This window comes from Stegostoma tigrinum, chromosome 7 (genome assembly GCF_030684315.1).
Source record: "Stegostoma tigrinum isolate sSteTig4 chromosome 7, sSteTig4.hap1, whole genome shotgun sequence".
Lineage (NCBI taxonomy): Eukaryota > Metazoa > Chordata > Chondrichthyes > Orectolobiformes > Stegostomatidae > Stegostoma > Stegostoma tigrinum.
The window spans coordinates 17,386-89,474 of NC_081360.1; the positions used below are offsets into that span (position 1 = coordinate 17,386).

At 43.2% G+C, this 72,089-nt stretch overlaps 1 long non-coding RNA gene across 1 annotated transcript; it reads left to right on the top strand.

The window, feature by feature from the left end:
• Nucleotides 1-43,924: 43,924 nt before the first annotated feature.
• LOC132209796 (uncharacterized) lies at nt 43,925-57,559 on the top strand. The gene is made up of 3 exons (XR_009445879.1): nt 43,925-44,027; nt 49,608-54,122; nt 57,293-57,559. It is a non-coding gene; the product is annotated as an uncharacterized LOC132209796 (long non-coding RNA).
• The last annotated feature ends 14,530 nt before the right edge of the window (nt 57,560-72,089 follow it).

Sequence of the window (72,089 nt, forward strand, 5' to 3'; positions counted from 1 at the left end):
GAGGAAGGGATGGGTGAGAGGAAGAACCGGTTAGGGAGGCAGAGACAGGTTGGACTGGTTTTGGGATGCAGTGGGTGGGGGGGAAGAGCTGGGCTGGTTGTGTGGTGCAGTGGGGGGAGGGGATGAACTGGGCTGGTTTAGGGATGCAGTAGGGGAAGGGGAGATTTTGAAACTGGTGAAGTCCACATTGATACCATATGGCTGCAGGGTTCCCAGGCGGAATATGAGTTGCTGTTCCTGCAACCTTCGGGTGGCATCATTGTGGCAGTGCAGGAGGCCCATGATGGACATGTCATCAAGAGAATGGGAGGGGGAGTGGAAATGGTTTGCGACTGGGAGGTGCAGTTGTTTGTTGCGAACCTAGCGGAGGTGTTCTGCAAAGCGGTCCCCAAGCCTCCGCTTGGTTTCCCCAATGTAGAGGAAGCCGCACCGGGTACAGTGGATGCAGTATACCACATTGGCAGATGTGCAGGTGAACCTCTGCTTAATGTGGAATGTCATCTTGGGGCCTGTGATAGGGGTGAGGGAGGAGGTGTGGGGACAAGTGTAGCATTTCCTGCGGTTGCAGGGGAAGGTGCCGGGTGTGGTGGGGTTGGAGGGCAGTGTGGAGCGAACAAGGGAGTCACGGAGAGAGTGGTCTCTCCGGAAAGCAGACAGGGGAGGGGATGGAAAAATGTCTTGGGTGGTGGGGTCGGATTGTAATTTGTGACTGCTCTCGTCTGGAGTGGCACTCATCACATTGCACTAAAAATTTTGAAGAAATCAATGGTTCCCCATCATTCTCTTTTCACACTGCTGCATTCCAAATGAAGCAGAATTAAAACACATCAAAATTATTTCCGATCAACCTTGCTTCCTCATGGTTACACAGATGCCTGGCAAACTTTGATTCCCACCCACCCGACAATCTATACGGCCAAAATATCTGCAGCTGCAAGTGCTCATGAAGCACAAATTAAGAAAAGGATTTGCATCTACAACTGATTTATAAACACTGAAAATAAATTTTGAAGCCCAAAATGCTCAGTATTTCAAGTCCTCATTCGGTTAAAGTCCAGATGAATGACTACACTGGATGGTTTGCTTTCCAAATTTTCAGAGAAACTATGTCGGTCACTCCAGTTACATAGGCTGGTGCATTTGAGGGGAGGTGGGAGGTTTCGCAGTTTAGCATTGTTGCAAGTTAGACCACCAAGGTCTGGATGTTGAGGGCCAATCAAATTTTCACTGAACATTTTTGAATGTTTTCTATAGATCAAAGGCTGAAATGTGTCATTGATTTAATTACTGGCAATGGCCTCGGAGGGAATAAAGCTGTTTCTTTAATGTGATTTTTATCGTCTCGAATGGCGACATAATCTTTCAAGAGCTACTATATTCACAGCAATTTCTTTTCATGGTATGTATTACGAATGAAGCACAGAAGGAAGAAACTTACTTTGAATTTTCTGCAGTCGCTTTCGGTGAACTTGGTTCTTCAACTTTATCAGAGTTTGGGCTGTCAAAGGTTTTGGACCTGCAATTCATTAAGACCATAAGACCATCAGACATTGGAGCAGAAATTAGGCCATTCGGCCCATTGAGTCAGTTCTGCCATTCAGTCATGTGTGATAAGTTCCTCAACACCATTCTCCTGCTTTCTCCCCATAACCCTTAATCCCCTCGATAATCTGTCTCAGTTTATATGTACTCAATGACCTGGCCCCCACAGCCTTCTGTGGCAGTGACTTTCACAAATTCAACACTCTCTGGCTGAAAAAGTTTCTCCAAATCTCCATTTGAAAAGATCTCCTCTTTATTCTAAATGTGGGCCCTTGGGTCCTAGTCTCTCCTACCAATGAAAGCATCTTCCCAACATCCACTCTGTCCAGGCCATTCAGTATTCTGAAAGTTTCAATTAGATACCCCTCATCCATCTAATCTCCAATGAGTGTAGTCTCACAGTCCTCAAATGTTCCTCATATTTTAAGCTTTCCATTCCCTGGACCTTTCTCATGAACCTCCTCTGAACCCGTTCCAGGTACAGTGCATACTTCCTGAGATACGGGGCCCAAGTCTGTACACAGTACTCCAAGTATGGCCTGACCAGAGCCTCATAAAGCCTCAGAGGTACAGCCCTGCTGTTACATTCAAGTCCTTTCAAAATAAATGCCAACATTACATTTGCCTTCCTGACTATATAAGGCAAAAATTAAAGACATTGTAAACAAGCACTTGCACCCAGAAATGGCTTCCTTACAAAACGAACATTGAAAAATTTCATGTGGAATCCATAAGGCCATAAGTTTTGGGGGCAGGAATAGCTCATTCGGCCTACTGAGTCTGTTTTGCCATTTGATTCTGGCTGAGATCTTTCTCAAGCCCAATTTCCAGCCTTCTTCTCGAAACCTTGATCCTCTTATTAATCAAGAATGCTTCTCTCTCTCTATCTTAAATAGACCTAATGACTTGGCCTCCATGGCTTCCTGCAATGTTTTCCTCAGATTAGCCACTCCTTGACTGAAGAAATTCTTTCTGACCTGAGTTCTAATGGTTGGTCTCTTCACTCCACGACTGTGCCCGCATGTCCTAATCTCTCCTACTCGTGGAAGCATCTTCTCCGTTCCACGTGCAATCCTTCCAGGCCTCTCAGTATGCTGTAAGTTTCAACGAAATTCCAACCCATCCTTCTAAACTCCATCCTGTACAGAACCAAAACCCTCAACCACTCTTCAAATGAGAAGCCCTCTCAAGTTTTCAAGTACTTATCAACTGGATTTGTTAAACAGGCAACATTTCTGATGTGTATAACTACAATAGATCGTGATTTGTTTTCCCCCTCCAAGTTTTAACTGGTGGTATACAAGTGATTGTGACTGAGTCTGGAAGAGTAGCTGGGGGGAAGCTGCAAGGAAGAAGGAATTTCACCTTTCACACAAGTTTTCAGAACACCACGGTCTGTTTATTTTTGGGCAATGGGGGGAGGTGGGGCATGTAATAACACTGGAAAGCAGAGAGTTAGAGAGTCAAGTTTTTCAATACGTTTACCTGCATGGCATAGTCCAATGTTTGGAAAAGAAACATTCCATTAAAGATCGTGTGTAATGCATGCCCAATTATTCACTGGCAATTAAATTGGAAGTGAGAGGATTAGGATAATGGCAGGGAGGGGGTTTGCCACCAACACATTGCAAAGCTATATTGACATGGGCCCGTTCTCTTTGACACCTGGACTCTCCTTGACTTCTAAGGACTGCCTCCCTCATTTCCCTGATGGCGCCCACCTACACAACCTCAGTGACAATCAGCATTAACAGTTGGGCTGAGAAAGATGCTGATCTGCCATCCCTTTCTCTGGACCAGCAGCTGTCAAAACTGAGCCAAACCGTCAACTGGTGAGTAACGCCGGCAGCAATCTCTGTATTGGTTACCGTTGGAATCGGCCAAGGCCTCCAGGTTTCAGATCCAGCAGAAGGCCTGCAGCATGAACCACAAGCTTCCATCTAAAATTTCTTTTTACAACACTAGGAACAGAGCAAATATTAGAACAACAGCCAACTGTTTCTTTAATGTAAAAGAACAAACTACGGACGCAGACAATCTGAAAGAAAGGCAGACGTTGCTGGAGAAACTCTACAGGTTTTGCAGCATCTGCAGACAGAAAACAGAGTTCAAGTTGAGCCAAGCGACACTTCTTCAGAGATGCAAAGTTCTGAACAGGGGAACCTCAACTCAAAGCGCCCACTCTGCTTTCTCTCCACAGATGCTGCTCAGTTTCGGGAGATAGCCTCTACGTAATGTTCCTGAAAATGCCAGACCTCCAGCAGTTGCCCTTCACATAGTTGTATTCTGATTAAAGCATCATTTCCTCACACATTGGATCAATACTTACTTTCTGATCTCAGCAACTGTCTCTGGAGGAATTGGATTTTCAACCTCCTCACAGCTCGGAATGTTAGCATTGTTCCCGCTGCTGAAATTAGTTGTGAAGAATGTCATTTTAAATAAATCCTTGTACCCAGTAATTCTCAGCTCATCGGCAGTTTCCTTTGTATTCCTTGTACTCTGAATAAAGCAAAACCTTAACCACTTTTTGTATTCAAATTTACTCTTTCATGACAGATTTTAGAGTGCACGGTCTCCCATCTACCTTGTAGTTTGCACTGTCAGGTGATCTGCAAATGGTCCTAAAAGTGTTATCAAGTAAATTTGAGCAAACATCCACATCAACAAGAAAATTATCTTCATACACCTGAAAGACATTGAGTCGGCATTTCGTGCCATTGACAGCTAATTTTCTAACAACGGGTCAAGACGCAACTACAGAATATGGTGATTGGTCTCCCCAAAACCCTCAACGATAGTTTGCAGGATAAGACCGTGAGACTGGAGTGTGGAAGTAAAGGGAGAGAGAGAGAGAGAAGGATGCAACAAATCCATTTCTTCAACATTTTATATTTGTTGCAAAGTCTACAAATATCTCAAACAAAGAGCTCCAGGCCCAAATATAGAAAGGCAACCAACTTTCCAGTGAAGAACTTCAGACAGCGTCTCTACATACAGGGCTTAATGTCCCAAGTCAACTGGCCTTGGCCTGAGACATGACATTCTTGGCAAAGTGGAGGGGAATTCAGGAGGAAAACTGAACTCTCTTTTGCACCATTATACTGTATTGTCAGCGGTGGGCAAAGTAGCTGGTTTAATGACTCACTGGGCATGAATCACGTCACCAGCTGACAGCCACTTGTGTCTGTCTGTCTCTCTGGTAAATATTAGAGTTCCTCAGCTCCTGCAGTGGACATTGGCCTGCAAATCTCTTTTGTATAAGCTCGGCAATGCCAACTGTAATGACAGCAAAGAAAAGATTGCAGCTCTGCCTCTATTTCATCCTTTTGTCAACTGTTTTTATGAAAAAGATCACCCTCCAGGTTTAGTGTGTTCATGGACAGCAGTAGGTTTTTCTTCAAAACCTTCACAGGAGATTTGAAAGACAGCACAGGCAGACTGAGGGGAGGGGAGGAGGTCGGAACCTCAATTCTTCGACGTGTTGTATCCTTAATTTAGAGTTCAGCTATCTAAATGTTTGGCGACAAATGGAGATCTGAATAGTGAATGGATAAGCAATTTTTCACTGAACACTTCTGGATCTTTTCTGTTGATACAACTTTTCTTTTTAAACAAACAAAATCTGTGTAGATTTTTGATACAATCAAACAACTTTGTTCATGTGACTGCTGCTGTCTAGTGTTTGCTGCATTGCTGTGGGAGGAAGGCCCTCCACAGATCTTACAGGAAGTGCCAGCAGGTTTTTTAACATTGTTGTATTTTGGATGAAACTTAATTAAGTCACACATTAGACTAAAGCTTACTTTGTGCTCACTGAATCGATTACTGGAATCTCTTCTGCCTCTGAGGTGTCAAAGCTTCCATATCTGCAATTGGTCAGACAGCACAAACTAAGTGATTTTAAACAAGCTTGAATCTGCAATTTGCATTCAGCCACTGAAAAACATCTGAACGTTCAGGGTTTCGGCATTTGAAGCCTTGATTACCAAGTTTGTTAAAACTTTGCATTGAAACTCCAATTTGGCATTTTACAGCATACCTGCCTCATCCCCTGCCACAGAGAAGAGTAAAACATTCAATGTGGTTTTGTCTCATCTGATCGTAATTTCAAATCTACATTCCTGCCTCTCCTAATGACCTTTCACCCCTTCTCTCTCAACAAGTATCTGTTTATCTTTGCATTTACAATATTCCAGTGCTCTGCTTTTACCATCATTACAGGAAGAAAACTTAAAAGAATATCCACATTTTGAGATTTTTTAAAAATCACTGTTTTAATTTGACAACCACTGAATTTTAGACACTCACCCTTCATTCTAGGCTCTTCTGTAAAAGGAAACATTGTCTCCATATCTACCCTGTACAAATGCTCAGGTTTTTTTCTTTCAATCACATTGTACCTTCCTCCCTAAACATCGACTGATGCAAGACTTGCCTATGCAAATTTTCCTTGTGAGGCAAGTCACTTAGTCTCTTTATTATTCTGATAAACCTGCTCTGAACTGCCTCTCATATATTTACGTCCGTCCTTAAAAAAGACTGACCAATACAAAGAATATCATTCACGATATGGGCTCACCAGTGATCCCTACTTTAGTGCTTAAATTCCTTCATGATAACATGAAAACATTTATTTGCTTTCCTGATTACTTAATGTATCTGTACATAAGCAATTTGTGATTCATGCATGAGGATACCCAGAATCCACTCTAAATCAGAGCTATGCAATCTCCTTCAATAATAAAAACTGCTATTCTTCCTACCAAAATGGACTTCAAATTTACCCATGTACTATTGTCTTTTGTCAGATCTTTGACTACTTGCTCAACCTCTCTTTCTCTGCAGTATTCCAACCTTCTCTGAGGTTATTTTTTTAATGCATCTTTGTCTCTTCAGCAAATCTGTCAGTCATAAATTCATTCCTTCGTAAGTCATCGACTGTTCGTCAATACTTGGAAAACTTGGGCAGAAACAGATTATTAAAATTATATTGAAATTATGTGATCCAAACAATTTTGAGCTCCAGTTAATTCGCTGTCTCAAATAAACACCTCAGTAAATGAGAACACTCATGCAAAAAGGGATGAATTCCTTGGATCGAATTACAGAAAACCAAAATAACTGTAGCATTGAGTCAGCCTGTTTCTCCCTTTCACTACGGATATAGGAAAATCCTGAAATGTGGGATGTGTGTAAGGTGAATGGATACTATTAGCATCCATTGAATTATGATGATCTTTTAGCCGAATTAAAATGGTTGACTCAAACACTAATCTTAAACACAACATCTGTCCAATTGGTAAAATGGATTTGAACTTTCGAATGGCATGGAAGCCATTTTGTTCTCGACTTTTTAAAAACTCCAAGAATCTCCCTGCAGATGGAGACTTTCACCAAAAGACAATGGACAAGTTAGAGATCTAAGCAGCCAAAGTAATAAACAGCTACACTGTGAAAGGAGGAGTTAGTAAATATAACAGATGATTGTCTTAACCAGAGCTATCTCACAGTTTAATGAGAACCAACCTCCTCAAATTTCAACAAACCACATTTTGCTGAGATTCCTTGGTTTTACAAATTTTTCACTTGACCTTTAAAAGAATACCATCATCAAAGATGACTACAGGCATAGCACAAAAGCAAATAAGAAAGTAATAACCTGCAAAGAATCTTTATGCACTATTGAACCTCTGAGAGATAATGTGAGACACATGAGTGAGCTGTCATGTTTAAAATTCGAGGGCAAGTATGGGTCATCTTTTTCTTTAAAACTCAAAAGCTTATTGGTGGAATTATTCTGCTGGAACATTTATTTACTTGGGCAAAGAAAGAGAATATTTTGGCCACAGGCAAAAAGAGAAACCCAAATTCCCTTTTGAAAGGTCCAGCTGGATCGATTTCTGCAATCCACTGGGTTCATGAAAGCCAGCTCATTAGCTTACTGCTTTGAAGAAAAATCTAATCACCGCTGGTTATTTGCTGATCTTCTCAAATTTTATAAGCATAGCGCATTTGTGAAACTTTTCATCCCTGGAGTGTCCCTGTAATGTCAGAGGCACATCAATAGAAGGTCAGCAGTGGTGAGAATCGCTTTGTCCCCGAACTAAGTTTTGATCAGTTACCCCAAAAAAAATTTGTGAATTGCATAAACTGTTAAATACTCACCAACATTTAGAAAAATAATGTATTAAAAAAAACTGAGGTGACAAGAGGTGACATCACTAATGCCATTTGAAAAACATTTCACCCACTATTACAGAATTGCGGTACTCCTGCATATTTCAGTTGTAAACAGACATTCATTTGACCAACATTTCAGTTTTGCAAAAAGGCTCCTCATACTGCATTCAGCTTCCAAACTTTGATTGTTATGCCCAACACAGACTGACAGAAATTGACAGACTTTTTTCAATGACAATAACAATTTTCCATTCACTGCATGCAGTAACTTATACATCCCAAACATTGTTTCAGGAAGCTCCAAACTACATAAAAAGTATGGAAGGAAGTCAACATCACTGTTTATCTTTAATACCAAAGTCTAGTCGTCATCCTAACTCATTCACCGCATTTTTTAAACTTTGTGTTGTACTGGATCAAAATCACTTCATTATTGCGAAAAATTAATCAGAAATACGTGGCCACCGGCTTCTGCATGATGTTTTGTGAGTCTGTTTTATTCACTTCTGTCCCAAACCACTAGCGGGGTGCTTAATCATGATTTGTGCCACCATTTGGGATCAGGGATATTGGAAGGGGATAGGGGCACAAAACAGGAGAACCGAAGGATTGCTTTGCCTTGTCGTAAACAAACAAGTTCATCACAGGATGTTGTCAAGGATTCCTGCAGGAAATGGGGGGGCTCAAAATAGTTAGAAGTTCATCTTCGAGAAAATAAAATCTAATGTAAATGTCGGGGAAGCAGAATGAATGTCACACACTGGGATTTCCACAACTCTTTTTTTCATTTTGAAAATTAGAACAGTTGTGTATTGCCCGTGAAATCATTCTGACTGCATTAATATGGCACATTTTTTTGTGGGAACTTTAAATCTCTTACACATGCAAATCCACATTTAGCAAGAGATTACTGAATGCTGCAAGGCACCTGAAAATGTTTGCCAGTCTCCTTTCCTTCTACACTTCCCTTCTGAAGTACCTATATTTAACTCTGTACACATTGGGGTCATCAATAATCCTCATCATTTGTACCATTTGCTACTCTCTCCTGCTTGTGGGAACATTCTGAGACTGTCACTAAACAACCTCCTGCTGTAAGACAGACTGCTGTTTCATGTCAGTAAATGCCTGAACTTGTGTTCAAATTTACTTGCAGCAAACACCTTCTTGCTCCTTTTGAAGTTGGACCTCCTCCAAATCAAAATTATTCTGGATTGTTCCTTCCTCTCTTCTGGAGCCAAAATAAATATCTTATGACATGGTGCTTCCTTAAATGATCCATGTCTGATATTCGATATATAGTGTGTGTGTGCACACAAATTATAGAAGTGGTAGTGCAGGTTGAAGATATCATCAGGATTCTGAACTTTAAAAATTGGAGCATTGTATGAAAAACAAATATGTTCTGACAAATGTTTATTTAAAAATACTCCTGATTTGCCCTCAACTCTGGTATTTACCAACCACACCTCAGGAAGGGATTTGAGAGGGTGCACAAAACATTCACAAAAAATATTACCAGAGATGAAAACTAGACAGCCCTGTGGAGAGGCTGAAGAAGCTCCGGCTGCTCTTGGAGAAGACTAAAAAGTGGTTTTAAAAGTGTCCAAAATCATGACGGATTTGGTTAGAATGGATAAGAACAATCGGTTCCTTGTGACAGAAGGCTTAAGAAGAAAAGGACACTGATTTAAGATGATCAGCAAGAAGAACCAATGGTGACAAGGATTTTTTATTAAATAGCCTATTTAGGAACTGAAAAGCTCGACCTAATAGTGTGGTGGATGCAGCTTCAAATGGGGTCTTCAAAAGTGAGCTACAATTTTCGAAAGGAGATGTTTCGCAGTGTTACACAGTAAAGGGATTTAGGACTGAACATCGGCAAGTCCCTCTTTGAGAGCTGGTACAAACATTATCAAATCATTGTCTCTGGGCTATTACCATTTGATGGCTGTACAACATTGCACAAACTGCTAGCTCCCCAGCCATTTCCTACCGCTTGGTCATATTCTGAATAATGATTCACTTTGTCATGCATGCAGTTAAACTTACTTAGCAATTATTTCGCTGGATCCTAAAGAACCACAACTTCCATTTTCCTCACCATTTGCACTGTCAACATTTCCAAAACTGCAATTGATCAAAGAGGACAAATTAAGTCATTTAGAACAGGCAAACTCGTCCAGAATTAAATCCAACCCAATTCAACACAAAAAAATCACAGTCTTGAGAGATGGATTGTTTTGACTTCCACAGGATGCCCACAGGTCTTCATATTGAGGCAGTCCTGGGGTGGGGCTTGGAAGAGACAGAGCAGGGCAAAAAGGAGAGAAAGCCATTTCTTCAGTATTTCACCCTTGTTGAAAGTTGTTTCTGGGCTATGCAAGAACTAAATACTGAAAGACAAGCAAAATTCAATCTACCACTGAAAAGCTTTGAAAGCCTTATGCTAATTCAACATTATCTCACCTCCCAAAATAAGCCAAACATTGCAGAAGCAGTCAAGCAGTTGCTTCATGTGATTGCTATTGTCTGGACTGGTGCTCACTGCACTGCCAATTGGGGTATCTTCCTGAAGCAACCCTGACATAATCTTACAGCAAATCCCAACAGTTTCCTTTCACAGTATTAGATCCCAAATACTGTACAACAGGTTTAATCTGACGTCACATCAAATTTACTTGTCAATTACTCTTTCAGTTTCTGACAAACTTAGGATTCCACCCACTACACAGTGTGACATGTCAACATTTTCACAGCTGCAACTGGTCACAAAACACCAAATAAATCATTTTAATTGTGCATGTGATCACAATTTTAATTTTTGGCACTCTTATCAACATTGGGATTTTTGGCTGTGAGGGGGAGCCAGTGGGTAGATGAGATGTAAAGATGTCAAATAAAGAACCTCTGCACTGGGACAGACAATAAATATCCCAAAAGAGACGATTTAAGTTTAACTTCCTCATCTCTGACAAAGAAACTCAAGCTCTTTACAGACTATTGACAATTCAACCCTCACAAGCACAGCTTGTAACTCAAAGTTTGATTCGGAGCCCTGATGTAGGAATTTGTCATTGCTCAAATTCACTGAAGCTTAATGTCAGATTAGTCACCAGTGGCTGTTTTGCTGAAAAATTAATTTTATTCATTTTTCTTTCCTGCTCCTTTAATAGTTCTGAGTTTAGTTAAAGATTTGGACAAAATAAGGTCAGGATTATTTCCAGGTCTCTGACTTGGGAAAGTGCCTGACTTCATGGATGCACATGGCAGATGGCCAGATTAGATAATTAAAAACGCAAACTATTCAATGGCAATATTGTATGGGAGAAATACCAAGGCTCGGACACGGGGAGCAGGTCACTTCTTAATTGTAGGAATATTTATTCAAATGTCACGGAAGTTTGGAGGACACTTCAATGAACTTGGAGGAAGTTTGTAGGGAGGGTGCAGCTGAAGCAGGAAAGAGGAACAAAGAGAAGTGCTGAGGTGGGGTAGAGGAGATTAACCCATTTCTTTCATATTTTTTACCAGAGCCACATTGTCCAGAAATATAACCTCAATATTGATCTGAAAACAATTTCCCATCTCAGTGTTTTGGATGCTTCAATGGTGATGCTATCATTTAAGGCAAATGTCTCTGTTATAAATTTTCCAGGGAGGCAGTCCAGCAGCCACTTTAATGTGATTGCTATAGTCTGGAGTGGCATTCATTACATTGCAACAAAAAATTTGAAATCAATGATTCTCCATCATTCCTTTTTCACACTGCTGCATTCCAAATGAAGCAGAATTAAAACACATCAAAATTATTTCCGATCAACCTTGCTTCCTCATGGTTACACAGATGCCTGGCAAACTTTGGTTCCCACCCACCCGACAATCTATACGGCCAAAATATCTGCAGCTGCAAGTGCTCATGAAGCACAAATTAAGGAAAGGATCTGCATCTACAACTGACTTATAAACATTGAAAATAAATACTGAATCCCAAAATGCTCTGTATTTCAAGTCCCCAATTGGTCAAAGTCCAGACGAATGACTACACTAGATGGTTTGCTTTCCAAATTTTCAGAGAAAATATGTAGGTCACTCCAGTTACGTAGGCTGGTGCATTTGAGGGGAGGTGGGAGGTTTCGCAGTTTAGCATTGTTGCAAGTTAGACCACCAAGGTCTGGATGTTGAGGGCCAATCAAATTTTCACTGAACATTTTTGAATGTTTTCTATAGATCAAAGGCTGAAATGTGTCATTGATTTAATTACTGGCAATGGCCTCGGAGGGAGTAAAGCTGTTTCTTTAATGTGATTTTTATCATCTCGAATGGTGACATAATCTTTCAGGAGCTACTATATTCACAGCAATTTCTTTTCATATTATGTATTATGAATGAAGCACAGAAGGATGAAACTTACTTTGAGATTTCTGCAGTCGCTTTTGGTGAACTTGGTTCTTCATCTTTCTCAGAGTTTGGGCTGTCAAAGGTTTTGGACCTGCAATTCATTAAGACCATAAGACCATCAGACATAGGAGCAGAAATTAGGCCATTCAGCCCATTGAATCTGTTCTGCCATTCAGTCATGGGTGATAAGTTCCTCAACATCATTCTCCTGCTTTCTCCCCATAGCCCTTGATCCCCTTGATAAACAGGAACCTATCTGTCTCAGTTTTAAATGTCCTGGCCTCCACAGCCTTCTGTGGCAGTGAATTTCATAGATTCAACACTCTCTGGCTGAAGATGTTTCTCCAAATCTTCAATTGAAAAGGTCTCCTCTTTATTCTAAGACCGTCCCCTCGGGTCCTCGTCTCTCCTATCAATGGACGCATCTTCCCAACATCCACTCTGTCCAGGCCATTCAGTATTCTGAAAGTTTCAATTAGATCACCCCTCATCCTTCTAAACTCCAATGAATATAGTTCTGGATTCCTCAAACGTTCCCTATATGTTTCGCTTTCCATTCCTGGGATAACTGTCGTGAATCTCCTCTGAACCCATTCCAGGGACAGTACATCCTTCCTGAGATATAGGACACAAATCTGCACGCAGCTCTCCAAGTACGACCTGACCAGAGCCTTACAAAGCCTCAGAGATACAGCCCTGTTTTTACATTCAAAATAAATGCCAACATTGCATTTGCCTTCCTGAATATATAAGGCAAAAATTAAAGACATTGTAAATAAGCACTTGCACCCAGAAATGGCTTACTCACAAAACGAACATTGAAGTATTTAGTGTGGATCCATAAGACTATGAGATATAGGGGCAGAATTAGCTCATTCGACCTGCTGAGTCTGCGTTGCCATTCAATTCTGACTGTGATGTTTCTCAAGCCCAATTGCCAGCCTTCTTCTGGTACCCTTGATCCTCTTATTAATCAAGAACCCTTCTCTCTATATATCTTAAATAGACCGAATGACTTGGCCTCGATGGCTTTCTGCAATGTTTTCCACAGATGAGCAACTCCCTGACTGAAGAAATTCTTTCTTACCTTAGTTCTAAAGGTTGGTCTCTTCACTGTGCGACTGCGCCGGCATGTCCTAATCTCTCCTACTAGTGGAAACATCTTCTCCATTCCATGTGCAATCCTTCCAGGTCTCTCAGTATTCTGAAAGTTTCAATGACATTCCCTCCCATCCTTCTAAACTGCATCCTGAACAGAACCAAAACCCTCAACCACTCGTCAGATGACAAGCTCCCCCAAGTTTTCAAGTGCTTATCAACCGGGTTTGTTAAACAGGCAACATTTCTGATGTATGTAACTACAATAGATCGAGATTTGTTTTTCACCTCCAAGCATTAAAAGGTGGTTTGCAAGTGACAGGAGTTGAGTCTGGAAGAGAAGCTGGGGAAGTTGCAAGAAAGAAGGAATTTCAACTTTCACACGTTTTCAAAACACCACGGTCTTCTTTTTTGGGCAACGGGGGGAGGTGGGGCATGTAATAACATTGGAAATAGAGTTAGAGAGTCAAATTTTTCAATGTATTTACCAGCAGTGCACAGTCCAATGTTTGGAAAAGAAACATTCCATTAAAGATCGTGTGTAATGCATGCCCAATCATTCACTGGCAATTAAATGGGAGGCGGGAGGATTAGGAAAATGGCAGGGAGGGGGTTTGCCACCTATACATTGCAAAGCTATGTGACATGGGCCAGTTCTCTTTGACACCTGGACTCTCCTTGACTTCTAAGGACTGCCTCCCTCATTTCCCTGATGGCGCCCACCTACACAACCTCAGTGACAATCAGCATTAACAGTTGGGCTGAGAAAGATGCTGATCTGCCATCCCTTTCTCTGGACCAGCAGCTGTCAAAACTGAGCCAAACCGTCAACTGGTGAGTAACGCCGACAGCAATCTCTGTATTGGTTACCGCTGGAATCGGCCAAGGCCTCCAGGTTTCAGATCCAGCAGAAGGCCTGCAGCATGAACCACAAGCTTCCATCTAAAATTTCTTTTTACAACACTAAGAACAGAGCAAATATTAGAACAACAGCCAACTGTTTCTTTAATCTAAAAAAAAACTACGGACGCAGACAATCTGAAAGAAAAGCAGATGTTTCTGGAGAAACTCTACAGGTTTTGCAGCATCTGCAGACAGAAAACAGAGTTCAAGTTGAGCCAAGCGACACTTCTTCAGAGATGCAAAGTTCTGAACAGGGGAACCTCAACTCAAAGCGCCCACTCTGCTTTCTCTCCACAGATGCTGCTCAGTTTCAGGAGAAAGTCTCAAAATAATGTTCCTGAAAATGGTGGCCCTCCAGCAGCTGCCCTTCACATAGTTGTATTCTGATTAAAGCATTATTTCCTCACACATTGGATCAATACTTACTTTCTGATCTCTGTAACTGTCTCTGCAGGCACTGGATTTGCAAGCTCCTCACAGCTCGGAATGTTATCACTGTTTCCGCTGCTGAAATTAGTTGTGAAGAATGTCATTTTAAACAAACACTTGCAGCCAGTAATTGTTCGCACATCGGCAGTTTCCTTTGTATTCCTTGTACTCTGAATAAAGCAAAACCTTAACCGCTTGTTGTATTCAAACTTATTCCTTCATGGTAGATTTTAGAGTGCATGGTTTCCCATCTACCTTGTTGTTTGCACTGTCAGGTATTCTGCAAATGGTCATAAAAGCGCTATCAAGTAAATTTAAGCGAACATCTACATCCACAATAAAATTATCGTCATACACCTGAAAGACATTGAGTCCGTAATTTGAGCCATTGACAGCTAATTTTGTAACAACAGGTCTAGACGCAACTACAGAATATGGTGATTTGTCTCCACAAAGCCCTTGACTGCAGTTTGCAGGATAGGACCGTGAGACTGGGGTGTGGCAGTAAAGAAAGAGAGAGAGAGAGAGAGAGAGAGGGAAGGAGAGAGAGAGAGAGACGGATGTATCAGATCCATTTCTTCATCATTTTATATTTGTTGCAAAGTCGAATAATATCTTAAACAAAGAGCTCCAGGCCCAAATATAGAAAGGCAACCAACTGTCCGATGAAATACTTCAGATAGTGTCTCGACATACAGGGCTGAATGTCCCAAGTCAACTGGCCTTGGCCTGAGACATGACATTCTTGGTAAAGTGAAGGGGAGTTCATGAGGAAAGCTGAATTCTCTTCTGCACCATTATACTGTATTGTCAGCGGTGGGCAAAGTAGCTGGTTTCATGACTCACTGGGCATGAAGTAAGTCACCAGCTGAAAGCCACTTGTGCCTGTCTGTCTTGCAAATATGAGAGTTCCACAACTCCCACAGTGGACATTGGCCTGCAAATCTCTTTTGTGTAAGCTCAGCAATACCAACCTTCATAACAGCAAAGAAAAGATTGCAGCTCTGCCTCTATTTCATTCTTTGGTCAACAGTTTTTATAAAATAGATCACCCTCCAGATGTACTGGGAGTAGGTTTTTCTTCAAAACCTTCACAGGAGATTTGAAAGACAGCACAGGCAGACTGCGGGGAGGGGAGGAGGTAGGAACCTCAATTCTTCAACATGTTGTATCCTTAATTCAGAGTTCAGCTATCTAAATGTTTGGCGACAAATGGAGATCTGAATAGTGAATAGATGAGCAATTTTTCACTGAACACTTTTGGATCTTTTCTGTTGATACAACTTTTCTTTTTAAACAAACAAAATCTGTGTAGATTTTTGATACAATCAAACAACTTTGTTCATGTGACTGCTGCTGTCTAGTGTTTGCTGCATTGCTGTGGGAGGAAGGCCCTCCACAGATCTTACAGGAAGTGCCAGCAGGTTTTTTAACATTGTTGTATTTTGGATGAAATTTAATTAAGTCACACATTAGACTAAAGCTTACTTTGTGCTCACTGAATCGATTACTGGAATCTCTTCTGCCTCTGAGGTGCCAAAGCTTCCATATCTGCAATTGGTCAGACAGCACAAACTAAGTGATTTTAAACAAGCTTGAATCTACAATTTGCATTCAGCCACTGAAAAACATCTGAAGGTTCAGGATTTTGGCATTTGAAGCCTTGATTACCAAGTTTGTTAATACTTTGCATTGAAACTCCAATTTGGCACTTTACAGCATACCTGCCTCATCCCCTGCCACAGAGAAGAGTAAAGCATTCAATGTGGTTCAATGTTTTTTTAAAAAATCACTGTTTTAAATTGACAACCACTGCCCTTTAGACACTCGCCCTTCATTCTAGTCTCTTCTACAGGAGGAAACATTGTCTCCATGTCTACCCTGTCCAAATCGTCAGGTTTTTTTTGTTTCAAACACGTTGCCTCTTCCTTCCCTAAACACCAACTGATGCAAGCCTTGCCTGTGCAAATTTTCCTTGTAAGACAAGTCACTTAGTCTTGGTGTTATTCTGGTAAACCTGCTCTGAACTGCGTCTAATATATTTACTTCCATCCTTGAAATACACTGACAAATACAAAGAAAATCATTCAAGATATTGGATAACCCTAATTTTGTGCTTAAATTCCCTCATGATAAAATGAAAACATTTAATTGCTTTCCAAATTACTTAATGTGTCTGTACATGATCATTTTGTGATTCATGCACGAGGATACCCAGATTCCACTCTATCTCAGAGCAATGCAATCTCCCTCAATAAAAACAAAACTGCTATTCTTTCTGCCAAAATGGACTTCAAATTTACCCATGTACAACTCTATTTGTCATATCGTTGACTACTTGCTAAACCTATATTTCTCTGCAGTATTCCGAAGTCCTCTAAGGTTAATTTTTTAGCGCATCTTTGTCACATCACCAAATCTGTCAGTCATAAATTCATTCCTTCAGAAGTCATGGACTGGTCGTCAACACTTGGAAAACTTGGGCAGGAACAGATTTTTTAAATTATACTCATACTATACGATCCTAACCATTTTGAACTCAAGTTAATTCTCACGTATAAAAGCACACGTAAAAAGGGATGAATTCCCTGGATCTAATTACAGAACACCAAAATAACTGTAGCAACTCGTCAGACTGTTTCTCCCTTTCACCATGGATAAAGGAAAATTTTGAAATGTAGGGTGCCTGTAAGGTGAACGGATGCTATAAACATCCGTTGAATTATGATGATCTTTTAGCCGAATTAAAATGGTTGGCTCAAACACTAATCTTAAACACAAAATCTGACCAATTGGTAAAATGGGTTTGAACTTTTGAATGGCATGGAAGCCACTTTGTTGTTGACTTTTTAAAAACTCCAAGAATCTCCCTGCAGATGGAGACTTTCACCAAAAGACAATGGACAAGTTAGAGATCTAAGCAGCCAAAGTCATAAACAGTTACACTGTGAAAGGAGGAGACAGTAAATATAACAGATGATTGTCTTAACCACAGCTACCTTAGAGTTTAATGAGAACCAAACTCCTCAAATTTCAACAAACCACAGTTTGCTGAGATTCCTTGGTTTTACGAAATTTTCGCTTTACCTTTAAAAGAATATCATCATCTAAGATGACCACCGGCCTAACACAAAAGCAAATAAGAAAGTAATAACCTGCGAAGAATCGTTGTCCACTATCTCACCTCTGAGAGATAACGTGAGACACATGCGTGAGCTGTGATGTTTCAAATTCTACGGCAAGTATGGGTCATCTTTTTTTAAAAACTCAGAAGCTTCTGGTTGGAATTATTCTGCTGGAACATTTATTTACTTGGGCAAAGAAAGAGAATATTTTGGCAACAGGCAAAAAGAGAAACCCAAATTCCCTTTTGAAAGGTCCAGCTGGATCGATTTCTGCAACCTATTGGGTTCATGAAAGCCTGCTCATTAGCTTAGTGCTTTGAAGAAAAATCTAATAATCTCTGGTTATTTGCTGATTTTCTCCAATTTTTTAACCATAGCACATTTGGGAGACTTTTCCTACCCAGGGATATCCCTCTAATGTCAGAGGTACATCAATTGAAGGTCAGCAGTGGTGAGAATCGCTTTGTCCCCGAACTGAGTTTTTATAAGTTACCCCAAAGCACCATTTGTGAAGTACATAAACTGTTCAATGCTCACCCAATATGCAAAAAAACTAATGTATGAAAACTGAGGTGACAAGAGAAACCATCACTGATGTCATTTGAAAAACATTTCACCCATTATTACAGAACTGCGGTATTCCTGCATATTTCAGTTGGAAGCAGACATTCATTTGACCAACATTTCAGTTTTGCAATGAAGGTTCCTCACCCTGAACTCAGCTTCCAAACTTTGATTGTTATGCCCAACACAGACTTACAGACAATTGATCAGAGATAATGGGAACTGCAGATGCTGGAGAATCCGAGATTACAAAGTGTGGAGCTGGATGAACACAGCAGGCCAAGCAACAAGTTCGGAGCACAAAAGCTGGGTCTAGGCCTGACATGTCAGCGTGTGTGCTCCTAAGATGCTGCTTAGCCTGCTGTGTTCATCCAGCTCCACACTTTGTTATTACAGACAATTGATAGGCTTCTTTCAATTAAAATAACATTTTTCCATTCACTACATGCAGAAACTTAAACATTCCAAACATAGTTGTAGGAAGCTCCAAACTACATAAAAAGCATTGAAGGAAGTCAACGTCACTGTTTATCTTTAATACCAAGGTCCAGACATTGTCCTAATACATTCACCACACTTTTTAATCGTTGTATTGTACTGGTTCTCGATCGCTTCATTATTGCGAAAAAATAATCAAAAATACATTGGCAGCTGTCTCAGCATTATGTTTTGTGAGTATGTTTTATTCACTTCTGTCCCAAATCACTAGCCGGGTGCTTAAACATGATTTGTGCCACCATTTGGGATCAGGGATATTGGAAGGCGATGGGGGCACAAAACAGGAGAACTGAAGGACTGCTTTGCCTTGTTGTAAACAAACAAGCTCATCAGTCCCACTGCAGTCTCTCTTTATGAAGGACTTCAAGTCTAATTACTTTTAATCAAGTTATTCAAACTTATTATGACACATGACATAGGAGATAGAAGTTGAATCCGGACCTTTTAGGCAGAAGGTGGAAGATAAAACCATCTGTGTGGAGGATAAAATCCTCCAGAATACTTTAAAAAATGTGGACTTTTCTGATGAAACTGGATGAAAGTTAAAGCCCAAATTTGCAGAGCTTAATGTCCAAGGGATTGGGGTGCAGGTAAGTTTGTGTCTTCAATGAACAAAAAATAGTCTCCCTAACTGAGGGTTGGATGGAGATTCTCAGTTTACTGAGAGTTGTTTCCATATGGCTAGTTTCAGCGATTCATTGCCAGAAGGATTAATAACAAAAATTACTCGACAGAACATACTTTTCTATCATTACCATTAAACAAAGGAGATGCTCATCAGATTTATGCTCACTTGTCCAGGAGGATGTACAACACACTTTCAGCAGTGGTATATGCTTTGTATGTCGAAAAGAATGTGCGGATGTAGAAACGCTCCTTGTTCATGAGAGCGATTACAAAATTTTCGACAAGTCTTTTTGAGGTCTCAGAGTGAAGAATTTGAACGTTGGAGGTATCGACAGTGAGATGGGATGGAAGCTCATCTCCTGATGCCTACAGAGAATACAAATTTAAAAAGTAAATGTGATGCAGGAACAATGTTTATTTGTATAGATCTCTGACATGGTAGAAATATTTCAAAATGCTTCACATTTACATAATCATTTAAAAATCGCTCCAAGATTCATGAAGCTAAAACTAGGGCAGGTCACCAAAAGCTTGGTCAGAAAGATTGGTTTTGAGGACAAAGAGGAGATGTTTTGGAACAGTGTCCCAGAACTGGGTAGCTGAACACACCAATGACAAGTTAAAGAAGATCAAGCATGCAGGCAAGATCAAAGTGGCCGGAATTAGAAGTGCAAAGATATGAGCATTGAAGGGTTGGAGGGGAATACCATTGATGAGGAGATACAATATGTTCAATCCAATGATAAAGCAGCTGGTCACTTCATGTATTGCTTGAACCATTAAAAAAAACACAAAGTTAAAGTCAAAACATCACAGAAACATGGCCAGCTAGATTCATACAAAACAGAAATTTGAGCCTTAGAGTTATTTTGTATCGATCTCAAGAATATTAAACCATCATTTTAAGTAAATAAACATTTAATATTAAATCCCTTCAGCTGACTACCCACTATTTCTCAATTTCTACTTTAATCCAGTCATCAGACGGGCCAGAAATTTTCCACAACAGAGAAAATGTGGAATTATGTGCAGCAACTTCTGTCTACAGCTCGAGGCCACAGCCAGCAACAGGAAACATGACAGTCTGGCTTCAATCCTGTTTGAATTCTCTGCTAACAATATCACTGACTTCACATTTCTGAACAATATTGTTTTGAGGAATCTGATTACTCTTGAAAGCAAGCTTACATAACTGGAAGGAAAGCAGAGAGGTGTAAAATGTTTGCTGACTTGGCGGAAAATAGAAGGAGGGAGAAACTGAAGAAAAAGGAAACCTCTGTTTTTTTTTTGTTCCACAACTCGTGCCATGCAAGGTCTCTTCCAATGTGCTGCCGAAGGGTTATCATACTTGATACTGTGGAGTGTGCAAAAGAAATTAAGAACTCTCACAAAGAACTTCATAGTTCAAATCACATCAAGCACCCCTATATCAAATTCAGTTTCCTTCATGTCAGCAGATGAATATACCTTTGGGATTGGGCAGGGGTCAGGGTGGAGCATGTCAGCAAAGGAGGGAATTGGAGCACTCTTGAAGAAGCCTGATTTGAAATTTGAAATCCAATGCGAACCTCTCAACTTTGCCAGAGTAGCTGACCGGTTCTGTCAGAATTATGAATCGTCTGTATTCACAGGAAATGTATTTCCAAGACTTGTTCCAAGTAATAGAAAATTGTACAAAATGTGTTTCAATTAAATGAAGTTGCCGTTTTAAGAACTTTACCCCACACAAGTATAAAAAAGCATGACTGCAGAAAAGCATAACCTCCAAACAAAGATAACAAAGTGTGGAGCTGGATGAACACAGCAGGCCAGGCAGCATCTTTGGAGCACAAAAGCTGACGTTTCGGGCCTAGACCCTCCATCAGAAAAGGGGGAGGGGGAGAGGGTTCTGAAATAAATGGGGAGAGAGGGGGAGGCGGACCGAAGATGGGTAGAGGAGAATATAGGTGGAGAGGAGACAGACAAATTTCGAGGCAGGAATGGAGCCAGTAGAGGTGATTGTAGGTAGGGAGGTAGGGAGGGGATAGGTCAGGCTGGGGAGGTCGAATAGGTCAAGTGGGTGGGATGAGGTTAGACAGAAGGAAATGGGTGTGTTGCTTGGGGTGGGAGGAGGGGATAGGTGAGAGGAAGAACAGGTTAGGGAGGCGGGGACGAGGTGGGCTGGTATTGGGATGCGGTAGGGGAAGGGGAGATTTTGAAGCTCAATTTGTTTATGTGTCATCATATTTTGATCCAGTAAGACAAATAACATTAAAAATAAATTGATGTTTTATGACGATGATGACAATCTCAGTGAGAGAAATTATGTAATGTCCATCTTTAAACATTAAAAGAGCAAAACTATTGAATGTTTGCAATACATTACTAAAATAAAGGCTACCAGCTGCCAATACATTGCCTTCAACATTTTTAATGGTGAAATCTCTGTTCCTTTCTCTCTCACCCTACTACTCATTCCTTCCATCTGTTCTGCTGTTGTGGTAAAAGGTTATCAGCTCCCCTACTCAAATTTACTTCATAATCATTCTTCCCGCTCCTTTCCTTCCCATTCATTGCACGGTGTAACAGAAGAAAGGGCAGGATATCCATGGAAGGATGTGCCCTCCAGTGTTCTAAGTTTTCACAATTCCAGCAAAAAGGATAAAAAAATACTATCGAGCGCAGTAAATCACGGTCCCTCAACGCACAGTTTTTGCGGCGATAAATCAAAACTGGTGTGTTTTCTCAGTATATTGTTCACATGCAGTCAGTAAGCAATCAACAGGCATGGAGGAAATCTCTCAAGCAGATATTAATATGTCAATAAAAGCAGGATGGAAGAGTTGAAGTCAATTATGCAGCGGAGAGAATCAACTGAAGTGTGCACATTCAGGTTTCAAATATTAAGTAGAGTTCCGCATGAACATTGTTTTATTTCCCTCTCGTCGTCAAAATGCCACAACACACTAGCTTGCCTGACAGATGACATGTTCTTTTCTTGTTTCGAATTCAGGAACTGGTTTGCAAATCCGGTTCAAATTTGGACTTTGTTCACTGAAGGTTGCCAGGCACAGCATGTGGCAGAGCAGTGGAAAGTGGCCAGTGATTGAAACACCATCTAATGCCCACTCTTAACCCCTATTAACACACTCCAGTTTGTGGCTATAAGTTAGTTCTAGTCATGATGATTGTCAAAAATTTATGAAAAACATGAGTTATTTTCACCACCCCCACTACACGACATCAAGGGACACAATTCCTCTTCATGATTATATCGTTGCTCTATGTTCATCATGAATGTAAATTGGGTGACTCTTCTATCTCAGTCTTAAATTGAAAAGAAGAATTTGCACATGTCGCTTACTTAATTAATAACAATTAGAAAAGTTTGAACAGATCTCTATCCTAGTACACAGCATACTTTTGTTACTCCATTTGTCTTACAGTTTGCTTGCTGAATATCTCAGAACTTAAACTATATTTTTTGAATTCATAGGAATAAGGTCTCTTGAGCTTGCTCCATTGTATCACATCATGATGCATTTCTCTCTTAACTCCATTTATCCATTTACTGTGAATACACTAGCATAACATAAATGGCAGTCTTGAAGTTCTGAATGAACCCAACAGACTTCAACTTCAGAACCTCCAATGGACGACATTTTTTGGAAAAACGTCTGTCGCCAGATTTCACACCCATCGGACGTAGCTTGGATTTGAAAAGTGCAGCAATAGATATTTCCTGACATAAACAGTCAGTGATTATCACAAAAAAACCTAGCTTGTCTGTTCCAAAGTGACCCACCTTCGAAAAAAAAGTCACCATTACCACACCACATCATAGGGCTGTGCTCACATGAGTGAGAGAGAGAGAGACAGCTGGTGATTGTTTAACCAGCATGTCAGGCACGGGGAGAAGTCGATAAGGACAAACCCTCATGGTCAACACAAATGTTTATTTACTCTTTCAATATCACCTTGCTCTTCCTTAGAACAATTGAAACTTTAAAAGGCCAAGTGAGCAGATGAGAGCATCAGCCTTCAAACATTTCAGCTCCCTCAAAATGAAACGGGACAAACCTGTGACCAAATATATAAAACATCTTGCACATCGTGGAAGAATGTGCGAGTGAGAGAGTGTTGGATGGTGTATAGGAATATGAAGAATAAGTAATCAGGGGATTGGAATTTGTTGTGTGTGAAAAAGCAAGGATAGTACATACCATTTTTATTCTGAGTAGTATGACGGAAATCTGACTGCTTCGGCAAGCTGACTGACCGGAAACAACAGTCAAATCTATAAGATAAGTGAAAACATCATGAGAGACAAAGCCAAATTCAACATGTAAAGAGAAAGACTGCCATAAAAAAATTAAATACTGGACCAAAAAAGATAAAATGCTGACTTCAGTGTAGTTACATGTGTCCATGATCTGTTTGCTCTTCTGATATCATGTTGCTCTTGTTCAGAAAACACAACTTTAAAATCCTAACTGAGCCAACACGGACGTCAGGATTCAGACTTTTTAGGCCACTCAAAATAAAAATCAACAAAGCTTTCACATCAATATATGAATAAAAATCACTCTACACACCCTGGAAGCACTGTCTCAGAATCTAAAGGGAGTAACCCAGAGTCAAAGCAAGGGAGGCTGCCTTCATGCAGGATAGGTTCACCAAGAGCAGTCTCTGGCATTAATACAGGGTAATGGGCTCTGCCAGATGGACACCTGAGGCAGTCAGCTTCTCAGAATCCACACCTCTGCAGTCCAGTGAGTGGGACACAGTCAGCCCAGTGGGAGACCGAACCCGGTGTGGGGAGTGGGGAGAAAACAGCTGGGAAACTGTAGAGACATCAGTTAGATGTCGGGTCACCTATTGCTCAGTCTGTCAAGGTCGCAAAAGGGGGCTGCCACATCAGTCCTCATTGTGCTCAAAGATATTACACTGAGAACTGTCTGACTCCAGGGTCAGGCTGCTGTCATTGATGCAAGGCTGACAACTACTACTTTTCACAGGTGTCATGGACCGCTGCTGTTTTAATCTCGTCGGATACGGGAGGCACGGTGGCTCAGTGATTAGCACTGCAGCCTCACAGTGCCAGGAACCCGGGCTCGATTCCAGGCTCAGGCTGACTGTGTGGAGTTTGCATATTCTCCCCGTGTCTGCATGGGTTTCCCCTGGGTGCTCCCACAGTCCAAAGATGTGTCGGCTAGGTGGATTGGCCATGCTAATTTGCCCGTAGTGTTGAGGGGTGTGTGGGTGAAAGGAAGGTGGGTCTGGGTGGGATGCTTCAAGGGGCGGTTTGGACTTGTTGGGCTGAAGGGCCTGTTTCCACACCGTAGGGAATCTAATCTAATTTAATATGTCACAGATGAGTATGAGCAAATGGAACAAAGGAGCAGGAATATTTCCAAGATAACAAAGTGTGGGGCTGGATGAACACAGCAGGCCAAGCAGCTGCAGTTCCCTGCTGTGTTCATCCAGCTCCACACTTTGTTATCTTGGATTCTCCAGCATCTGCAGTTCCCATTGTCTCTAAAGGCAAATTTCCATGTGAGGTCTGGAATAAGTGAGTCGATGCCTGACTGAACACAGGGAGACAAGGAACTGGATTGAAGCTTGTGCTTTGTGAAAAATTAATGATAACTCATACCTTTCAGAATCAAAGTGGGTTGGAGTCTGAGGAATGAGAAAGGTGAAGTATCGTCAAACCTAAAAGACAAATGAAAACACCATAAAAGTAAAAGCCAAATTCAACATGAAAAGAGAAAGAGTACGATCACACTTACTTACTAGACCAAAAAATATGCTGACTTCAGCCTCATTACATATGTCAAATATTCATTTGCGCCTTCACTTGGTCTTCCTTCAACAATTTAACATTTTAACTTGTCAACTGAGCAGCCAGGACATCACCCTTCAGATACTTCAGTTCAAAATGAAACTCAACAAAGCTTTGCTCTAATCCAACACCTTGAACATCTGGAATGATTTCCCAAGGGGCCTTTTCCATCTAAATACTATTTTTTGGCTGCTGTAATGTAGGAAAGGCACTGGTTAATGTGCAGAAAGCACGTTTTCATGAATAACAATTGGTAATGATTAGCTTTTCCATTGAAATAACATTCACTGAGGGATAAATAGTAGATGATTTATACGGGAGAATTCCATTCTTGTTTTTTTTGCGAATTGTTGTGATAATGGGATCTTGTGGTCATCCGAGATGAACATTTTTCCTGCTAATATCACCTTCAGCAAAGACCAGAAGAAACATTTTGCTCCATCAAAGAGTGGACACAAAAATGTGGCCAGTATAATTTTGGTTTTGGCAAGTACTGGAACCATTGCGACCCACAACATACACGCATTAATTCAATCGGGTTACCCCAAATTCACATCATTTTTCCAGTTTTCCCGTCTTTGAAATTCGTACTAAAATCCAATTTCTTTACAAATAGTGTCCAGTATATATTGAATTCAAATTACCTCAAAACTCTTCTCACAACCAAGAGTGATACCACGAAGGTATTGCTCCTTTCCCTCCGCTTCAATTCGTGTTAGTTCTAATTACACTGATGAGGGAGAGAAAAGAAATAAGCGATTCGCACTTGAAACTGCAGAGCTACAAGTCTGCAATGTTCACCTCACGTTGTCTCAACATGAAGTGAAGACACACAGCAGTTATTGTTTATTCTTGTTTGTGTTTATGACATCACAGGCAAACCATTGTGACGTCACTGGGCTTATTCTTTTTTGAAAGAAAACCTTCCTGAGAAAGAACACAAAACCTGTTCGAGCAGTTACCTGCTGTTTTCCACTTCATCTCCGTGTACGCGGTTGTCATGTGGGGAGGGCTTGTTTGTAAACGTGGGCATCATGTCATGGATGCAGTTTCCCATCTTCACCATCTTCCCTGAACAGCCTTCCTGGTATATTGCCCATGGAGGTGAAGGCACCAGGAGGCCTGCCCACATGTGACCAATACATCTATTAATTTATTTGGTGGCCAGACTGGCTGGTCAGCTGTCAAGAGGATGGATGGTCTCATCTGTCCTGAAAGTCCCTTAAAAACATCCCTGAAGTTAATTTAACCTTTATATTCACCTTCGAATCCTTTGCACTCCTCTCATCACAGTCACAACAACACTTCCTGTTATGTCCTGCATGTTCACCAACTCTCTATTCATGCTCATACATTACCTTCAGTTCCAGAGCCCTTCTCTTATCTATTAGCCACCAGTGTGACACCCTACAAAATGCCTCTTGGGAATCCAGGTGTTATGCAGCTGTTGGTTTCCTCTTTGCGACCTCACTTGTTTGACTATCAAAAAGGAATGAAATTGTCAAACATGCCTGGCCCCAGGGTGACCTTGAACTTACCTGCAACTGCCCTGTCTCCATCATGGAATGTCTTCTTCTGGATTGACCACGTTGATTTAATCAGATGATACGATTTTTGTTTTAAGTGCATTGCTGAAACATACTTAATGAAGAGACATTATTAAGCACTTTCCCAACTGATTGAAATCATGTTAACTGGCTTTATTCCTTATTTTTGCTCCTCCTTCTTTCTTACATAGCAGTGTTACAACTGCTAATTTCTACTGAACTCAGATTTTTCCAGAATCCAGGATGTTTTGGTAAATCAGAAACCAAAATATCTACAATGTCTGAAGCTGGGCTCCAGGCATATTCAGTTTCTTGGAAGGACTGACAAGAAGGAGGAGGTAGGTTAGCATTACTGGCTACGGAATAAAATTAATATGGTAATGACAATGGATATTAGTTCTGGTGAAATGGAGTCTGGGTACAGTTTAGAAACATCAAGGGACAGAAATTGACAGTGGTCGATGTATATACACCCCAGTTAACTCGTGTGGTAATTTTAGCAGAAGGCACTAAAAAGGAAATTGAAGACACCAGCAGAAAGGGAGAGCTCTAATTATGATAAAAGGTCACTGACTTCAAGAGTCCAGTGACTTCAGTCTGCATAAAGATTGGGCAAAGCAAATCAGTTATCATTGCATACAGGAGGAATTCCTGACGTACTTTTTAAATTCATTCACGGGATGAGGGCATCACTGGCTAGGGTAACATTTATTACACATTCCTAAATGTCCAGAGAGCAGTTAAGAGTCAACCACATTGCTGTGGGTCAGGAGTTACATGTAAGCAAGAATGCCAATTTACTTCCCTTAAAGGACAACAGATTCATGCTCATCATTAGACGCTTAATTCCAGGTTTGTATTGAATTCAAATTCCGCCGTCTGCTGCAACTGGATTCAAACACAAGTCCCCAAAGTACTATCTGGGTCTCTGGATTAACTGTCCAGTGATAACAACCTCAGGCCATTGTCTCCCCAATGAAGTGTGTGCTGTGCGGGTTTCTGGGTCAACACTTTGAGGAATCAACAAGCAAAACTGAAGTTTGAGGTGTGAAGACTGTGCTCATGCCCCCTCGGGGAAGTGAACCTCATTTTCACCCACAGAAGGAAACTAACAAGGACACCTTCCACCGAGAGTGCCAGAGGCTTTCGGAGAGAGCAACCCCCAGAAAGCAGAACTTCACTCACTTGGCTCTATTGTCCCACTCCAGACTCCAAAACTAGAACCTATTTACAGCAACAAATGGAAGTATTTGATGGATGCCCTGGGTTTGTGCTCCTCCCCCATTGCTCACCTACAGTTTTCCTGCTTCACCTTGTACTTCCAGCCAAACATCACTGATGCCAGCTGCTTCCTGCCATTCCAAATGCTCCTCCTCAAGTGGAAGGACAAACAGCAATGTGGAAATTCACACATATTTCTGGTCTGTGGAGGAAATGATACTGTTATAATTTCAGATAATTTTTAAAGGGCTCTTTTTGCCCTTTGAAGCAGGGGATGCACAAACACTATCACAGGCTCGAACTCACAACCACTTGTTTCTGAGAACAGTGCTCTGACCACTGAGCTGTGCAGCCAGGCACAAGACATGGAAAGAGGGTCTCATGTATTGGAAATAACAAAAGAATAGATAACTGGAGACTATTATATATCAAGACGTAACAAAACCGCAACAGAGCAGAGGGGCATCATGTGCAGAAGGTTGGGAGAATGCAAGGCCGAATCAGACAGTGTCCTGAGTGCCATAAACTGATCTTTCCTGCTGGTCCAGAGATTACGATTCAGTGCCTTCACTGTCGTAGCCTGTTCATGGTTATCATTTAAAGTAATAAATCTGAAATATTGACTGATCTTGAGAAGCAGAATTATGTCATTGATCAGTCAAAATCAATTCACTCCATGTTACAGTTCCACAGCAGCAATGCCAGCTGAAACTGCCTGAAGTGCAATCAGTTTAAAACAAGAATAGAGGGGAGGTCAGGAAAAGTGAAGGGCAATGGTAGTTTGTGAGAGGTGACTGGAGGCCAAGTGGAGCCAGGTTCAATGTGGGTGTTGAAGACCAGTCTTCACTGTTACCCTGGCATACAGATCACATTGGATCAATCACACAAGGATCCTCCTTTGTGTGTTGTCCTTTGCACATCACAACTCGGGTCAGTGCCTTGAGGGGCTCGGATATTTTTAATTTGGCAACTAACTCAGGTCAGTGGAACACAAACTAAGCTGTGTTGGGACACTATTTAAATGGGTCACCACTCATTGCAATGACCCAGAACTATGCAGAAAGAGGAAGAACACCAATACAAAATCTTCGCTTTGAATGGCTATCCCTGCAATTTCATCCACAGGTACTGACTAAACAGCAACACGAAGAGGACACATTATGCCCGAACACACTGGACACACTGCCACACATCAAGAACATATCAGAACTGACAACTCCTATGACCACTAGGAATTACGGTAGCACACAAGCCCAAAGCCATGCTACGACAAACATTCTCAAGGATTAAAGACACCATACCCACGACATGCAGAACTGACAGTGTTTACAAAATACTGTGCAACGATTGCCACAAACATTATATCAGACAGACAGGAAGGAAACTAGCCGTCAGTGTACATGAACATCAGCCGGCAGCAAAATGACATGACAAACTTTCCCTAATATCAGTACACCCGGATAATGAAGGCCATCAGTTTAACTGGGACAACATAACCGTAGTAGTGCAATCCAAACATAGCCACACATGGGAATTCCTAGAGGCATGGTTCTCAATCCATAATGCAGTCGGCAAACATAAAGAATTGGACCCCATATACAACCCATACAGAACAGAATGCGAAATGACAGAAGTTGCCAGAACAGACCGGGCAGGATAAATTTCAAGTGGAGGAGAACAACATCGCTTCTTCGGAAGTCTCACTCATGACGTTACCTTGCGTGGTGACGAAAAGTCTGAACGAAAACAAGCCAGCTGGGCGAGCAAGTTTCCAACTTTACTTGTTATCTTTACCGTTTAATGTGTGGCTCAGTGTCAGTCTTATACACACAGTGTTCTACCCGCTTCTCCTGCTGTACACAAGGTTTCCCAGCAAAAGGCAGCTTTGTGTGGAACACATGCAGTTTCTCCTGACAATGGGTACTGTTGCCATGAGGTGGGATATGAAATATACAATGAGCTGAAGTAGCCCCACACTCAAGTTACTCATTTACCTTTTAATTTCAATTTTCAATTTCCAAAACCCAGCAATCCATTCACTTAAGCTGCTGGGAACCTGACAAAAACAGCGTTGGCCAGACATTCCTCTTCGGGAGTGTCTGTCAATTTGCAAGGGTAGAAAAGCTGTCAACTTCACTCGAGTGAGAGAGGATACAATATTCCAAACTTCCAATTCAAAATCAGATGCCGTATCAATTACACCACTGGCTCCACACGTCTTGCTGCAGCTTTCATCCTGTCGATTGCGATGTAATCAGGGATACTGGCGGAAAAACCATTTGCAAGGTGAATATCCTGCAAAATAATCACCGTCGCTGCTGTACTTCAACGTTCTCCACTTTGTGAAGCGGTGAATGTCACTTGCAAACGAAACACATTAGCCCTCACATGCCTGGCTGTCACCTGTTTCTTTGCCACCTGTTTCTCTGCTGGAACTTGCCATTGCTTTGTTCACAGTCACTGCAAAGTTCTGCCTTGCATTTTTTTTTATTAAATTATCTCCTCCCAACTTAAAAACATTCCCTAGTCTTGAAATCTCCCATCCTTGGGAAATGACGACCACAATTCATACTATCTACATGTCTCATTATTTTATGAACTTCTAACAGGCCGCCTCTCAACCTCCTAAGCACCAGCAAGAAAAGTCAAAGTCTATCCAACCTTTCTTTATAAATCAAAGCTTCCATACCAGGCAACATCCTGGTAAACCTCTTCTTAACGCTCGCCAGCTTCATGATATGCCTCCTGTAATTGTGTGACAGAAACCGCACATTGTATTCCAGAAGAGGTCTCATCAACATCCTGTGCAACCTCAATATGACTTCCCAACTCCGAAACTGAAACAATTGAGCAATGAAGGCTGCCGTGCCAAAAGACTGTTTAACCACTGTTTAAATGGGATGGAAACTTCAAATAATCATGTACCTGGATCCCCTAAGTCCATGAGTAGGCACCTTAACAGTGAGAGAAAGTCTGTGGGAGGATGAGGAATAGTTTTGAATTTCTTTGACCTCACATCTGAAGAAATTTATTGGACACATGCAGCTGAATAAGTTCAACAATTCATACTCCGTGAAGAACTATAAATGAACCTGAAGATTTTTCAATTAAAAAGTAAAGTTAGACCCTCTCGAGTCAGAAGGAAGCCATCGCTGTTCTGTTTCTGAACTTCTCCTACCCAACAGGTTCTGCAACATGTCCATATGAAGATGGATAAGGGAGAACCAGTGGATGTAGTGTACCTGGACTTTCAGAAAGCCTTTGATAAAGTCCCACATAGGAGATTGGTGAATAAAATTAGGGCACATGGTACTGGGGGCAAAATGCTGAGTTGGATTGAAAATTGGCTGGCTGACAGGAAGCAAAATGTAGTGATAAACGGGTCCCTTTCAGAATGGCAGGCAGTGGCCAGTGGGGTACCACAAGGTTCAGTGCTGGGACCGCAGCTGTTTACGATATATATTAATGATATAGACGAAGGCATTAGAAGTAATATTAGCAAATTTGCTGATGACACAAAATTGGGTGGCAGTGTGAAATGTGAGGAGGATGTTATGAGAATACAGGGTGAGTTGGACAAGCTAGGTGAGTGGACGGATACGTGGCAGATGCAGTTTAATGTGGATAAATGTGTGGTTATACACTTTGGTGGCAAGAACAGGAAGGCAGATTACTATCTCAATGCAGTCAAGTTCGGTAAAAGGGAAGTACAACGAGATCTAGGTGTTCTTGTACATCAGTCAATGAAAGCAAGCATGCACGTACAGCAAGCAGTGAAGAAAGCTAATAGCATGCTGGCCTCATAACAAGAGGAATTGAGTACAGGAGCAAAGAGGACCTTCTGCAGCTGTACAGGGCCCTGGTGAGACCGCACCTGGAGTATTGTGTGCTGCTTTGGTCTCCAAATTTGAGGAAGGACATTCTGGCTATTCAGGGAGTGCAGCGTAGGTTCACGAGCTCAATTCCTGGAATGGCGTCCGGGACTATCATATGTTGAAAGATTGGAGCGACTGGGCTTGTATACACTTGAGTTTACAAGGATGAGAGGGGATCTGATTGAGGCGTATAAGATTATTAAGGGATTGGACACTCTGGAGGCAGGAAGCATGTTTCCGCTGATGGGTGAGTCCAGAACAGAAGACACAGTTTAAAAATAAGGGGTAGGCCATTTAGAGCAGAGTCGAGGAAAAACTTCTTCACCCAGAGAGCGATGGATATATGGAATGCACTGCCCCAGAAGGCAGTGGAGGCCAACTCTCTGGATACTTTCAAGAAAGAGATAGATAGAGCACTTAAAGATAGTGGAATCAAGGGTTATGAGAATAAGGCAGGAACAGGATACTGATTGTGGATGATCAGCCATGATCGTAATGAATGGTGGTGCTGGCTCGAAGGGTCGAACGGCCTACTCCAGCACCTATTGTCTATTCATTCACCATATCCAGATACATGAACGTTGGATCACTCTCCAAAGGTATCAGTAACTATTGCCAATCCTCAGTTACATCTGGAGAACTTGATGTTTGACCTTTCTGAACCAGTGCAGGTCATGTGGTGAAGTCGCACTTGCAATGATATTAGGTAACGAGTTCCCAAATGATCGTGAAGGATTAGTGATGTTTTCCAAAAGAACAATTTAAATGTTTTCACATTTTTGATTCAATCCAATGATCTGACATATTACACAAGGTTGTCACAAAACAATATTTGATACCAGGTACTTATTAGGACAAGTGACCCAAAACTGGCCAAAGAAGTAGGTTTCAAGGAATATCCTGAACAAACAAGGGGACTTTGAAAACCACGGATGTTTAGGGAGTAAATTCAAGAGCTTATGGCCTTAGGAACTGAAAACATGAAAAAGGTGGGAGTTAAAACCAGAAATCCACAGGAGGTTGGAAGTCAGGGAGAACAAATGTCTTGAAGGAAAAAGCAAAATGACAGTAGATGCTTGAAAGTTGTAACACAAGCAGAAATTGATGTAAAACTCAGCTTATCTGGCAGTGCTTGTGGAGAGAGAGAGCAGCATTACTGTTTTGTGTCCAGTGACCCTTCTTCAGATAAATCTCAGAGGGGTTTGCAGCTGGAGGGACTATCAAACGAAAGTGGTGTGATGCCAAAATTTCAAAATAAGGATATGAATTTCAAAACCTTGGTGCTTTGCCACTGAGAAAATGTTTATGTTAGTGAGCACAGAATGACAAAACTTGAAGATGTTAAAATCGGTGAGAATAAACACATGGGCAGCAGATTTTTGGATCAGTTCAAGATTTCAGGGAAGTAGTATTAAGAAGCCGGCCGGGAGTGTGTTTGGGGAGTTAAGTCGAGAGGTAGCAAAGGAATGGATGAGAGTTTCAGCAGCAGATGACCTGAGATGCTGTTGAGGTTGAAATTGTATGTGGTCTTTGTGATAATGAGTGTGGGGGTGAGTAATGTGGTTAGAAGCTCATCTTGGGGTGAAATATTGCACCCTGACTGTGACCAGTGTGTTACCTGCCAGTTACCTGGGGCAGGGATGGAGTCAGTGGCGAGGGAGTAGAATTTTGCTCCCAGCCTGGATTGACATTTTTCATTGTCTATTTAAATGTGATCTATACCCCTTTTCAAACAAGAACGGACTTGGCAGCAGAACTAATTGGTGAACCAACTGTCAGCTTTATTGAGACAAAGTGTGGAGTTTATCTGTTATGAAGTAAACTACAGTGACAAACTCAGACAGCTACTTAGAGTTGAATGTGGATTATACTGCTTAAGTCAATAACTAGGCAGTAGAGCAGTGAAACAACTTATTGGAGTTTCTGCAGCCACGGTCTTCAAACTTTTTCTTGTGTTGGGCTTTTATCTTCTGATTCTCGTTGCTTTCCATTGCACAGACCTTTCTTGAGAATCTCTTTTCTGCTTGTTCTTTTTTGATTAACCTCCCTCTCTGCCCAATCACAGTTCATATGAACAACACTCACCTCACTTCACCACGTGATGTTCTTCATATTCATAATTATTCCCTTTACATCTTACCTGAGGACTGCTAGACCTGTATTTATTACCCTTATTTCACCGCTATTTCTCTATTGGCTGACAGAGCGGTATCAAGAGTACCTTTAGCTTTGAGCTGCAGGAAGCCTTTTCAATCGCGACTTATTAAAAAATAACAAAAGAACTGGGATGTTGTCAATCAGGAACAAAAACAAAGTTGCTGGAAAAGCTCAGCAGGTCTGGCAGCATCTGTGAAGGTAAAAAGACAGATCCGGTTTTCAGTCTCATTCGTCTCAAAATGCAACATTGCGACGACGTTCATTTGCTTCCAACAATAACACAAAGCACTGCGCATGCTCCAGCTCACGGTGAAGTCTGGCTGATTGATGTCAGTGCGCGACCAATAGGAGCACAGGTGTGCCGTGCATGACCGGACGGATATCGCCCAATCGGAATGAAGGGAGGGCGGGATCAGTGAAAACCACGTGATCATCCACGAGTGCGGTGCAGAGTCGCTGAGATAACCGGAACTGCAGATGCTGGAGAATCCGAGATAACACGGTGTGCAGCTGGATGTGCACAGCAGGTCAAGCAGCATCAGAGGAGCAGGAAAGCTGACGTTTCGGGCCTAGATCCTTCGCTGAGACCAAGATTTGTGCAATTGAGGTAAGAGCAGGCCACAGTAAAGAAAGCAAAACGGTAGAAAGCTGGAGGGAAGTGATATTCGTATGGGTTTGGAAGTTTTACAAACAGTTAGTGCACGTCGGAAAACACACCCATTTGAAACTCCCAGACTCACGTTTGCAGAAAACAAATCAACGCCTCAGATGGCGATCGGCCCGTGTGACCGTCACCATCTTTATTGGGGGCAGTGATCCGCGGGGCGCATGCGCGACAGCTTTGAAACTTTAAAAGGGCCGGGGGTGAAGCTGGAGGAACACAACAGGACAGGCAGCATCAGAGAAACAGGAAAACTGACGTATTCGGGCCCACACCCTTCAGAAATGGGGGAGGGGAAGGGGATGCTGAAACAAACAGGGAGAGAGTGGGAGACAAGTGGAGAGGAGACAGACAAGTTAAAGAGGTGGGGATGGAGCAGGTAAAGGTGAGTGTAGGTGGGGAGGGGATGGGTCAGTCTATGGAGGACCAACAAGTCAAAGGGGTGGGATGAGGTTAGCAAGTAGGAAATGGGGGTGTGGCTTGAGATGGGAGGAGGGGATAGGTGAGAGGAAGAGTAGGTTAGGGAGGTGGGGATGAGCAATTGTTTATTGCGAACTGAGTGTAGGTGTTCTGTAAAGTGGTCCCCAAGCCTCTGCTTGGTTTCCCTGATATAGAGGAGGCCAGAACGGGTGCAGCGGTGCAGTATACCACATTAGCACCTGCATACCCCATACAGATGGCCTCAAAGCCCTACGCTATTTCCTGTCCTGCAGGTCTGACCAGTTCCCCTCCACTGACCCCATTATGTGCTTCGGTGAACTCGTCCCACTGCCTACAGACAAAGGGGGTGGCCATGGGTACCTGCATGGGCCCAAGCTTTGCCTGTCTCTTTGTTGGAACAATCCCTCTTCCGTACCTCTTCCTCCAGTACATGGATGACTGTATCGGCGCTGCCTCGTGCTCCTATGAGGAGCTCGAACAGTTTGCCCACTTCACCAACACCTTCCACCCCAACCTTAAGTTCACCTGGACCATCTCTAACCACCTCTCTCACCTTCCTGGTCCTCTATTTCCATCTTGGGGAACAATCTCAAAACCGATATATATTTCAAGCCCACTGACTCCCACAGCTACCTAGAATACACCTCCTCCCACCTGTCAAGTTTGTTTTCGGAGACCCTCACGGACGTGCTGCAATAACAAGACACTGACCTGTTTAGAAAAACACAAATCATTTTCTTACCAAGCAAGTACAAGCTGTGAAGAATCACTGTACTCAACCCGGCACACAGTGCAAAGTCTCACAAGGAGTTCTCCCCGGACAGTCCCTGCTTTTTATACTTTACAAAAGACATGATACAGAAAACGATTTCACAACCTCCAATGACATGATACATAAAACAATTACTACAACAGACAAAAACAGGATACCAAGCAATTATTACATGGACAACATAAAAGACCAGGATATAGTATCGATTGCTTGTGAAGTAGCTGCTCATGGCAGGAGGTGATTTTGAGTTGTTGTCCGGGACAGATTGTGATTTCAAGTTGCCAGTGTGTCTGGCTAGGACAAAGTCAGTGCCCTGGCCCCTTAGTCAGCGACAGAAGTTACATGCTTTAGAGGTTTCACACCTTTACAAAATTTCCCCACCTAACCCTATTTGATACAGATTGATTCTAATTTCAGTTCAGTCAGGAAACGTAAGACAGTGTCTGCATGCCGATGTGTGAGAAGATGAGTTACAAAAGCTTTACACTGAATTCCTAGCTGGGCAGGAAGCTTCAGGGCAGTGTCTGCATACCGATGTGAGTAGATAAAAGACTTTACTTCTATAAGTCAAAGTCTCTGTATAGGAATCAAATGCAGATGAAAGACTTTGATTTCTATACTTCTTTAAATTAATGGGATGTTGTCACATTAACATCTCACACCCACCCACCGTCCTGCAAAAGTGCCATCTCCTATTCCCAATTGCTTCACCTCTGCCGCATCTGCTCCCAGGATTCCACTCCCGTACATCTATGATGTCCTTGTTTTTCAAGGACCGCAACTCCACTCCCCACCTCCCCACCGGAGTGGTCAAGAACACCCTTGACCGTGTCTCCTGCATTTTTCTACAACTCCTCCCTCGCACCCTATCCCTGCAATAACAACTGAAAAAGAATCCCCCTCATCCTCACATACCACTCCACCAATCTCCGGATCGAACACGTCATCCTCTGACACTTCCGCCATCAGCAATCCGACCTCACCATCAAAGACATTTTTCCCTCCCCACCCTTGCTTGCCTGCCGGAGAGACCAGTCTCTCCGTGACTCCCTTGTCCGCTCCACGCTGCCCTCCAACCCCACTACTCCCAGCACCTTCCCCTGCAACCAAAGGAAGTGCTACACTTGCCTCCACACCTCCTCCCTCTTCTCTTTTTCCCCCCCCCCATCCCAGGCCCCAAGAAGACTTTCTACATCGAGCAGATGTTCACCTGCACATCTGCCAATGTGGTATACTGCATCCCCTGTACCCGTTGTGGCCTCCTCTACATTGCGGAAACCAAGCGGAGGCTTGGGGACTGCTTTGCAGAACACCTACGCTCAGTTCGCAAGAAACAACTGCACCTCCCAGTTGCGAACCATTTCAACTCCCCATCCCATTCCTCAGATGACATGTCCATCCTGGGCCACCTGCAGTGCCACAATGATGCCACCCAAGGGTTGCAGGAATAGCAACACATATTCTGCCTGGGAACCCTGCAGCCCAATGGTGTCCATGTGGATTTCAGAAGCCTCAAAATCTCCCCTCCCCCAACTGCCTCCCAAAACTAGCCCAGCTTGTCCCTGCCTCCCTAACCTGTTCTTCCTCTCTCCTATCGCCTCCTCCCACCTCAAGCTGCACCCCTATTTCCTGCTTACTAACTTCATCCCACCCCCTTGACCTGTCTGTCCTCCCTGGACTGACCTATCACCTCCCTACCTCCCCACCTCTCCTCATCTTTACCTGCTCCATGCCCGCCTCTTTAACTTGTCTGTCTCCTCTCCAAATATCTTTTCTCTCCATCTTTGATCTGTCTCCCCCCTCTCCCTATTTCGTTCAGAATCCTCTTCCCCTCCCCCATTTCTGAAGTGGTGTCCAGGCCCAAAACGTCAGCTTTCCTGCTCCGAAGATGCTCCTTGGCCTGCTGTGTTCATCCAGCTCCACACCTTGTTATCTTGGATTCTCCAGCATCTGCAGTTCCTATTATCTCTTATCCAAGAGAAATGTTTGTTTCTTATGGATTTTTTTTCCCAGACTGTTGGATCATAGCAGCTCACACTGCTCTTGCTCACTTCTGTGCTCCCTGATCACCTTTGTCGGTGTCTAATCTCTTCAGTCTCTAATGATGGATAGATTTGATCTCTGTAGTATTTTACTGTAATTTCCTTGTACCTTTTTTGTAAATAAATTTTCCACTGCTGCCCACCCCCTGACCATGTGCTGCTCTCTTACCAGATTAATTTTTGAATGGTATCTTTCACAGTCAGGAAATATTTTCCCAGAAAGAGAGTGTATTTTTCTTCCATTTCAGACCACCAAATTCTACAGCGTTTTTATCTGTCATTCATTTTGCACTTCTGCAACATTTACTGTGTGTTTCTCCTTCCACAGATACCAGCGATCGTTGCCAAAGCCCTGTTCCCTGTGGAGAAGGTGATGTTTAACTTTCGTGTGCTGCTTCAGTTTGTATGATAAAGGTGCTCTCACAATGCTCCATTTGAGAAGTTACAGATCATTCATCTAGCGATACTGAAGAGCTAATGGTGTATGTCCAAATCAACAAACTATTTGTATTTTTATCATGTTTTATAATTTCACAAAAATATTATCAACAAACTTTTGACGTAAGGCCATATTAGGTCAGGTGACCAAAAAGTTACCATATCTACAGGTTTTCCTGACTCTCTCAAGGAAAGCAAACCTAAGAGGTTTATCAGGGGAATTCCAGATCACGTTTTCTGGCAACTGTAGAAACAGCCTCCAATAGTGAAGGGATGATTAAACACATTGTTGGAGTCTGGAACTAAATGAGTTATCGAACTCTTGAAGGTTGTGTGTGCAGGGAGATAGGGCTCGTCACAGCCAGGAATTAAATCACGGGTGAGAATTTTAAATTAGTATCAGAGATAATGGGAACTGCAGATGCTGGAGATTCCAAGATAATAAAATGTGAGGCTGGATGAACACAGCAGGCCAAGCAGCATCTCAGGAGCACAAAAGCTCACAGCAGGCCAAGCAGCATCTCAGGAGCACAAAAGCTCACAGCAGGCCAAGCAGCATCTCAGGAGCACAAAAGCTCACAGCAGGCCAAGCAGCATCTCAGGAGCACAAAAGCTCACAGCAGGCCAAGCAGCATCTCAGGAGCACAAAAGCTCACAGCAGGCCAAGCAGCATCTCAGGAGCACAAAAGCTCACAGCAGGCCAAGCAGCATCTCAGGAGCACAAAAGCTCACAGCAGGCCAAGCAGCATCTCAGGAGCACAAAAGCTCACAGCAGGCCAAGCAGCATCTCAGGAGCACAAAAGCTCACAGCAGGCCAAGCAGCATCTCAGGAGCACAAAAGCTTCACAGCAGGCCAATGTGCTCCTGAGATGCTGCTTGGCCTGCTGTGTTCATCCAGCCTCACATTTTATTATCTGAGAATTTTAAATTGTTGCTTATAAACAGGAGCCTTTGTGGGTCAGGGAGCACAGCAGTGATGGGTGAACAGGTCTTGGTACAAATGTACTTGTGTGCAGCAGAACTTTAGGTATTCTTGAGGTTACAGGGACATTGAATGTGGGAGGCCGACTGGCAGTGAGTTTGGATAGTTAAGCCTAGAGGTAACACAGGAATAGATGAGAGGTTCAGCAGATGAGCTGAAACTAAGGTGTCACTGTCAGTCATTGTCACTGAAGTGGAAGTACGTGGTTTTTGTGCAGGGCTCTGCTGTTTACCCTCACCTCACCTCAGGAATTCAGCTGTTTGTGAATTTGCGGATCAAGTCTGTAATAAGATCAGGAACTGAGTGCCCACCATGGCCCATGCTGGGTGTCACTGAGCAGGTTACTGCTGAGTAAGTGCTGTTTAATACTGCTGTTGACAACACCTTCCAGTACTTTACTGATGATAGAGAGTAGATTGCTTGAGGGGAAATTGGTCGGGTTGGATTTTCAATGTTTTTGTGCTGAACAGACCTGGGCAGTTTTCCAAATTGTTAGGAGATGCCAGCGCCGTAGCAGGACTGAAATAGTTTGGCTTGGATGCTAGCAAGCTCTAGAGCACTAGTCATCGCTACTATTGTCAGAGTGTTGCCAGGGCCCATAACCTTTGCACTGTTCATTCATTTCTTTAATATTATGTGAAATGAATCAAATTGGATGAAAACTCACATCTCTGATGTTGGGGACCTCTGGAGAAGGCTGAGATGGATCATCCAGTTGGCACTTCTGGCTGAAGATTGCTGCAGACTTGTCTTTTGCAAGGAGAGGTTGGGCTCCTGTGTCGGGTAAAGATGGGGATTTTTGGCATTCTTCCTCCAGTGAGTTGTTTAATTGTCCATCACTGTTCACGACTGGGTGTGGTAGAACTGCAGAGCTTGCATCTGATCTATTGGTTATGGGGTGGCTTAGCTCTAACTCTTGCTGCTTATGCTATTTTGCATGCAGATAGTCCTGTTTGGTGGTTTTACCAGGTTGGCACCTTATTTTTAGGTATGCCTGGTGCTGCCCTTGGCATGCCCTCCAATACTCTCCGTTCAAGCAGTGTTGGTCCCCTGGATCAATGGCAATGGGTGTCTCTAGGATATGCTGGGCCATGAGGTTACAGATTGTGCTGGAGAAGGTCTGCTACTGTTGCAGTCTCTCTCAAAGCCTCATAGATATCTGGTTTTGAGCTCCTGTGTCTGTTCCAAGTCTGTCCCTTTTAGCCGAAGTTAGTGCCACCCAATGCAATGGGGGGTATTCTCAAGTTTAAGATGAGGCTTTGTCTCCACAGGACTGTGCGGTGGTTGCTGTTAACAATCCTGTCATGGACAGATGCCTCTGCAGCTGGGAAATTGGTGATGATGAGATCAGCTATATTTTCCCCCTTTGGTGCGTCAGCACCTGCTGCAGTCCCAGCCAAGCAGCTTTGTCCTTCAGGACCCGACCAGCCTGATTGGTAATCCTCCTGCAAACTACTCCTGATGTGGACATTGAGTACATTTAGTGCTATTCACACTCGCAGTGCTTCCTCCAAGTGCTGTTCAACATGATGGAGTTTTTTGTTTCTTAAAATTCCCTCTTGGGATGTGGAAATCGCTGGCTGGACCAGCGTTTATTACCTGGAAGGCAGTTAAGAGTCAAGCACATCACTATGGGTTTGGAGTCACATGTCATCCAGACCAGGTAAGGATGGCACATTTCCGGAAAGGGCATAAGTGAACCAGATGGGTCTTTCCTGATAATTGGCAATGGTTTCATGGTCATCATGAGAATCTTAGTTCCAGATCATTATTTAATTCATGTTTCACCATCTGCCATGGCAGGATGCGAACCCAGGTCCCCAGAATGTTATCTGGGTCTCTGGATTAATAATCTAGCGATAATACTACTGCTGATTTATCAACCAAGGGAGGATGGTACATGGTAATCAGCAGGAGCCATGAGACTTCCAGGCGTCAGAGTCAATGTTGAGTACTCCCAGGTCAAATAATCTGGTCAGAATAGCACTGTGCTGTCACGTCTGCTGGGACAGGGCTTCACTAAGGACAATGATAGTGGTGTGTGTCATTGTTTGCCAGGTATGTTTCCATGAGTCTGACACTGTTCCTTGACTCGTCTTTGAAGCGGCTCTCCAAATTTTGCCACTAGCCCCCAGATATTATTAAGCAGGAGTTTGGGGGGCCGATAGGGCTGATTCTGCAGTTGTCTTTCCTAGTTCCCTGGTGGATGCCAAATGGGCCACCCAGCTTCATTCCTTTGTTGAAACTTTGCAGTGATTTGCAACTGAGTGGCTTGCTGAGGTTGGCAAATTTCTTTCCCCGAAGGACATTAGATTTTTTTTTCACTCTGTCATCAGCAATTGTTGCCATGGCAACCAGTTGATTCCTCCAGTTTTTTTTTATTGAATTCAAATTCCACCATCTGCTGAGATAGGATTTGAACCTGGACTTCTGTTGTACATTTTAACATTCTGGATAAAAGTTAGTCATCAGGTTTGTTCACTCATTTTTAAATATCACTAACACAGGCATTGTTTCTTTGCAAAACACTGTCCATCATCCTGTCTCCTCCATCCTCCGCTCCAACAGCAAGTGAAGGAGACACATGCAGTTTCTATGTCACTAAGATTGAGACAATCCAATCAGCTGCCTCTGCTGCTTCCCTCTCTTCCACAAGCCCACCAAACCAAATTGCTTAGCATGTTGCTCCTCGTTTTAGGCTTAAACTTGCATCTTTGTCCAGTTTCATGTCAAGCCTTATCAGAGCTCATCTTAACCCTTTGCCCTATTCTCACTAAACTACAAATATTCCAACTCTTATTTCTCCTCCTCCTCCTCCTCCCTGCCTCTTCCCCCATGCCAATTCACAGATATTGTTACTTGTTCTGTCTGTTTCTCTTTTCCGGTTATGTCCTTCTCACCCATTCTGTTTAAAACCAATGTTCGACCTCACCGTCATTGGAAAATCCCACTCCATCTCTCTTTCCTGTCTGAAATCCATGTCGTAAATGTCCCTCCAGGATCTATCCTTGGCCCATGCTGTTTCTCACCAACATACTTCCAGGAGGTGAGATCTTCCACAAGCACTGTGTTAACTTTCACATGTATTCTACAATGTTCAGATCGAACTCGTCTCCATCACTTTGCTCCACTGTTACTCAGTTATAAAACTGCTTATCATGCTTCCACTACTTGATTAGTTGAAATTTCCTCCAATAACACTTTGTGATAGTAAAACACATTGCCTTCAGTTATTATTACAAATTATTTTTCCTTACTATTGTACTGAATCCATCCCTCTCATTGGGAACTGTCTGAGGCTGAACTGCACCCTTCTCAATAATGCTGTCATATCTGGTCTCAAGATGAACATCTTACCGTACATTTCAATCACAAATGCCAGAAATTTCAATCTCTAAAATGCTCCTTCTCTCCACCTCACTCCAGCTCATTCGCGACTGAAACCCCTTACCCATGTCTGTGTTGCCTTAAGCTTGACAATTCCAAAAGAGAACCCTCTCTTCTCTGCCTTATCGAGAATCTGCTCCCACGATGAGAAATATTTCCTCAGCATTTATCCTGTCAACTCCCTTGAGAATCCTCTATTTTTAATTAGAACATCTCTCATTCTTCAAAAAAATCTAGTTAGTATATTCCAGACCTGTTTCGTCTTAGCTTAAAACATAATCCCTCCAAACCAATGATCATCTTAGTTCATCTTCTTTGAAATGCCTCCAGTGAAGTTATATACTTGCTCAAATAAGTGGACCAAAAAAGCTGCTCACATTCTTCCAGATGTGGTCTTGCCAGCAAGTTGTACATTTGTCCTAAGACATGTATTCCAAACTCTTCTACTGCAAACACCTTGACATAAGGATAACATCCCATGACCCTTCCCGATTACCTGTTGCAACTGTATGCTCGCTTCATGCTTCCTGCACAATTATTCCTGAATCCCTTTTGTGTTGCAGTTTTCCACAGTTTTTACATTTTTAAAAACACTGTTCTTTGGTCATCTCCTCAAAAATTAGCAACTTCACGTTTTCCCAAATTATACTCCATTTGCCGACTTGTCGCCCATTTATCAATATCTCTCCATAAACTCTAACCCTCATGGAACTTGACTGTTATCCCTTTTTATGAGATCCTTCCTCATTCTTCTCATCTTTTTGTTGGGAGCACTGGGCAACATGACACATACGTAATTGCTGCCTTTTTAAGGGGTGTTTTTTCAAATGACTGGGAGAAGCTTACTGCCCATTTCTCAGAATCGAGACAACTTGTTCATCAAGTTGCATTGGGCCGGAAAAGCTGATGTCTCATTGTGGCAGTGCAGCAGCACAGAAGGAAAGAAAAGGAAGCAAATCCTGCTGCCTGCATCTCACTAAATCTTGGCCATTCTTTGCCTTGTGTCAAACACCTGTTGTTCTGTTCAGTGACATGAAGCCCCAATGTGGAAATTCCTAGAAACCCAAATAGAAATCCCTCGAATCAGCTGCTGACTCCCACAAGGAATAATGTGCAGCAGGAACAATGCACAGTTACCCTCGGCCAGGAGGAGGGGATGTTGTGGATTCCTACTCTGACAGTGATGGATTTTATGAATTTGTGTTACAGAATATTACAAGTGGACTTTCAGGTAGGAAGCTCAATAATTGTAACACCAAACTCTGACAGAATTACTCAATTCAATCAGGACCTGGATATTCGCATTGTGTGTGAGTATTGTGTTCCTGCTCATTCCCATTTGCCATGTAAAATTTCTTTCTTATTACCCCATTCTCTCAATAGATCTTTCCTACGACTTTTAATATATGTCCTGTAGCCCTTTTTTATGGCCAGTTGAGTGTACATTTTGCCGTCCTAATGTTTATCTTTTGTAAACACCTCCTATCAAAGGTCCCCTCAAAATCCTTTGTTACAAGGAGATCAATCTTAGTTTCCCCAAGCACCTGATTACCCAATGACAGTTTGTTTCCTGTGTGTAAGGCACTCATCCGGATTGTGTTGGAACATTTTCCACTTCCCTGCATGAGTACAGCCCCAACAATATTAAAGAAAGGTAACATCCTCCAGATGAAGCAGTGTCAGAGTGGTGTCCCATCCACCACATGCAACATTCCCCTCTACACCACCGAGGCACAGTGGCATCACTATGCCTAAGGTAAAGTCACCATTGTCCTACCTGACCATAGGGCTGGTTTAACCTGAAGATTACTGCACCCCAGGCGAGGAGAGAGATTGAGAGGAAGTCCATCTATTGTAGATGGATATTCTCAATATGTACCAGAAATGTCTAAGTCACACAAAATTATAATAAAAACAGCCCTAACCATGCAACTAAAAACCCTCTCCCTACAAACCATTCTGTTAAATCTCCTCTGCCTCCGATCAGGCACCCTCCCGTCTTTCACAGTGTGTGGGGGATCTTTGGTTTGCACAGACTCAGCTCGTCTCTTTTCCTGTCTGTAATGTCATCATGCTGTGACAATGGCACTGAACCTCACTGTCTGTGAGGGTGGTAGGCACAGAGATCCTCATAGCGTTTAAGATATATATATAGATGCACACTTGTGATGCCAATGCAGAGTCTATGGGCCAAGTTCTGGAAAATTAGATTAGAATAGTTAGGTGGTGGTTTTTAACTGGCACAGGCTGGATGGGCCACAAAGACTTTTTCTGTGCTGTAGACCTCCGAGACTCTTCACATAGGAGGATACCCAGCAATATGTCAAGTCATTTCAGAATATGAGATATTAGAACAAATGACTCATGATTGGTCAGTATTTTCGGGAGAAAAGTGAGGTATAGACGTAATGCGGTTTACCTCGAAATTCAGGGGCCTGAAGCCCAGGAAATTGAAAGTACCGCCATCAAGTGGATGTATAAAAATAAGGATTGTATTAGAGGAAAGAAATATCATTCTTGTATCATCCATTTGTGAGGCTGGACGATATTAGAGACAGGAAGGGTTCTGAGACCGGAGAAGATTCCAAAAATAGGGAAAAGTGAGCTTGGATGAGATTACAGAAATGGGGAAGATTGTGAGGCTGGAGGAGACCTCAGACAAAGGGAGGTTTGTGAGGCTGAAGACAATTATAGAGCTAAAGAAGTTTGTGGGCTGGAGGAGATTAGAGATGAGGTGGTTTGTGAGACTGGAGGAATCTGAATAGATGGTGTGAGTTATGTGGCTAGTGGGGGATTCCAACGATAGGCAGGTAGTGAGGCTGGAGAGGGATTCCAGAGATGTGAAGCGTGTTGAGGCTCGATGGTAATGCCTGCAGTAATGCAGGTAGTGAGGCTCGAGGGCATGATCAGGTGGGTAGTGAAGTTTGAGGTATGATTCCTGCAATCGGGAGGGTAGTGAGGCTCCAGGGTGGATTATCATCATAACAACACAGTGGTGTACTTACAGCACATGGAGTGCAGCAGTCATAGAAAGTACCACTTTCTCCAAATCCAATAAAAATGGGCAATCAATATTAGTTTGTGCAGGAAAGACCACATCCCATAAGTCAATTAAAATTATGGTGGGTCTCTGGCTTGGAGAGAGCTAACAGAAGCCGAGATAATTCTCCATTGTAGCAATGTTTGGTAACCGTAGAATACAACATTCAGCTAATTGGCAAATAATGCAGGGTGAAAATGTGAAGATTGTTTGTTTGACTCAGCAAGTTCCCAGGATCTGGAACAGTCTGAATGGTAGCTGGATGCAGATTTAGCAGTTATTCTCAGAAGAGAGTTGGGATTTAACTTTTCAAGGAATGATGGACAAATAGCGGGGGAATTGGGTCAGATTTGCAGCACCTCCCAGAGTGAGAGTGAAGCCTTTGACCGGGTTCCACGTGGTAGACTAATGAGTAAAGTTAGATCACACGTGATTCAGGAAGAGCTCGCTTATTGGAAGCGGAATTGGCTTAGTTGTCGGAGAGAATGTGGTGTTGGGGATTTTTCAGAGTGGAGTTCTGTGACCAGTGTGTTCCACAGCAATCTGTGCAGGGGCCACTTTTGTTTCTCATTTATATTAATGATTTGGATGCGAATTTAAGGGACAAGATTAGTAAGTTTGCAGACGATACGAGAATTAGTGGTTAGTGAAGGTTATCTAAGATGACAGTGAGATCTTGATCAATTATGTCAATGGGTTGAGAAGTGGAGGATGAAGTTCAATTTGAATAAATGTGAGATATTGTATTTTGGTAAAATGAACAGGGTAGGACCAACAATTGATGGTTGCACCCAGGGTAGAGTTGTGAAACAGAGAAATGCTGAGATTCAGGTACATAATTCTTTGAAGTTTATGTAGACAAGTAGTCAGGGTGGTTAATATGTTGTTTAGCACACTTGCTTTCATTGCTCAGACCTCTGAGTCTCAGAGTTGGGATGTTATGTTGAGGTTGTATAGGACATTGAGGCTTCATTTGAGGTATTGTGTGCAGCTCTGGTTGCCCTGTTACAGGAAGGACATTATTATTGAACTGGAGACAGTTCAGAACAGACTTGCTGGGATGTTGCCAGGATTGGAGAGCTTGATTATCAAATAGACAGACAAAGCTAGGACTTTTCTCACTGGAGTATAATGGGTTAAGGAGTGACCTTAGAGGTTGATAAAATCATGAGGGCACAGATTATGCGAATAGCAAGGGTTTATTCCCAAGGTTGGGTGATTTCAAGACAAGGGGACATGTATGTAAGGTGAGAGGAGAAATACATATTTAAAAAGACATGGATTTTTTTATTTTTACGAACTTGTCCACGTGTGGAACAAACTCAGAGGAAGTGGCAGATACAGGTACAGTCACATTGTTTAAAAGACACTTGAATAGGGACATAGATAAGAGAGCTTTAGAGGAGTATATGCCAGATGCAGGCAGATGTGATCAGTTTACATATAAAACTTATACATTTCAAAATTCTAAATATGCATTAAATTGAAGTAAGGCCAACTTTGACATTATTGGGCAAGAACTTCCAAAAGATGATCGGGAGAGGTAATATGTAGGTCAAGGAATGCTTGGAAAGTGGGAGGCCCTCAAAACTAAAATAAGGAGAGCCAGGCACATGTTCCTGTTCACGTGAAGGGCAAGGCTGGTAAATGTAGGGGATACTGGCTGACTGGAGAAATTGAGGCTCTGGTCAAGAAAAAGAAGGCAGCACATGTTGGGTACTGACATCAGGATTTGGGTCAATCCTTCAAAGTATAGGGGCAGTAGGAGTATACTTGAGGGAAATCAGGACGGCAAAAAGGAGACATGAGCTATCTTTGGCAAATTGAGTTAAGGGGAATCCCAAGAGATTCTGAAACTTCATTTGGGACATAAAAACAACAAGGGAAAAAATAGGGGCCCCTTTAAAGATCAACAAGGCTGTCTGTGTGGAACTGCAGGCTGAGATAGTGAATGAGTATTCGCATTAGTATTTACTGCAGAGAAGGATATGGCAGTGAGAGAGCTTGGAATCATAAATAATGAGTCGTGAGAAGTGTCTATATTACAGAGATCTAGGTGCTGGATGTCTTAAAATGCATAAAGGTGGATAGGTTCCTGGCACCTGATCAGGTGTTACCCACAAACTCTGGGAGAAGCTGGGGAAGTAATTGCTGGCCCCTTGCTGAGGTATTTGTATCACTGACACTAGTGAAGTGCCAGAAGGCCGGGTGGCTAATGTGGTGCCATTCTTTAAGGAAAAGCCAGAGGACCATCGACCGTTGAGCCTGATGTCAGTGGTGGGTAAATTGCTGGAGGGGATTCTGAGGGACAGGATTTGCATGTGGTTAGAGAAGCAAAGACTGATTAGGGATGGTAGACATGGCTTTGTGAGTAGGAAATCTTGTCTCACTAACTTGATTGAGTTTTTTGAAGAAGTGACAAAGAAGATTGAAGAAGGCAAAGCAGTGGACACTGTCTATTATGGACTTCAGCAAGGCATTCACCAAAGCTCCACATGACAGACTGGTTAGCAAGATTAGATCAAATGGAACCCAGGGAGAGTTAGCTATTTGAAACAAAATTGGCTTGAAGGTAGGAAACAGGATCATGGTGGGGGGCGGGGAGCGGGTTCAGTCTGGAAGACTATGAACAGCAGTGTGCTGCAAGGATTGGTGCTGGGTCCACTGCTTTTTTTATCATTGATGCAAATCATGTGGAATGAATATTGGAGGAATGGTTAGTAAGTTTGCAGATGACACTAAAATTATTGTTGTTGTAGTAGACAGCAAAGGAGTTTACTTCCCAAGTACAATGGGAACGTAATCAATGGGTTGATGGGCCAAGGAGTGATAGAAATACACTTAGTTCAGATAAATGTGAGCGATTTGCATTATGGCAATGACAAATCAGGGCAGGACTTAAACAGTTACTGATGAGGCCCTCGGGGCTGTTATGCAACAGAGACTCCTTGGGGTGCAGGTGCACAGTTCCTTGAAGGTGGATTGCAGGTACAGAAGGTAGTGAAGATGATATTTGCTGTGCTGGCATTTATTGGTCAGTGCATTGAGTGTAGGAGTTGGGAGGTCATGTTATAGGCTGAACAAGACATTGATTATGCTGCTTTTGGAATATTGTGTTCAGTTCTGGTCTCCCTGCTATAGGAATGATGCTGTTAAACTTGGCAGGGTGCAGAAAAGATTTATAAGGATGTTGCAGGAGGTGGAAGTTTTGAGATGTAGGGAGAGGTTGAATATGCTGGGGCTATTTTACCTGGAGCATTGAAGGCTGAGGGGTGACCTTATAGAGGTTAATAAAATTATGGTGGGTGTAGGGTGAATGGCCAAGATTGTTTTCCCAGGTTAGGGAAGAACTAACCTGAATTAGAGACTAGAACTAATAACATTGGCTTAAGCTGAGAGGGAAAGTCTTTAAAAGGGAGCCAAAAGAACTGCAGATGCTGTAAATCTGAAAAGAAAACAAAGTTGCTGGAAAAGCTCAGCAGGTTTGGCAGCATCTGTGGAGGAGAGAAGAGTTTCGGGTTCTGAGGAAGGGTCACCGGTCCCGAAATGTTAACTTTTTTCCCCCTCCTCCACAGATGCCACCAGGCCTGCTGAGCTTTTCCAGCAAATTTCCTTTTTTTTAAAGGGAAAGTGGGTGGTGCCTGTGCAGAATGAGGTGCCAGAGGAAGCTGGTACAGTTACAACATTTAAAAGGTATGTGAATAGGAAGCGTGTAGCAGAATATAGGTCAAATGCTTGCAAATGGGATTAGATTAATTTGGGATATCTGGTCAGCGTGGACAACTGGGACCAAAGGGATTGTTTTGTGCTGTACAACGCTGATGAAGCATTTTTTTTGTTTTCATTTCAGATTTCCACAATTTTACTTCTGCACTGCTCTTACTCTTTCAGAGGGATTGAAAGGTGGAGTTACAGATCTATACAATGACTGTCCTTCCTCGCTGGCTCTCCCAATTCTCTCTTTTGGTAGTTTGATGCAAACACTGACTGGATCCCTTACCTGGAGGATATTTATGAATGAATTTGTTCTAATGGTGATCCAGCATATTCCCCAAGTGTTGCTGTACACATGTCCAGAGAATTTCTCAGTTTCACAATCTGTGTCCTTCTGGTTTCTTACTTACTTTCTCTTTGAAAGTATAGTCTGCAGTTGGAGAATTTAAACAGGCCCACATCCAGGTCTGACGGTCACTTTGTTTATCACAACCCAATTTTCTCAGGATTTTGAACATTGAAGGAAAAAGCAGCACTCACATTGGGGAGAAATGCACATGGTGTGTGTGTTGAAGAGTCTGTGAAGATTCATCTGAAATGTCCAAACACCAGTGCAGTGACACTGGGAGACAGTGTGGAAATGTGCAGATTGCAGGAAGGAATTTCTTCATCCATCCCAGCTAGAAACTGACCACCAGAGTCACACTGGAGAGAGACCATTGACCTGTTCTGCGTGAGGGAAAGGCTTTGCTGACTCGAATTCCCCGCTGATACACCAGCGAGTTCACTCTGGGGAGAGACCTTTCATGAGCTCTGTGTGGGAAGGGATTCATTGTCATCCAAACTGTTAACACACCAGCGAGTTCGCAGACAACCACAGTTGAAGAACATTGCTGTCACTCTCACTATCAAATAAACCATGGTGTTGGGCTGTTTGTACAGATGTTACCGATACCTGCTCAATTAAAGGTGCTGGTATTGTGAATAAAATGTCACACTAACAGTTGTGTAAGGTAGAGCTTGGAAATAGTCACGTTGTCACAACACATCGACACATTCACACTGACTAAAGCCTATCCACCTGCATGATATGTGAAAAGGGATTTCCTGGTACATTCCTGGTTCCTGGTTAACGACCAGCAAATTTCTGAATAAGTTGATTGGTTTGAATATAGCTAACAGTAGAATCAAAAATAGTATCAGTGATAATGGGAACTGCAGATGCTGGAGAATCCAAGATAACAAAAAGTGTGGAGCTGGATGAACATAGCAGGCCAAGCAGCATCTCAGGAGCACAAAAGCTGACTTTTCGGGCCTAGAGAAGGGTCAAGGCCTGAAACGTCAGCTTTTGTGCTCCTGAGATGCTGCTTGGCCTGCTGTGTTCATCCAGCTCCACACTTTGTTATAGTCGATTCAAAAACCATGTGTTTTGGGCTTGTTTCTGGAGATCATAGAATCCCTCCACTGTGGGAGCAGACCACTTAGCCCATCAAGTCCGCACTGACCTGACGAAGATTGTCTTACCCAGACACTGTCTGCGTGAGTTTCCTCCAGATGCTCTGGTTTCCTCCCACAGTCCAAAAATGTGCAAATTATGTAGATTCACTATGCTAAATTGCCCATAGTATCTTGTGTGCAAAATGCAGGGATAGGGTAGGGTGTGAGACTGGTTGGGATGCTCTTTGCAGGGTTGATATTGACTGAATGGCCATCTTCCACACTGTAGGAATTCTGTGATGATCTCGATGGCCCTTTATTTGTTAGATAGGTCTGCACACCTTTACAATGACAGATTCTGTTGCTCTCCCACAGACATTTGTTTATTGGAAACAATGTAATCTTTCAGTTTGTGGATAAAAATCAAAGGAATGTTTTAAATCCAAACATAGGATTGGGTTGAGTCATGTCCTATAATCCCTGATTTGCATTTTCCCCGTCGGCTATGAAACCTGGTGACCGCTGTGACTCTGCCTGGGAGCATTGCAGTCTCGTCAGCTCTTTACCTGGTGTCCATAGCAGTGATGGATCTCATGACGGAAACATAAACCAAAACATTGTGTGATTTCTAGTACATATTTTCTATTTAGTCTTCTGTCCATCACTTCCCTAGAGGCTGAGATACTGGTCTGGGGACCTAGGTGTGAATCCATCTGGAAATAAGAATGTGATGATGACTGTCAATCCATTGCCTTTGTTGGAAAAACCCATCTGTTCACCGATGGCCTACAGGGAAGGAAACTGCCATTCTTATCCAGTGATGTGATCATCCCATGAATGAATTTTTTAAAAAAATTAAAAACTCCTGCAAATACGTTAAACTGTCTTAATTTATTTGACAGCTGACAGTTCAAACTGCTTGATGGTCACTTTCTCTTTTGATCAAGTTGTGGCCATTTCATAGTTGAAACCATAGTTATTCTCGTACAAACAGTGCATGCTCTGACATGCCACTTATGAACCAGACATCCACGTTGACCATATCCTGATGCTGTGTACCACGAAAGCAAAATTCTTCACCATCTTATCTACTTGTGTTGCAATTTCAGAGAGCTATGGACTTGAACCTCCCAAACTCCCGAACACTTTTTGAGAATTTCATCAAACTGACCTCCAATGGCAGGAATGGACAGGGTCAGCTTGGATTGATGATCATAATTCAGGCTCAACAAATCTACTGGAGCATTTTGAAGATGTAACTGGTGACCATCTGCTGACTCGCCCTTGACTGACTGCTGGTAATAACAGTGATAAGCTGCATGGCTTATGCCTGCAGTAAACAGCCAGGCAAGACAGGAGCACTGTGAGACATTAGGTTCTAGTTGAGACATCAAAGTGCTAAAATGCCAGGGAAAGGCAGAGATATTGTGGCAGGCCCTAAGCAGAACATGCCTCAGGTGCTGAAAAGCATGTAGAGTTCTGACAGCAAGAATGTACTTTGTGGACAGGCAATTCTGCATCTTGATGTAACATTTTTATTTCACTCTGGCTCATTTTGCTAGATCTGCAAATATCTATTGGTCTGGCTAATTTGAGAATTGGCTTTCGGTGTAATGTGCTGATTCATTTCTGGAGAAACTCAGCAGGTCTAGATGCATCTTTGGAGACAGAGAAACAGAGTTAAGGCTTTAAGTCCAGCGAGGCCCTTCTTCAGAACTGAACAGGTTCAGAAAATGGCCTTTTTAATACCTTACCAGAGGTGGAGGAGGGCTAACAGAAAACAGAGGGTGTTGGGATGCGGTGCAAAATACAAATGGGCTTTTAATTGTGTTGAAAGAGAAGCAGATGTACAATGAGAGTAAATAAAGTTGTGAATGGGGGAGATGGGTTCCCTCCACTGAATGCAATGTTAACAAGACACAAACAAGACAAGGTCACATCGTCTGTGCCATATTGTGTTCATCATATCTCCAATAATAACCCTGAATGTGTTGAGCATATGTGAACAATCTTATATGTCTACACACATACGCTGATTAAACAGTGTATATAAAATCATTTCTCCTCCGTTCCGTTGCAACCTATCGTGTTTTTTTCACCTGTCAGTCGCCATTCCTTCAGCCAAATTTATTCTGTCTCTTTCTCTGCATTTTATTTTATTCCATCTATGAAGAAGAAATTGCCTAATGGGCGATATCATGTTAGTCCTGTCCAGTCTGCACAGCCACTGTCCCCTCTTCCTTACTGTTCCTTAATCACTCACATAGATATTGTCTCTGACCCTTTACTCCCAATAAGCAAAGCAATTGGAAATGTAATGTTTAGTTTTGGGCTCAGGCTAAAAAATTGGTCAGGAAAGGCTGTATAAACTGCAAAAAATTTGTTTGCAACTTTAGAAGCAAATTATTGAAAATATTGTGTTAAGGATAAAATGTTCATTTATTAGTGCAGTGAGAGGAAAGTTCAGCAAAACCCACATTTCCTGCCTTTCTCCAGGCAGTTGTGGCCAGAGATGTGTTTGGATTGGCAGTTGTTGTGGTGGAGGAGACTTCGGTGAAATAACAACCTCTCATTTGGCTCTGAGGAAAATGGTTACATACGTCATCACATGTGGATAACACAGCAGAATCATCGAGCCTGTGCAGAGAAAGTATCAACTTTCTCCTCTGTCTCTATCATTGTGAGATGAATTGGAGATGGGCATTGAGACCAATAGCAGGCAATGTCACCCAAACCAGGTATTGTTGTTACATTAAAAGTGTCAGAGTGAAAGGGGTTAACGGGAGCTGTTTGTTCAGTGACTCGAATTAATGTCAGTCTCCATGGATACTAACTGTGTCACTGGAGGGTTTCCCTCTTCTATTAATAAGGGGTTTCTCCCAATGCGTTATCCCACAGTATCTGTGGCTGTGGCATATTCAACACAATTGGGATCAGCAGCTCCAGAGATGTGGAGAGATCAGAATCTGTGACCAGCAGATTGGGATGTTCCAAATGATGGATCAGAATCTCAGAACCACAGCCGGGAATGTGACACCAATGTATAAGAAACTGAGAGGAATAGATTGGAATGTTCCAACAATGGACAGGGGTTTATCCTCTGGCCTTTACTATCTTTCTATCAATTGGTTACCATTAACATTGTGGATACAAGCTGTACTGATGGTTATTCAGGCGGGTTACTATCCCATCCTCGCTATTGTTGGTGTTCCCGGTAAGTCTCTCTATCTCTGCCCATTCATTTATTCTGTGACCAGCGACTCAATTTCTAAGCTCTGTATTTGGCAACGAAGGAAACTATTGTATTCACTTTCAGTGACAAACTCAACTCTTATTCCAGGGTTTTTTTCACCTTCACTTACAAACACCCGAGGAGGAAGAAAAGTGTTCATAACCACCATTGGCCCATTTTGTCCTGATCTGATTTATATCACAATATTCCCTTTATCACTAATAATATCCTCAGTTTTCACTTCCGCTTCAGTGCTGTTTCTGATTAAATCATAATCTGCTCCTTTCCAGTTGCAGCTCTCTTCTGGCCACACTTGCAGTTACTAATATTTTGATTGTATTCTTATTTTTATCTCTACCTCGACCTATGCCAGTTGCAAAGTGTGAAGCCAGTTTGATTCTAAAATGAGGAGGTTACAGCTTTGTGTCAGTGGTTTCAGCATAACCCGTCGATGGCCATCAAATGACAGTTCATTGAACTGTTTAGATTCTAGAACTTTCCAAGTAGCAGTGGTGCCATGTCCATTATCTCCTAAGTGCAGTGTTCCGATGTGTTCACTTGTTGACAGAGGCCGTGTCTCTTCACCCCAACCCCCACTGACCCACTGCTGAGTGGGATACATTACTCTGTCTCCACAGAATAAGATATAGGAAATCTTCCAGAAATTCTACAGGACTGTGACTGTGAAAATGAGAAACTGTGGGAGATTAGAATTAATAAAGCGGAACTGCTCAAAACTAATTGAACTGAAGTTTGGTACTTTGCTCTGGTATGTCCCAGAGATTACATGGAGGTGGGAATAGAGCTTGTGAAAGAGTTACAGGGTCAGACAGCTCTTCAGTCCAACCAGTCCATGTCAAACATAATCCCAAACTATCCCAGTCCCACCTGCCTGGGCTTGGCCCATATCTCTCCAACTGTTTCCTGTTCATGAACTTGTCCAAATGTCATTTAAAACTTGTAACTACGAGAAAGAATTATTGATTACCATTCAGAATTCTTCAGATTCAGGAATTGCCAGTTCCTGCAGAATGGAAGTAGCTGTTGTAACGCACATTAAAAAAAAACTGGAGTGAGAGGGAAATCAAAATAAAAATAAATTTTGGACAACTTGATATCTGTTATGAGAAAAATATGGAACCTTTTTTGAGGGCTGTAAAAACTAGACACTTGGGAAATCATGATATGACTTGGCAGAGTCAACTTCGATTCAGGAAAGGGAAGTTATCTTTGGTAAACCTGTGCAGTTTATGTTAATTGAAACATCCAAAAATTTCAGATGTGTGTCCAAATTATCCCCAGAAATGTCTTCCATTGCTACTCCACCATCTTCCCTAAGATTCTATTCCTAATAACTCCAGCCCGTTCCTTCCTCATGATGTTTTTTTAGTTTCATCACTCAGTTGTAATTGTGTCACATCCAAATGCAAACAATACATTTAAACTGAAAGAGGGAGCTTTGAGAGATAAAACATGGAGAAAGATTGGAGTATTCATTAACTTGATTTATGTCATGTATGTATGAGATAGAGAGAGAGAGAATATGGGTGATGAGATGTGAAAATAGAGAAAACTGCATTATCGACTGAAGTTGATGTACTTTCCAACTTGTTTTGGCAATTCCTGTGTGTTGTGATCCTTTGCCCAGTGCATGTACGACTGAGTAATATGTATATAATAGTTGAAGTATCCACACATGAGAACCAGTGAGAGCGGTGTATTTGAATTTACAGAGTACTTTTGATATGGTTGCACACAGGTGAGTGAATAAAATTAGAGTTGAGAGGTAAGGTGGAATATACTACATGGATTGAGAATTGTTTAGTTGACGCAATACAGAGAGTGGAGCCCTTTTCCAGGCTGAATGCTGCTCGTTATGGGGTATCACATGAATCAGTGTTTGGACCACAGTAATTTAAAAGGCATACAAACTATTTGGATGTGGCCAGCAACAGCATACATCTCATTTTGTAATGATTAAATGATGTGAGGTTGGGAAGTGTTGTGGTCACAAAAGGGCCTGCATGTCCTTGATCATAGGTCACCAAAATTAGTACATGCAGCGCTATCAGTCATGTGGGAAGTAAATGGTATGTTGTCCTTCATTGTAAGATGATTCATGTACATGAATAAAACCATATGTCTGCACATGTACAGCCTTGATGAAAGACTATTTATGGGCACTGTGCATAGGCTTGATCCCTTTTGTAATGAAAGAACTCCTTGCCACAGACACGGTACAAATGGTCATCACCAGTCTAATCCCTGAGATGATGGTACCATGAGGAGCGAGTGAAGAAAGTGAGTGTTTAATATGTTGTGCTGTGAGAGAATCAGAGATTACTGCATTAAAATTACAAAGTTGGTGATGAACTCTTTTATCCACAAAAGAAATTGATAGGGTGAGAAATCCCATACGTGACCCATGTAAATACATGTGGATTTTACATATAAAATGACATAGAGCCCCACAGTGATTCAGAGAGAAGCACAGGCTCTGAATGAACTCTCCCCACATTAATCTGTGACCTTACACTGAACCCGATGTTGTTCACAATCCTGACAGCAGCCCAAATACCCTCTTTGTGACATTAGCCAGACCAACCAGATTCTGATCTCCATAGAGAACGGAAGCATGTATTTTCAGAGGATGCCACTTGTGATTTTGCACAAAACATTAGTCTTCCCACCACACTACTGTAAAACTGCATTAAAGTACTGCATGTGTACCATGAACAATGGAGGCATGTTGACCAGCGTGAAGCAGACTATCTGTACAGCCTAGCTCCATTTGCTTGTCATGTTACCTAAGTCTGTTTACATGTAAGTGACTGTAGGGTCTCAATGGCCTTCTCCTTTTCATATGTAGGGACGCAAGGGGCTGTACAGCAGGGCCAAATGCTGAATTGATCCACCCTGGGCTCCTGAGGAACAGTTCGATGTGTTCATGTGACATTGCTGTAACTGTAAGATATTATTTTATTTTGGTTTCTTTTAAGAGAAGGATTGAACGAGAGGCACAAAGCTGTCTAGTTAAGACCATTGAGTAAACAGTCTTGAGAGGGTTCGGGTTTTTTTTAAATGCAGCCTGAATGAGTGCGACGAGCTCTCACAGATCAGAATTTCTGAGTTTTGCTTTTCTGTTGCATCAGAAGCTATTGGTGTCTCAATGGAGTTGGAAGCTTCAGTGAATGTCTCCTGACTGCAGAATTTTCTTTGGATGATTATTTTCTCCTCCTGAATTGGAGAACCGCATGTGAGAACCTTCTCTGAATTTTATTTCTGACCAAAGTGTCTGTTTATGGGCTGCTACTATGCTGGAACAGTTAATTAGTAATATTTGCTATAGCTATTATACTATAAGTTTATCCACCAGAGCGAGGTTATTCTAAATTCCTTTTTTTTGGTTCTACTTTGACTACAGTGTTTAAATAAATTGTGTTTTGTTTAACATCTGTCAACTATTTCATTAATGTATCTCTGAATAAATGTCAACACAAAGGCAGCACAGACCTCTAGGGAAGAGAATTCCCACTCCAAATGCCCTTTTCAAATTTCTTCTCATCTACCTGATGGAATCAGAAAGTCACACAACGCAGAAACAGATTATTTGCCCCCACTGACTTGATATGTAATCTGATCTATTCCCATTTGCCAATATTTGGTCCATATCCCCCTCAACTTTTCCTATTCTTGTACCAATCCAGATACTTTTTTAGCTGTGTAATTGCACACACCTTCACCACTTCTGACAGCACTTTCTGATCACACACCTCTCTCTGCGTGAAAATGTTGCCCGAAGTTTCCTTCTAAGTCGCTCCCCTCTCACCTTCAACATCAGCACTTTACTTTTGGCCTCCCCTCTCCTGGGAAACCGACCTTGGCTATTCAGGCTATTCATGCCCCTCATGATCTTATAAACATCTGTCATGTCACCCCTCAGCCTCCACACTCCGGGGAAAACACTTCAAATTGTTCAGCCTCTCCCTACAGTTCAGACCCTCCTGTCCTTGAACATCCTTGTAAATCTGTTTTTTTCTGCACCTCTCAAGGTTAACAACATCTTTCCTTTAGCAGAGCCAACCGATGTGTGCGCAGTATTCTTAAAGTGGCCTCATCAATGTCCTGTACAGAAGCAACATGCCATCCCAACCCCTATACCCAATGCTCTGACTGATTAGGGCAACCATGACAAATGTGAGACATTTTTCCATCCCCATCCCTGTCTGCTTTCCGGAGAGACCACTCTCTCTGTGACTCCCTTGTTTGCTCCACACTGCCCTCCAACCCCACAACACCCAGCACCTTCCCCTTAAACAGCAGGAAATGCTACACTTGCCCCCACACCTCCTCCCTCACCCCTATCCGAGGCCCCAGGATGACTTTCCATACTAAGCAGAGGTTCACCTGCACATGTGCCAATGTGGTATACTGCATCCACTGTACCCGGTGTGGCTTCCTCTACATTGGGGAAACCAAGCGGAGGCTTGGGGACCGCTTTGCAGAACACCTCCAATCGGTTTGCAACAAACAACTGCACCTCCCACTCGCGAACCATTTCCACTCCCCCTCCCATTCTTTAGATGACATGTCCATCATGGGCCTCCTGCAGTGCCACAATGATGCCACCCGAAGATTGCAGGAACAGCAACGCATATTCCGCTTGGGAACCCTGCAGCGCAATGGTATCAATGTGGACTTGACCAGCTTCAAAATCTCCTCTTCCCCCACCGCATCCCAAAACCAGCCCAGTTCGTCCCCTCCCCACACTGCACCACACAACCAGCCCAGCTCTTCCCCTCCACCCACTGCATCCCAAAACCAGTCCAACCTGTCTCTGCCTCCCTAACCTGTTCTTCCTCTCACCCATCCCTTCCTCCCACCCCAAGCCGCACCCCCATCTCCTACCTACTAACCTCATCCCACCTCCTTGACCTGTCCGTCTTCCCTGGACTGACCTATCCCCTCCCTACCTCCACACCTATACTCTCCTCTCCACCTATCTTCTTTACTCTCCATCTTTGGTCCGCCTCCCCCCTCTCCCTATTTATTCCAGAACCCTCACCCCATCCCCCTCTCTGATGAAGGGTCTAGGCCCGAAACGTCAGCTATTGTGCTCCTGAGATGCTGCTGGGCCTGCTGTGGTCGTCCAGCCTCACATTTTATTATCTTGGATTCTCCAGCATCTGCAGTTCCCACTATCACTGTCCTTCCCTACCCTGTCTCACATGCTACTCCACCTTCAAGGAACTATGTGTGTGCACTAAAGGTCTCTTTATTCAGTAACAGTCCCCAGGGCTGTCTAAGTCCTGCCCAGCATCACCTTACCAAATGCAAAGCCTCTCATTTATCTAAATTAAACTCCATCCGCCATTCCTTGGCCCATTGGCCCATTTGATCAATGTCCCATTGCACTCTGAGATAATCTTCACCACTGTCCACTGCATCACATTTTAATATCATCTGTAAACTTACTAACCATGCCTCTGATATTCACACCCAAACCCTTTATATTAATGATGGACAGCAGTGAACTCAGCACTGATACTTGCAGCACGCCGCTGGTCACTGGTCTCCAGTCTGTAAAACAATCCTCTGCCTTCAAGCCAATTTTGAATTCAATTGGCTATCTCCCCCCGGATCCCATGTGATTACCCATTACTAATCTGTCTACCATTCGGAACGTTACCGAACACCTTCCTGAAGCCCATATAGAAAATGTCTGCCACACTGCCTTCATCAAACTTCTTTATCACCTCTTCAAAATAATCAAGTTAGTGAGACACGATTTTCACTGCGCAAAGCAATGTTTACTATCCCGAATCAATACTTGCCTTTCCAAATGCATGTAAATCCTATCCCTCAGAATCCCCTCCAACAACTTACCCAGCTCTCATGTCAGCCTCACTGGTCTATGGTTCACTGGCTTGGCTGATCATTGTTTCCTTTTCGAGTCCCACTCCTCCACTGGTCACAGCAAATTTTAAATGCAACCAGGTTGGTGATGTGGCCGATGATATAGGGCTCAGACTGTGTCAGCATCAGTGTAAGGAGCAAGTCAGGCAGTTTACTTTGATCTGCGAAAACAACATGTTTATGATCAAAACAAATTTACTCAAACTATGATGGAATGAAGAATGACACATGCAGTTCACAAACACACACACACGCACACACACACACACACACAAAGAAATGTGATCAATTCTCACAAATGTTATTCTGGTGCAAAATTTATTCTGTTCGCACAAGTTGTTGGCAATGGGATTACTTCCTGCAGCCCTTAGATTTGGCTGAATTCCCTTTGCTACAGCTGGTGGGAGATTACAATTAATCCTCATCATGAATCCTCCATGAGTGGTAAAGATGATTGGTGCATTTTCAGCTCTCATACATTGATGTGATGAGGAACAAGGAAATAGAGACGGAGCAACAGGCTGTTGCTTTCGAGGCAGGTTACTTTTTTTTCCTCTGAGTTGAATCGCACAATAACACTATCCAACCCACAAACTGGAACATGTGAGGTCTCCTTGAACATTGTCTCCATTATATGCGTACATCACATTCCCTGCTCCACGTAGATGTATCATTGCTGCTGTAATACACAGAGCCACATATGACCGCACTCGTTATAAAGGTATGTTTATATGTGCCTGCATAATATAAAAATAACATGTTTAATATATGTTTAATACATATATAATCTGTGTTAACAAGAATGTGTCTTATTCCTAAAGAAATACAAAAATTACTGGAAAAGCTCAGCAGCCTGGCGGCATCCATGAAGAGAAATGAGAATTAATGTTTCAGGTTCAGTGATCCTTCCTCAGAAACTGTTTTATTTTTAAAATTATTTCCCCAGTTTTATTCTCCCATACAAGAGGAAATATCAGTCAGGTCTTCACCATTAACACTCACCTCAAGCTCTTACATAGTCAAGAACATTTCTCGTTCTCAGGCCTAAACTGTTAATCCTCCAGGAACTGAATGCCTTCATCACAGGACGGTATATACAAGTTAGCAAGGAAGGAGCTGAAGGAAGGGCTTAGGAGAGCTATAAAGGGGCATGAGAAACCCTTGGTGGATAGCATCAAGGAAAACCCCAAGGCTTTTTGCACGTATGTGCAGAACAAGAGAATGAACAGAGGAATGGTAGGGCCGATCAAGAATTGTAAAGGGAATTTGTGCACAGAGCCGAAAGAGATAGGAGGGGTCCTTAATGAATACTTTTCTTCAGTATTCACAACTGAGAGGGACCTCATTGTAGAGGAGGACATTGTGAAACAGGTAGGCTAGAGGACGTGGATGTTCGTAAAGAAGATGTACTATGAATTCTGAGGAAGTTGAAGGTAGATATGTCATGCAGCCCTGATGGGATTTATCCAAGGATTCTGTGGGAAGTGAAGGACAAGATCACAGGGCCTGTGGCAATGATCTTTTCATCCTCACTGTCCATGGTTATATTGCTGGAAGATTGGAAAGAGGCAAACATCATTCCCTTGTTCATAAAAGGGAACAGGGATAACCCCAGAAATTACAGAACACTTAGTCTTACTTCAGTGCTGGGCAAGTTATTGGAAAGGGCTCTGAGAGATAGAGTTTATGATCACTTGGACAGGCACAGTTTGATTCGTGATATGCAGCATGGACTTGTAAGGGTTAGATCATGCCTCACAAACCTTACTGAATTCTTTGAAGTGGTGACCAAACACATGGATGAAGGTGGAGCAGTGGATGTGGTATCTGCGGATTTGACCCAGGCCTTTGATAAGGTTCCCCAGGGTAGGCTTATGCAGAAGGTAAGGAGACATGGGATATGGGGAAATGTGGCAGATTGGCTGACCCTTATAGGACAAAGGGTGGTAATGGATGGGAAATATTCAACATGGTGCTCTGTCACAAGTGGTGTACTACAAGGATCTGTTCTGGGTGTTCTTCTGTTTGTGACGTTTGTAAATGATTTGGATGAAGGGGTGGAATGATGGATTAGTAAGTTTGTGGATGATATAAAGGTGGGTAACTGTGGACAGTGTGGACGGCTGCTGTAGGTTACAAAGCGACATTGATAGGATGCAGAGCTGGGCTGAGAAGTGGCAAATGGATTATAACCCTGAAAAGTGTGACGTGATTCATTTCTGAAGGACAAATTTGAAAGCAGAATACAGGGTTAACGGAAAGATTCTTGGCAGTGTGGAGGAGTAGGGGGATCTTGGGCTTCATGTCCACAGTTCCCTGAAAGATGCCACCCAGGTGGATAGAGTTGTTAAGAAGGCACATGGTGTGTTAGCTTTCATTAATAGAGGGATTATGTTCAAGTGCCATGAAGTTTATGCTCCAGCTGTACAAAAGCTTGGTTCTGCCACATCTGGAGTAATGTGTTCAGTTCTGATCACCTCATTACAGGGAAGATCTGGAAGCATTGTAAAAAGGTGCAGAGGAGATTTTCCAGGATGTCGCCTGGAATGGAGGGAAGGTCTTCTGAGGAACGGTTGAGAGAGCTAGGGCTTTCCTCCCTAGAATGACAAAGGATGAGAGGTGACTTGATAGAAGTGTACAAAATGATCGGAGGTGTAGATAGAGTGGAGAGCCAGAGACTTTTCCTAGGGTGGAGGTAGCTTTTATGAGGGGACATAGTTTTAATGTGAGTGGAAGTAGATATAGTGGAGACGTCAGAGGTAGGTTCTTTACTCAGAGAGTGGTAGGGGCTTGGAATGCATTGCCAGAGAGGGTAGTGGAGTCAGCCTCATTAGGGGCATTTAAGTGGCTATTAGACATGTAAAAATGTGATAGTATAAGGTGGGGGTGGAGGTTAGATAGACCTTAGGTTTAGGGTAAAGGTCTGGCACAACATTGTGGGCCGAAAACCCTACACTGTGCTGCACTGTTCTGTTCTATATAGAGACCCTTCTTTGAAAAGTTTCAAAGGCCATCATTTTTTATTAGTTTAGGGCATGATACCTACAGACAGTGCATTGGGTAGAATCTCAGCAATGTCCTGTAGAAATGCAGGGAAATATGCCTAAGATCATACCCAGCACCCTTTGCAGGAAACAGCACCATTCCATTTCCTTTCCAAATCACTTGTGACATCTTCAGATTAACTTTATCTGATTTATGTACCAGGACCCACAACTCCCTCTTTCGCACGCAAACTCTGTGTTCTCCCTCCAGTTAAATAATTTACTGCCGTTTTACCCTTTCCCCAAAACACAAACTTCCCATAACCCACACTGTACTGTTTTATTTGCAATGCTGAAAGTTCGCTCATTATCATCCCCTGTCTACAGCCCGTTATAGATGCTCCGCCTCCACTTGACATCTTATTGAATGACTGTACTGGTGTACTAGCAAATTGAGCTCCAATCTTGTCAGACCTTCGTCCAAATCGTTAATCTAGATTGTGAACTGTTGATGACCTCGCACTCATCCCCAAGGAATTCCAGTCGCTGCAGCTTTTCAAACTGAAAATAAATAATTATCTCTACTCTGCATTTCCTGTTAGCGAACCAGGGCTTGCTGTGTAGCAGCCAAGAAAGGTTGCAGGGCCTCTACTGCAGTGTGTAACTCGTAGACGAGGTGTATTTGAGCTCAGCAACACACCATTAGGGCTATTTGTTGTCAGATCATCAGGTAGAGGTTGTATTGTCAATGATTCCGATCCTTGAGCATTTAAAAAATCAAGCATAGAATATAGACTGACATTTGAGTAGAATGCTGTACGGTCAAAAATGCTGTCTTTTAGATGCAGCAATAAATCTAGTCTACCCTCTCAATCAGGTGCTCAATTTTCCCTGGACACATATTGAGGAGGAGCGGAGATTTCCTATCAGCCTGGTTAACATTCGCCCCTTTACAAACACCACAAATACAGATAATCTTCTTAATTAATTTCATTTCTGGCTGTAGGTGCTGTGTGGAAAATTTCCCATAACAAAATAGAACAAAGTCTTTGACGAGTGACCTTGCAGACGTTTGCAAAGTCATAAGGGGCACAGATGTGCAAAGAGCCAAGGTCTTTTCCCTGGGGTGGGGGAGTACAAACCGAGAGGGCACAGCTTTAAGGAGAGAGGGGAAAGGTTTAAAAGGGACTTAAGGGACAACATTTTCATGCAGAGGGTGATGTGTTTATGGAATGAGCTGCCAGAGGAAGTGGTGGAGGCTGGTCCAATTACAACATTTAAAATTATCAGGATGAGTATATGTTTCGGAACAGTTTAAAGATGTATGAACCAAGTGCTGCCAAATGGGCCTAGATTTATTTGGGATATCTGTATGGCATGGACGAGTTGGACCGAAGGGTCTGTTTGGATGCTGTCTATCTCGATGTCTCTCTGAATCCATGTTTGACTGCTCCATTTGTGTAACTCCTGAGAGGGGAAGAATGATCCCCTATCTCATTATAACTTCCTTTCCCTTTGTAACAGCTTTGAGGGGTGGAGTGAGAGAACAACACACAGGATAGGAACTGCAGTTGGCCATTCAGACCCTCGAGCCTGCTGCTCAACTTAGAAAGATCATGGCTGATCTGTTTGTGGCTGAACACCCGTTTCCTGTTTATTCCCAATAATGGACTCTCTTGTCCATTAAAGGTCAGTTGATCTCTGCATTGAATATCTTCACTAACCCAGTCTTCACTGTTCCCTGCGGATGAAAACACCACAGACAGCACAATATTAAAGAGAAAGATAAATTCTTATCTCAATCTTAATTGGGCAACTCCTTAAAGTGGGTTACCCTCACAGCAAGTTACCTCCTCTTTAAAGAGCACAACAAATAGGAGCAGATGTAGGCCATTCATTCCCTCAAACCTATTCCATATTCCGATTGGCTCTGTTCAGTAAAGTATTTATCAATCTCAGCCATCACTGCTCTCTTGGGAAAACATTCCCGATACCTTCAGACCAGACAGCAGAAGAAGTTCGAGCAGAATTAGCCATTTGGCCCGTCAGGTCTGCTCTACTGTTCGATCCTGCTTGCCAAGTTTCTCAAAATAATTCTCTTGCCTTCTCACCATAACCCTCAATCTGCTCATTGATCAAAACGTATCTATCTTTATCTTAAAGACGCGAGTGTGTCTGTGTCTCTGTGTGTGTGTGTGTGTGTGTGTGTGTGTGTGTGTGTGTGTGTGTGTGTGTCTGTCTGTGTGTCTGTGTATTTCTGCTTTATGGCAGGAAATATCATGGTCATGTGGGATTGTCCATCAGACTGGAAGCCTGTGATTCGCTGTGATCCACAGGGATTGGTGCTGGATTTATTTTTGGTTGTCATTTCAATAAATGATTTAGATGAAAATGATAGAAGGCATGGGTAGCAAGTTTACATATAACACTGAGATTATTTCAACTGTCAACAGGGAAGGCTTTCCAAGATTACAAAGTGAACTTGATTAATTGAATGAATGAATCATAAAGATGTACAGTATGGGAACAAATCCTTTGGCCCAACATGTCCATGCTGACCAGGTATCTGAAATTAATCTAGTCCCATTTTCCAGTGTTTGGCCTATATTCCTCTGAACCATTCCAATTCATATACCTATCCAGATACCTTTAAAATGGTGTTTCAACAAGCCTCTAGCATGTCATCTGGCAGTTCAATCAAATGTTTTTAAAATCTTTCCCCTCGCACCTTAAACCTGTGCCTTCTAATGTTTGACTCCCCATACTCTGGGAAAAAGACCCTGACTATTCACCCTATCCATGCCCTTCATGATTTTATAAACATATATAAGGTGCACATTTTACTCCAGTCCACACGAATGGCTGTGCTTTCTGTTATCCCGGGCCTGAATTCTGTAATTCAACACTGATCCTTCTCAATCAAGTCACAATTCTGGAAAAAAGTTGAACCAATTTGTTCAGACATTTTATGAAACACTGCTGTGGGAATTGAACCCAGACCTTTGGGCCCAAAGGTGGAGACACTGCCACCACACTGCAAAGGCCCCTGAATCTGCAACATTACTCTCCTGTAAATTTGCTCATCAGCCTGTTCTGACAGGCTGTGACACACCTCTGTGACTGGCAGCACTTGAATCCAGAACTTTTGCTCCGGGGCTAGTGACATTGCCACAGGTTCAAGGACGGAAATCGAATCCAGAGCTGTAGCACAGAGGCATTGGCACTACCCATTACACAAGGCCTAAGTCATGTTCAGATTTTGAGTCACATTTTGCCTGCCAGCTGTCAACTGAGTTTTGGTTTATCAAATCCTGGTTAACTTTTCTGAAGTACACAGGGAAGATTTTTCAGTGTTGACCAAATGCAAGGTACTTGCCTCAACTATTAGCATGTTGAGTGCATTTCTGTGCCATTGAGATCAACTAATAACATCTTGAATTGCTTGGCTATGATTTCCAACTTTCATGGTTATTATCTGAAACCCTCCCTCCACTGACCCCTTCTCTCTCTCCTCCTGGACACCACCCCAAGGCCTCTTACTCTCCCTTGACCTCTTCATTTCCAACTGCCATTGAGACATCAAACACCTCAACCTCTCCAGCCTCTCACCCACTCCAACGTCTCCCCCACAGAGCATTCAGCCCTTTGCACCCTCCGCTCCAATCCTAACCTCAGTATAAAACCCACGGACAAGGGAGGTGCCGTTGTAATATGGCGCACTGACCTCTCCATCACCGAGGCCAGGACCAGCTCTCTGAAATCTCCTCCTACCGCCCCCTGGATCATGACGCCACCCCCGACCACCAAAACATCATCCCCCAGACCATCCACAACCTCATCGCTTCAGGTGGCCTCCCACCCACAGCCTCCAACTTCATGGTTCCCCAACCCCGCACCACCCGCTTCTATCTCCTTCCCAAAATCCACAAACCGGACTGACCTAGTCGACCAATTGTCTCTGCCTGCTCCAGCCCCACCGACGTTGTCTCCACCCTTGTAGACTCAACTTTCTCCCCCTTGGTCTGGGAACTCCCTACCAACGTCTGTGACACCACCCACGCCTTCCACTGCCTCCAAAACTTCCAACTCCCTGGTCCCCAACACCTCATCTTCAGAATGGACGCCCGATTCCTACATACTTGCAGTCCCCATGCAGACGGCCTGCAGACCCTCTGCTCCTTCATGTCCCGCAGGCCCGACCAGTCCCCCTCCACTGACAGCCTTGTCTGTTTAGCTGAACTCATCCTCAACCTTAACAACTTCTCTTTCAATTTCTCCCACTTCCTACAGACAAAGGGGGTGGCCATGGGTAGCCGCATGGGCCCCAGCTATGCCTGCCTCTGTGTAGGGTACGTGGAACAGTCCCTCTTCTGAAGCTACACCGGCCCTATCCCCCACCTCTTCCTCCGGTACATTGATGACTGTATCGGTGCCGCCTCATGCTCCCACGAGGAACTCGAACAGTTCATCCACTTCAACAACTCCTTCCACTCCAACCTTAAAATTATCTGGACCACCTCTGACACCTCTCTCTCCATCCAGGACCTCTCTGTTTCCATCTCTGGCAACCACCTGGAAACCAATATCCATTTCAAGCCTACTGACTCCCACAGCTACCTAGAATACACCTCCTCCCACCCACCTTCCTTGCAAAAATGCCATCCCCTATTCCCAATTCCTTCGCCTCCGCCGCATCTGCTCCCGAGATGAGGCATTCCACTCCCGTACATCTCAGATGTCCTCGTTTTTCAAGGGCTGCAACTTCCCCTCCAAGTGGTCAAAAACCCTGTCGACCGGACCTCCTGTGTTTCCCACAACTCATCCCTCACACCCCCTCCACGCAATAACAACAAAAACAGAATCCCCCTTCTCCTCACGTACCACACCACGAACATCCGGACCCATTGCATCATCCTCCGGCACTTCCGCCACCTGCAATCGGACCCCACTACCAAATCTGCTTTCCAGAGGGACCACTCTTCCCCCTGACTCCCTTGTCCGCTCCACACTCCCCACCAGCCCCACCATCCCCGGCACTTTTCCCTGCAACCGCAAGAAGTGCAACAGCTGCCCCCACACCTCCTCCCTCACCCCCATCCCAGGCCTCATGGAAACCTTCCACATCAAATAGATGATCACCTGCACATCTGCTAATGTGGTATATTGTATCCCCTGTTCCTGATGGGGCATCCTCTACGTTGGGAAACCAAGCGGAGGCTTGGAGACCACTTTGTGGATCACCTACGCTTGGTCTGCAACAAACAATTACACCTCCCAGTTGCAAACCACTTCAACTTACCCTCCCACTCTTTGGACGACATGTCCATCATGGGCCTCCTCCAGTGCCACACGATGCCATCTGAAGGCTGCAGGAACAGCACCTCATATTTCGCTTGGGAACCCTGCAGCCTAATGGCATCAATGTGGACTTCACAAGCTTCAAAATCTCCCCTCACGCTACTGCATCCCAAAACCAGCCCAGCTTGTCCCTGCCCCTGTAACCTGTCTGCTCTTTCTCCCACCCATCCACTCCTCCCACCTCAACTCCTACCCCCACCTCATACCTACCGGCCTCATCACTGTCTCCTTGAGCTGTCCTTCTCCTCTGCATCTATCTGATCCTTTATCCATCTTCCATGTGACTTCCCCTCTCTCTCTATTTATTCTAGAATCCCGTTCCCCTCTCCCATTTCTGAAGAAGGGCCCAGACCTGAAACGTCAGCTTTCCTGCTCCTCTGATGCTGCTTGGCCTGCTGTGTCCATCCGGCTCTAAACCTTATTATCTCCGATTCTCCAGCATTGGCAGTTCCGACTCTGTCTGTAAACTTCAATGTTAGCGAAACAAACTCTGCAGACATATTCTGCACTATAGAGAATCTCGATTAGACATTACTGAACACCAGACATGACCAAAGAGCATAATTTCCAACCCCGAAAGAGCATATTGCAGATCACGATTTCCTGTCTCTAATGTGTGGCTGCCCTACCCTAAAACCATTAAATGTTACAAGGCAACAAACTATATTCGAGGAACAAAAGCAAAGTTGCTGGAAAAGCTCAGCAGGTCTGGCAGCATCTGTGAAGGCCAAAGAAAACAGAGCTAATGTTTGGGGTCCAGTGACCCTTCCCCAGAAGTTATGGCTGCTGGGAAAATGTCAGTTTGTCTGCCGAAAATAGGGAGGTGGGTCGGGTAGGGAGTAAACAATAGGATAGGGCGCAAAGAGCGAGAAAGAAGTTGGACAGACAAAGGAGTTAATAACGATCAGGCTGGGAGGGTGAGTAGTTGCTAATAGGGACTGTTAGTGACTGACAACAGGGAGTGTGTAATGGCAGGGTATGTGGTAACAAGGCCTGGTGTGTGCAGTGGGGTGTGGGACATGGGAGAGTTTAGGCCCTAAAATTATTGAACTCAATACTGAGTCCGGAGGGCTGCAGGGTCCCCAAGTGGAAAATGAGGTGTTGTTCCTCCAGCTTGCATTGGACTTTGCTGGAACAGTGCAGCAAGCCAGAGACAGAGATGTTGGCCAGGGAGCTGGATGGTGCATTGATGTGGCAGGCAACAGGTAATTCAGGGATAATAAAATGTGAGGCTGGATGAACACAGCAGGCCAAGCAGCATCTCAGGAGCACAAAAGCTGACGTTTCGGGCCTAGACCCTTCATCAGAGATCTCTGATGAAGGGTCTAGGCCCGAAACGTCAGCTTTTGTGCTCCTGAGATGCTGCTTGGCCTGCTGTGTTCACCCAGCCTCACATTTTATTATCTTGGAATTCTCCAGCATCTGCAGTTCCCATTATCTCAGGTAATTCAGGGACTTTTCTTGGGAGCAAAATGTAGATGTTCTACAAAGCAGTCTCCAAGTCTACACTTTGTTTCCCCAGTGTAGAGGAGACCACATTGTGAGCAGCAAATGCAGTAGACACGATTCTGGGAAGTGCAAGTGAAGTGTTGCTTCACCTGGAAGGTATGTTTGTGTCCTTGGATACTGGGGAGGGAGGGGGTAAATGGGCAGGTGTTGCACCTTCACCGGTTACAGCGGAAGGTGCCGTAGGGCTGTGGGGAGGTTGGCGGTTTGGACCAGGGTGTCCCAGAGGGAATGGCCCTGTAGAAGGCAGACAAGGAAAGGGAGGGGGATCTGAGTTTGATGCTGGCAGCTCGCAGAAAGTGGCGGAAATGGTTTCTGACGATCTTCTGGATGTGGATGCTGGTGGGATGGTCGTTGAGAATAAGGGAAACTCTATCGCTGTTGCGGGAGGGAAGAGAAGGGATGAGGGCAGAAGTGTGGGAGATGGGTCAGACCTGGCTGAGGGCCCTGTCGACAACGGAGCTGGGGAATCCTCGATTGAGGAAGGAGGTGGACATGTCAGACGATCCCTTTTTGAAGTTGGCTTCATCTGAACATATGCGACCGAGACGGGGGCACTGACAGCATGGGATGGAGTCTTTACAGGAAGTGGGATTGAGGAGGTATAGTCCAGGTAGCTGTGGGAGTCTGTGGGTTTGTAATGGACGTTAGTGGCCAATCTCTCCCCAGGAATGGAAACAGAAATGTTAAAGAAGGGAAAGGAGGGGTCAGAGATAGACCAGGTGAAAGTGAGGGCAGGGTGGAAATTGGAAGCAAAATATCTGAAGTTTTCTAATTCCAGATGAGAGAGAGAAGCAGTACCGATGATATCATTGATGCATTGGAGAAAGATTAGTGGGTGGAGGCTAGAATAGGACTGGAAAACGGAATGTTCCACGTACCCCATGAAGAGACAGGCAAAACTTGGGCCCATCCAGGTACCCATGGCAACCCCTCTTTCCTGAAGAAAATTAGTCTCCTCATTTGGTCAGCAATCCACCCTCCACCCATCTCCTCCTGCCCACACAAGGCAAACCAAGCTCAGGGTCTTTGGGAAAATGCAGACTGGAGTTTGTAGAGATTCTGGAGATGGGAGGGTCTTTCAAAACATGTCAGTGTTGTGTGGGGGTGGTGGTGGGAATATCACTCACTGGGCTTTGGTGGGGCAGATTGTGTTTAATTTGCATAAATGCGAGACATTGTTTTTGGTGAAACAAACAAGGGCAGGACTGATACAATTTAAATTAGGGCCTTTGGTAGTGTTGCAGAACAGAGACTAGACTGTCAGGTATAATTCTGTGAAGTCTTTGTCACATATAGACAGGCTGGTTAAGAAGGTGCTCAGTTTACTGTCTTCATCGCTCAGGCCTTTGAGTTTGGGAGTTGGGATGCCATTTTCAGATTGTACAGTACGTTGGTGAGGCATCTTCTGAAGAACTGTGTCCACTTCTGGTCGCACTGTTATAGGAAGGATAGTATTAATCTGGAGAGAGAACAGCAGAGATTTACCAGGATGTCGGTGGGAATTGATGGTTTGAGTTATAAAGAGAGGCTGGACAGGCTGGGACTTTTCTCAGTTGTGCTTTGGAGATTGCGGAGAGACCTGATTGAGGTTTACAAAGCTTGAGGGGCACAGATAAGTTGAAAGTTAGTCATCTTTTCTTGGGGGTGGAGGATTTCAAGATGATGGGGATATTTAATTTTTTGAGGAACAAATATCTGAAAAGACATGAGGAACAATTATTTTACAGAGTTGTTCGTGTATGGAACAAACTTCCAGACAAAATGGTGAAAGTGCCGACAGTTACCATGTTTAAAAGACATTTAGATAAGTACATGAGGAAGAAATCAGTTTGGATGGTGTTGTGAGCTGCTGCCTTCCCAGGCCCTCTCTGAATAAATCCCAGATGGTCCTCATCCTCTGCTGCTGCCTGTGCAGTGGCGTGTGGAGACCAGCAGAGGGTGGCATTGCATCACACCAAACAGCACAGAGACTGTCAGACCTGACCCACACAGAGACACACAGATACGTACACAAATACACCGATACTTACACAAATAAGGGGAGACTATCAGAATTTCTCTGGCTCTGTGGTTTGTCAATATTTCATTCATTCCATCTGGTGTGTGTCAGGATTCCTGTTATTCCGTGGACAGCATTTCATTATTTGAGTCACTCCATGAGAGTACATCAGTATTTGCTCTC